Below are 69385 nucleotides of genomic sequence, written 5' to 3'. Positions count from 1 at the left end.
AGAATATGCAAGAATACAATTGACACTTGAACAACTCTAGAGTTGGGAGCACCATCCTTGGAGCAGTTGAAAATCCCCAAAAAGCTTTTGATTCCCCCAAAACTTAACTACTAATAGCCTGCTGTTGACCAGAAGCCTTACCAATAACATATAAAGTCAATTAGCACATATTTTGTATGATATACATATATATATAACTGTATTTTTAACAATAAAGTAAGCTAAAGAAAACATTAAAATCATAAGGAATAGAAAATGTATGTATTGTTCATAAACTGGAAATGGATTATCATAAAGTTCTCAACCACATTGTCTTCACATTGAGTAGGCTAAGAGGAGCAGTTGGCCCTGCTGTCTTAGGGATGACAGAGGCTGAAGAGAATCTACTATAGTGGAGTGGTGTAGTTGAAACCCATGTTATTTAAAGATCAACTGTAATTCAACTGTAATGTATTCAGATGAAAAGCTACTTATTTATCTTCCCCCTCTAACTTTAAGTATTTATCTAGATGGCTTTACAGGTAAAACTTAAAGTGATGGAGTTTAAGCAACAAATAGTTTAGTGTACTTTGTTAGACTAAGATTTTTTTAAAGATACTGCTTTTAAAATTATTTCCTTCTTTGGTCCAAACAAAATATTAGAGAATAGTGAAGTATTTTAGTCATTTATTTGTCTCTTAATAAGTAGATAATATTTCAGTTAATCCTGCTCATTGGAATAATTTGTCCTTGATATAACTTTATATACTTTTTGAGTAGCTAAACCATTAAACAGATACCTAAATATACATGGTTATTCAGTGAAAATCATCCTCAGTCCACTCAGTACAACTATTACTCAAAATAAAATCACGTTCTTAGTTTCTTGTCAATCTTTCCAATGGTTTTAGGCATACAGAAGCAAATGTTTTTACAAATATTTTGCTTAAGTTGCAAAACTAATATCATACTATATATATATATATCAGCACCATTCTTTATTCACATTAAATATATATTGATGATTCTTCTATAAAAAGGGCTAGCTCCTTTTTTTGCTAAATGTCATTCCATTGTACAGGTGTGCTCTAATTTATTTAGGCAGTCTTGATCTGACACTTAAGTTATGTACAACATTTCACTATGAACGGCTCTGTGACAATTCATAATAACTTTAATATACAGTTGACTCTTGAACAACACAAGTTTGAACTGAACAGGCCCACTTATATGTGATTTTTAAAAATTAAAGTTACAACAAGTGTGACTGCCTTTCCTACCTTCCCTCCACTTCATCTACCTCTTCTGCCTCTGCCACTCTTGAGACAGCAAGATCAACTCCTTTTCTTCTTCCTCCTCCTAAGCCTACTCAGCATGAAGATGAGAAAGATGAAGATCACTATGATGATCCACTTCCACTTTATGAATAGTAAATATATTTTGTATATTTTCTCCTCCCAGGTTCACGCCATTCTCCTGCCTTGGCCTCCCGAGTAGCTGGGACTACAGGCACCCGCCACCACACCCGGCTAATTTTTTTGTATTTTTATTAGAGATGGGGTTTCACCATGTTAGCCAGGATGGTCTCAATCTTCTGACCTAGAGATCCGCCTGCCTTGGCCTCCCAAAGTGCTGAGATTAAAGGTGTGAGTCACCGTGCCCGGCCTGATTTTCTTAATAACATTCTGTTATTTAGCTTAATTGTTTGTTAAGAATACAGTGTATAATACAAATTACGTACAAAATATATTTTAATTTACTGTTCATGTTGTTAGTAAGGCTTCTGGTCAGTAGTAGGCTATTAGTGATTGAGTGGTTGTGCTTAAGTAAACTTTATTTTACTTAACAGTAATCCCAAAGCTCAAGATTAATAATACTGGCATACTATCTTAATTTTTTATTGTATTATTAGTTATTGTTATCTCTGCTGTTCCTAATTTATAAATTAAGCTGTATGACAGATATTTATATATAGGAAAAAACTTAGTATACATAGGATATGTTACTACCTGCAATTCCATGCACCCCTGGGGGGTTCTTGGAACAGATCCACTGAGGATAAGGGGGAACTATTATATTAATTAATGGGGCCATTCTTCTTTGCATACCTTAGATTCCAAATGCATATATTCTTTCCACTAGAGCCACAGAGCCATCAAAGGTCTTCTGTTCAACCTATCTGCTGCATCCTAGATGATGAAACACAATTCTCAGAAAGTACTGGCTCCAAACTGACATTTTAGCTGTGCAGGCCTTTTCAACCCTCTCTCCAGCTGACAGCTTCTGGATGGGTAAGTACGTCATCTCATGGTCATGGGCCCACTTGCTCTTCTCCTTTGCTATAAACTAGGTCTTGGTCTAATGTAATAATAATGTGTTTTCATGCCAGTGAAACCACGACTCTGCAAGTCCACAGATAGTAATGTTTGCTGTTGCCCTACAGGTAAGAATGGTACCCCCATACTAAGAATGTATATATGGGAGGTAAACATTGAGCACACATGGATATAAACATAGAAATAATAGACACTGTAGACTACTAGGGAAAGGGGAAAGGGTGGAAGGAGGGGGACGTGGGTGAAAAAACTACCCCTTGGGTGCTATGCTCATTACGTGGGTCTAATATACCATGTAACATTTCTACACATATACCCCCGTATTTAAAATAAAAGCTGAATTTTTTAAAGAAAAATTGCTGTAAATAATGGAGAGAAAATGACAGGGCTAATATTTTGGGAATCTTATAAAAGAATCATATTAAAATTATATAAGAATAAAGATAGGAGTTATTATTTTAGTCTGTTTTGTGCTTCTACAAAAAAAATACCTGAAATTGCGTAATTGATAAATAACAGAATGTTTTTTTCTCACAGTTCTGGGGACTGAGAAGTTTAAGATCAAGGCATCAGCAAGTTTGGTGTCTGATAAGGACCCCACCTCTGCTTCTAAGATGCAACCTCCAGAGGGAGGGAACACTGTTCCCCACATGGCAGAACAGAGGAGCTGAAATTCATTTCTGAATGCCCTTTTCAACAGTTGTTTCACCCACCCATGTGGGCAGATCCCTCCTGGCCTAATCACCTCATAAAGGCCTCACTTCCCAATATCACTACACTGATGATTAAATATCAATGTTAAGTTTTGATATAAATATTCAAACCATGGCAGTTGTCTATTTGAATTTTACCTTCAAAAACTCTGTTCACTTACATTATCATGTGGAACACCATACTTCTTTGAGTTTGCTTCTTTCTTTCTCTCTCTCTCCCTCTCTGGATATGCCTTCTCAGTTCCTCTTCATTCAATTTATTCTGCCTGTTCTTTACAATATGTCTATTATTTAGAGATCAGTGACAGTTCAAATTGCTTCTTATTTGTAATGCCTTTTATCTCATTTTCATGCCTTTAATTATTACTGATGGACTGATAATTCCCAGGTCTCTTCTGCCAGCTCAGATATCACTAATCATAGCTGGATTTATATATACACTGCTTTTGAGACATCATTCAAATCATGCTTCTCAAAAGATGACCCAAGTTCTTTTATTCTTAGTTGTTGGGGTGTGTGTGTGTGTATGTGTATGTGTGTGTGTGTGTGCACATATTTCTATACATGGCACTACTACAATTCACCCACACCCCAAGTCAGACACAAGTTCATTGACATTGTCACAGGCCACAGACAATGATGTCACAGAAACTCTTAGTGAAACTGTATACTTTTGAGGGTGCGATCCCAGAATCTGAAGCCAGAATCATGCTTTTTTAAAGTAACTGCATGATCTTGGGCAATTAATGCAATAATTCTGTGCCTTAATTCCCACATCTGCCAAATTGAAATTAAAGTAGAACTCAATACAAAGGTTTTTGTGTGGGTTAAATGCATTGAGATATACACAGCACCTAACTATATAAACACTCTATGTGGCAGCTACTGCTGTGTTAAGAGTATTATGATTGATAACATCTACTAAATCTCTCCCTCTTGCCTCACTGTTATTTTGCTAATTCAGAATTCTATGATTTTGAAAGTATCACTGAAAAAGCTAACTTCTCTCTGAAAAAGCTAACTTCTCTCCTCAGTGTTGTTGGTTCATAATCCTTTCTATGTATTACAGTGATTTTACTAAAATGGGAATAGGATCAAGTTGCTTCTTTAAATAAAATTCTTTAATAAGGTTATATAATATTTTCCTATATGTTCATTCTTGTTCCTCCTGGCTATCCATCCGCCTTATTAGGAATTTTCTGGTTGTTTTATCTTTCTACATAAAATTTGGGCTTGACTTCACAGTGATTGCAGAAAACATTTCTATTTTACTGTTCTTTTAAATTTATATATTAATATTGACAGAATTGTCATCATTATGGTGTTGTGTTTTTATTGCAAGACATTACATGCTTACTATTTGTTAACAACTTACTTTAAATCTTCCAACAGTATATAATTTTTCCCTTTAAAAATCATACACATTGTGAGGTCTGTTTCAAGTTTTTTGCTTTGCAAAATAGGGTGTTTTCTAATTATATAATGTATACATTACAAACGATTTATTTTTGTTTTTTATTCACCTATCATAATAATTTATCATCATGTTTTCAGTCATTTTTTTCAGTCTTGGCTCCTGTATACTGAAAGTGTTGAATCATATCATCTGTAAATGATGACAATTTTGCATCTTTATTTCTCATGCCTCGTCAAATCTTAATAGCTAACACAAGGATATTTACTTCTAGCTATAGTACATGAACTTGAATATGACCATCCCTCTTGCTAGACTAATTAGTAAGGCTGGGTAAAATATGAAAGATAATGTGTTAGAGGGCACCTGAGAGCTACCAAGCAGCAGAGACTTGAGGATGCAAGACTCCAGAAAGAAGGGAAGCACACGAACATAAATTAGATGTTCTGTTCAGATTTTTGCTATGATGCATTTGCCAATTGAAAGGTGCAGAAGAAGGCATCTAAAAATCTTGAAAGTCAAACTATCTATTCAACATTTTGGACCTGCAGTGCTAAAAAATGAACTCACATTAGATTGAAGGAAAGCATAGGGAGATGTGAATGATATGAGCTGCTGAACAAGCTGTGTCTTCAACACAATCTCCTATTAGGGCAACATTCAAATAAAATAAATATATTGAGATTATACAGAATTATGATGCTGACTGGCCATGAATTCCAGAGGACACAAAAAAAGATTTGCGGAGTCAGAGGAATTGGAAGATAAGTCTATCTGGATAGCCATATCAGGACAGACATGGCTGAGAACAAAGCATTGTCTGTAATAGAACATACAAATTCTTCCTTAGAATGTAGTAAAGGGACTCCTTTATTCATATGCAGTTCCTGCCACAACTCTGAATGCATAGATTCTTTTGACTTGACATAAATGCCACAGATTTGTTTTTATTTTAATGAAGCCCAATGACAGGAGATCCACCAATAAACTGGAGGTAGCAAGTTGCTATTGAAAGTTAAGAAGTTTATGAAATTATTAGAAAATGCCTTATTGAAACTTTCTGTTACCCATCTCCTAGCATTCAATATCTACCCTCATCAAATTCTATTAGTAAATTTAATAATCACTTTTTGCACAATCAAATTTTTATTATGCTGGTTGTTAAGTGGGACATACACCATGGTTCCAAATTTTCTATACTTTAAAATTCATTTTCTTCATTTATACTTCATACCATTCTACTAATTTTCATAATTGGTTGAATTCATTGCTTCAATTTCTGATTAATTTCTCATATTATATAATCCTTGAGAGAAAATATGTCCTTCAAACTCAAATTGTTTGTTTCCAGTGCCATATAGTTAAACATTTCTTTTATTCAGCATGTATTTCAACCTTCCTTGTCTCTCCATAAATCACTATCCTTTCTTCCCTTCACAATCGGTAAATATTTTATTCTGCAAAGAGGATGGTCTAATTAATTTACCAAATAAAATAGTTTTGTATAGGAAAATACATTGAAATTCTAAATATCTATTCAAAATGACATATAACAAAACCAATTTTTTTCTTATCAATGGCATAACCAAACAATTTTGAAGAAAATGATGTTACTCAAAGACTTTCCGTATGTAATGTTGCTTAAAGTCACAGTTGCCAAGCATTTATCAACAACATCAAGCAAGGACTTCCTATACTTAATATACAAATAGTTTTTTAAAAACAACAAAATGTCTCTTTCCTCTGCTGAATGCTGATTGCAGGCATTAAATCTCCAGTTGCTTGATGAATGCATATTCTTTTAAAAAACAAGCTATCATAACCTATTTTGAGTATAGCAATATTAACAATATATTTTTATCTCCTTTGTGATAGATCAGTGAAGCAAGTTTTGAAATGAAGTTAATAATTTTGAATTTAAATCTACAATTTAAATTTTTTAAAACGCTGAAATTTTATGTAATACTTTTCAAAGGTCTTTAGCATAACAAGTTGGTGAGATGAAATGGTAAAATGTGCCAATTAGCTTCCTATCATAGTTCACTTATATATCACTTGCATTTTAATAAGTATCGTTATAGATTTCTGAAAAGACCATTATCCTTAACAAACTAACACAAGAACAGAAAAGCAAATACCACATGTTCTCATTCTCATTTATAAGTGGGTGCTAAATGATGAGAACGTATAGACACACAGAGACCTAGGAGGGTGGGAGGAGAGAGAGGATCAGGAAAAAATAACTAATGGGTATCAGGCTTAATACCTGGGTGATGAAATAATCTGTACAATGAACCTCCATGACACAAGCTTGCCTATGTAACAAATCTGCACTTGTATCCCTGAACTTAAAATAAAATAAAATATACAACTAGCAGAGACCAGGCATGGTGACCCAGGCCTATAATCCCAGCAATTTTGGAAGCCGAACCAGGAGGATCACTTGAGACCAGGAGTTGGAGAACTTGAGACCAGGAGTTGGAGACCAGGAGTTGGAGACCAGCCTGGGGAACATGGTGTGACCCTGTGTCTACTAACAAAAGAAAAAAAAAAAAACAGCCAGGAATGATGGTGGTGCAGAACTGTAGTTCCAGCTACTTGGGAGTCTGGGGTGGGAGGATCCCTTGAGCCTGGGAAGTCTAGGCTGCGGTGAGCCAAGATCATGCCACTGCACTCCAGCAGGGGTGACAGAGTGAGACCCTGTCTTAGAAAAAAAAAGAAAAAGGAAGTACTAATCTAATTTCCCTACTGGCATCTCCTCTTCACCTGCCCTCTCTGGAACCTCACTTGTCAGTTGTTCCTCCAACTTCCCTGTATCTTTAACCTGTCCCCCACCAATCCTTTTGGTCACTGTGGTGGCCAAAGTAATGCCCCCTACCGATTGCTCATGTCCTAGGTTACACAGCACAGTTTCAGAGGAAGGGGGATATTAAGAGTGCAGATGGAATTAATGTTACTAATCAGCTGTCCTTGAAACAAGATTATCCTGGAGTATCTGGGTGAGCCCATGTAATTACAAGGGTTCTTTAAATATGGAAGAGGGAGGCAGGAAGTTAAGAACCAGACAGAGTGAGCACAGTGGCTCATGCTTGTAATATCAATACTTTGGAAGCCCTAGGCAGGAAAATCCCTTGAGTGCAGGAGTTCAAGGCCAGCCCTGGCAACACAGCCGGGCCCCACCTCTACCGAAAAATTGAAAATTCACTGAGTGTCATGGTGCTCACCTGTAGTCACAGCTACTCGAAAGGCCATGGTAGGATTGCTAGCCTGGGGGGTTGAGGCTACAATGAGCTGTGATTGCACCACTGAACTCCACCCAGGGTGAGAGAGCAAGATCCTGTTTCTGAAGAAAAAAAAAAAAAGGACATTGGAATCAGGGTTTCCTCCATCCTAAGGTGCCTACAAGGCATCTCTCTCTGAAAATGAGTAAACATCCTCTAATTCTCTGCAGAGTGGAGCAGCAGGAAAATGCACTCACCTCATTTCTGTGCTGCTTGAGAGGCCTGGACAGCCCAATAACCAGCTCATTCCTGATGAAGAAATCAGGAAATGGCTCGAGTTGAGCTACGGAGAATTTGGTTCCTTCTTTTGGTTCTCAATAGGCAGGGTGGGGGCCAGGCATAGTGGCTCATACTTGTAATTCTTGCACTTTGGGAGGCCTAGGGGAGAGGATCACGTGAGGCCAAGAGTTCAAGACCAGCCTGGGAAACATAGCAAGACCCGGGTGGCATGCACCTGTGGTCCCCACTACTTGGTAGGATGAGGTGAGAGGATTGATCACTTGATCAACCCAGGAGTTTCAGGCTGCAGTGATCCATGATCACACCACTGAACTCTGGCCTGTGTGACATAGCCAGACCATGCCTCAAAAAGTTAGAGAGAGAGAGAGAGAGAGAGAAACTATAGGCAGGCACCAGCACATTCAGCTAATTTTTAAATATTCTGTAGAGATGAGGTTTTGCTAGGTTGCCTAGGCTGGTCTAAAACTCCTGGCATCAACAGATCCTCCTACCTCAGCTTCCAATGTCCTGGGATTATATTTTTTGTTTACTATCATTGAAGACACTTGTTCTTATACTGCTTTAAGGTATAAAAGGAAAAAAAACGCAGATAATAACAAATGTTGGTGAAGGCCAGGCATGGGGCCTCAGCCTTGGGAGGCTAAGGTGGCCAGATCATTGAGGCCAGGAGTATGAGACTAGACTGGGCAACATGGTCAAACCCCATCACTACAAAAAAATATATAAAAATTAGCCAGTCATGGTGCTGTGTACCTGTAATTCCCAGCTACTCGGGAGGCTGAGATGAGAGGATCACTTGTGCCTGGGAGTTCAAGGCTGCAGTGAACTGTAATGACATCACTGCCCTCCAGCCTGAGAAACACAGCAGGCTCTTGTCTAGAAAAAAAAATAATAACGTCAGTGAAGATGCAGAGGAATTGGACCCATACACATTACTGGTGGGAACATAAAGTGCCATAACTACTTTAGGAATTTCTTTTCTTATCATTTTAATTGGATTTTTTTTGAAATCAAGACAGGGTCTCGCTATCTTGCCTAGGCTAGTCTTGAACTTGTGGGCTCAAGTCATCCTCCCAACTGAGCCTCCTAAGTACCTGGGATTACAGGTGTGAACCATCACACCCAACTGATCTAACCACTTTAGAAAATGTCTGGCAGTTTCTCAAGAGCCTAAATGTGCAGTCATCACATAATGCAACAATTTAACTCCTTGGCATATATCCCAGAGGAAAAAAAATATATATGTCCATACAAAAACTTGTATAGGAACCTTCATAGCAGCATTATTCATAATGGCCAATACATGAAAACCCAAATGTGCACCAACTGATGAATGGATAAACAAAACGCAGTGTGTTTCTACCATGGAATATTATTCAGCCACAGAAGGAATGAAATACTGATACACGCTACAACATAAAGGAACTTTGAAAACATTTTACTAAGAAGGAAAGCAAGCCAGCCACAAAATAACACATATTGTACAATTCTATTTGTCCAGATTAGGCAAATCTACAGTGACAGAAAAATCAATCAATGGTTGTCTGAGGCTGGGGGCAAAGGCAGGTGGAGGGAGTAGGAGGCTGTAGCTAAGGGGTGTGGATTTCTCTACAGGGTAAGGAAAGGTTCTAAGAGTGACTGTGGTGATCAGTGCACAGCTCTGTGAATATTCTAAAACCCACTGAACTGCAGATTTCAGCAAATAAATTGAATGATATGTGAATTACATTTTAATAAAGCTGTTATTTAAAATAATAATAATAAGGAGCTGGGCACAGGTAGTCATACCTGCCTGTAATCTCAGCACCATGGGAGGGTGAGGCAGGAGGATCGCTTGAGGTCAGGAGTTTGAGACCAGCCTGAGCAACCGAGCAAAATCGTGCCTCTACAATAAAAAACAAAAAAAAATTTAGCTGGGCATGGTGGCACACGTCTGTATTCCCAGCTGTTTGGGAGACTGAGGTGGGAGGATTTCTTGAGACTAGGAGTTTGAGGCTGCAATAAGCCATGATCATGTCACCATACTGCAGCCTGGGCGACAGAGCAAGACTCTGTCTGTAAAAGGGAAAGAAAAGGGCTGGGCGTGGTGGCTCATGCTTGTAATCTCAGCATTTTGGGAAGCCGAGGCAGGCGAATCATCTGAGGTCAGGAGTTCGAGAACAGCCTGGCCAACATGGTGAAACCCTTTCTCTACTAAAAATTACAAAAATTAGCCGGGCATGGTGGCGGATTCTTGTAAATCTACTTGTAAATCCAGACTAGCCTGGCCAACATGGTAAAAACCCGTCTCTACCAAAAACACAAAGAAGTAGCCTGGAGTGGTGGCGTGTGCTTATAATCCCAGCTACTCAGGAGGCTGATGCAGGTGAATCGCATGAACCTGGCAGGTGGAGGTTGCAGTGAGCCGAGATTGTGCCATTGTACTCCAGCCTGGGTGACAAAGTGAGACTCTGTCTCAAAAAAAAAAAAAAATTGATCAGATAAAAAAATTATGAAATGATGGAACAAATAAGATGTTAAAACTTGTTCCAAGGAGAATTCCAAAACCCACACATACCTGAGACCATCAAGTATGATGAAATATATTTGATTACCATATTTAAAAATAAACCGATTGTATAGTCAACAACAATTGGGCAGGGGTCTCCTCATCCACAGCCACACAAACCCGATCATGTGGCTATGCAGTTGAAAGGCCTGCATAGCCTAGATGGGACTGGTCCAACTTGAGATTTCATTTTATTTGGATTTGTATTTTGAGACAGGGTTCCACTCTGTCACCCAGGCTGGAGTACACTGGTGTAATCATAGCTCACTGCAGCCTTGACCAACTGGCCTCAAGAGATCCTTCTGCCTCAGCCTCCCTAATACCTGGGAATGCAGGCAGGTTCCACCATGCCAGGCTATTTTTTTTTTAATTTTTGTTGAGAAAGAAGTCTTGCTATGTTGCCCAAGCTGGCCGCAAACTCCTAGCCTCAAGAGATCTGCCCACCTCAGCCTCCAGAGTAACTGGAACCACAGGAATACACAACCATGCCTGGCTATATTTATTTTCCTAAATTTCTTTCTTCTACTTTTGTAGAGAGGAGGTCTTGCTATTATTGCCCAGGCTGCTCTCTAACTCTTGGTCTTAAAAGATACTCCCATCTCTGCCTCTCAAACTGTTAGAACTACAGGTGTGAGCCACTGCACCTGGCCTGACCTGAGATTTCTTTAATCTAGCATCCTTTACTTAGTAGGATTGGGAAAGGCAGCAGTGGTTTTTTTTAATTACTTAATAATTCAATTTGAATCAAACTCAACCTTGACCCCTGCCTTCTCTCACACCCCATGTCCAGTCTGTCAGGATCCTGTTGACAGTCTTCAACATGTCTCCAGGCTCTGACCATCTCTCACCGCCACCATGACCCTGGTCAGGACCACTATCATCTCCCACCTGGATGTGGTGACAGCTCGGCCTCCCTGCTTCTACCAAAATCTTCCTATAGTCTTTCCCAACTCAGCAGCCAGGGGTGCTTTTAAATAGGGAGACAGATGATGTCACCTGTCTGCTCAGAACCTTCCCACAGTTCCCATCTCAGTCAGAGTAAAAGTCAAAGCCCCAGCAATAACCTCCCAGGGCTTACACAATCTGTACTGACCTCAGCTCAGCTACTCCCTGGCCTCCTCCCCTGCTTCTCTTCCTCCCTCTCTCTGCTGCACCAGACTCCATCCTGAGCCTTAGACACACCAAGGAGTTCCCTCCTAACGTCTTCACTCTGTTGCTTCTGCCTGCAATGCTCTTCCCTAAGCACCTTGGCCAGCTCCTTTCCCTCCTTGAAGCCTTTGCTCAATTTTCACTTATGAGGACAACCCTGACCACTCTATTTAATATTGCCATCTGTCCCCACTCCCACCATGCTCACTCATTTTTTCTTTTTTTTTTTTTTTTGAGACAAGACCTCCCTCTGTCACCCAGGCTAGAGTGCAGTGGCACAATCACAGCTCACTGCAACTTTGAACTCATATGCTCAAGCAATCCTCCTGCTTCAGTCTCCTTACTAGCTAAAACTACAGGTGTGTGCTACCAAGACTGGTTTTTTTGTAGACAGGGTCTCACTATGTTGTGCAGACTGCTTTTGAACTCCTGGGCTCAACTCATCCTCCCACCTCAGCCTCCTAAAATGCTGGGATCACAGGCATGAGCCACTGTGCCTGGTTTGTGTTCATTTCTTCTTGCTTCTTTTACACACTACCCTACATTGAGTGGCTTAAAACACCACAAGTTTACTATCTGACAGTTCTGAAGCTCAGAAATCCAAAATAGGCATATCAAGGCTAAAGTCAAGGGGTCAGTAGGGCTGCATTCTCCTGGAGGGCCTAGAGAGAATGTGTTCCCTTGCCTTTTCCAGCTTCATGAAGCCACCCACATTCCTTGGCTCATGGCTCCTAACTCCGTCTTCAAAGCAAGAAGTGGAGCATCTTCAAATATGCCTCTCTCACCTCTGCTTCCATCATCATATCTCGTCCAATTCTGACTCTTCTACCTCCCTCTTGCTATTATAAAGACCCATGTGATTGCTTGGCATGGTAGCTCACACCTATAATCCCAACACCCTGGGATGCCAAGGTGGGAGGAATGCTTGAGGCCTGGGGTTCAAGACCAGCCTGGGCAACATAGTGAGACTCCACCTCTACAGACATAGTAGTAATAATGAATATTAGCCAGTCGTTGTGATGCACACCAGTAGCCCAAGCTACATGAGAGGCTGAGATAAGAGAATTGCTTTAGCCCAGGAGTTTGAGACCGGTCTAGGCAACATAAAAAGATGGCATTTTTATAAAAAATGAAAAAAATTATCTGGGCATAGGTGGCATGCACCTGTAGTCCTGGCTACTCAGGAGGCTAAGGCGTGAGGATTGCTTGAGCCCAGGTTGAGGCTGCAGTGAGCTATGATCACATCACTGCACTCCAGCCTGGGTCACAGAGTGAGACACTGTCTCAAAAATAGAAAACAAAAGAAGAGAAAGACACATTTGGTCTCTGCCCCTGGTCCTGGCACAGAGCTTCTAAAGCTCTTATAAAGTCCTCAATGATAGAGGTGATAGGAGCATCTTTTGTTTCAATATTTTGTCTTAGTCCTAGGTTTCTAGCACAAGATCCTCTTGTGGATCACCCTACCCCCTACTTCCTACCCCATCCCCTACAAAACAACCCAATTCTTCTCCTTAATGGAGCTATATTACAAAAAGTTGTACTCATTTATATTTTGAATTTCATTCATTAAAATTTTGTGGAAATTTGTTTTCTCTCTTGTTATACCTACATGCTATTCTTGGTTTTGTCTCTTAGTCTTTGAAGCCTAAAATATTTAGCATCTGGCCCTTTAATTTGTTGACCTTTGGATTAAAGGAACTGGGAGGACTTTGGACTGGAAGAAACAACACAATATGACAACTGCTCTCAAATATTTGCTGGACTCAACAGGGAGCTGGATCCATCCATCACCAGGGAATCTTTACTACGGAACACTCTCCTACCTATGAAGAAAGAGGTAGCTCTGCCTCTACAAAAACAAACAAAATTAAGCCATGCAGGGTAGTGTGCGCCTGTAAGTCCAGTGACTCAGGAGGCTGAGATGGGAGGACTGTTTGAGCTCAGGAGCTTGAGATTACAGTAAGCTATGATTGTGCCACTGCACTTCCAACCTGAACAGCACAGCAAAAGTCTGTCTCTAAAAAGAAAGAGAACAGACACTCTGCAGAATGGGATAAAATATTTAGAAATCATATAGCTGACCAGAGTTTATTGTTTAAACTTTTAAATAGGCAAAAGACTTGAATAGTAGGCCAGGCATGGTGGCTCACACCTGTAATTCCAGCACTTTGGGAGGCCGAGGCAGGCGGATCACGAAGTCAAGAGATCGAGGCCATCCTGGCCAACATGGGGAAACTCTGTCTCTATGAAAAATACAAAAATTAGCTGGGCATGGTGGCACGCACCTGTAGTCCCAGCTCCTCAGGAGGCTGAGGCATGAGAATCACTTGAACCCAGGAGGCGGAGGCTGCAGTGAGCAGAGATCACACCACTGCACTCCAGCCAGGTGGCAGAGCAAGACTCTGTCAAAAAAAAAAAAAAGACTTGAATAGTAATTCCACCAAAGATATAGAAATGGCCAATAAGCACATAAGATATTCAAAATCACTAGTTATTAGGGAAAGAAAATCAGTCCTAAAATGAGATATCACATCACACCTACTAGAATGGCTATAATAATAATGAAAAGATAACAAGCACTGGTGAATAAGTGGAGAGATTAGAACCCTTGAATATTCTCTCTAGGAATGTAAAATGGTACAGTCACTGTGAAAAAGTCTGTAAGTTCCTCAAAAAGTTAAACACAGAATTGCCATATGACTAAGCAATTCCACTCCCAGGTGTATAACAAAAAGAATTGAAAAAATGAACTCAGAAACATGCCGAGTGCTGATGTGCAAGTGTTGATGTTGGCTCAGGACAAGAGAAGAAAGGAAAGTCCAAGGACAGTATTTACTGCAGCGTTAATCACAATAACCAAAAGGTGGACAAACCCCAGGTGTCCATCCATAGATGAAGGGATAAACAAAATGTGACATATACATGCAATGGAATATTATTCAACCACGAAAAAGAATGAAGTTCTGATCAATGCTATCAGATATATTGTTACAACCTGGCTGAACCTTGAAAACATTAGGCTAAGTGAAATAAGCCACACATAAAAGGGCAAGTATTGCATAATTCCTTTTATATGAGGTACCCAAATAAGGAAATTCATAGAAACAAAAATTAGATTAAGAAGTTACCAGGGTATCAGGGAGGAGAGAATGGAAAGTTATTGCTTATTTGGTACAGAATTTGTTTGGGATGATGGAAAATTCTGGAAATACATAGTCATGATGGTTGTAAACCTTGTGAATGTAACTAAATGCCACTGAATTTTACACATTTTAAATCAATCCTTTCTAAAAACCAAAGAGAAATGGAATGGTATATATTACCTATCAAATGCTGTGCTGGATACATTATAGCCATTATCTGACTAAGCTTCATGAAAGTCTGTGAGTCATTCAAGGCCAAGTATCTTTCTCAAAGTCTCACAGCTAGGAATGGGCAGTAAATTTTTTCACTAGACAATGGGTACTTTTCTACATAAGGGTCAAGGATCATCTGCCAGGGTTATTTAATACAAAGGAGATTTTCACATTAGAAAGCAGATTATTAATACAACCAATAATAATAGTAACATGCCTTTGGCATACATTATCTCCTTAATCCTCACAAATAGGAAAGAAAGAACCTAAGACATCAGAGAGCCACTTAGGATTAAGAACGCAAGCTGCCCCCAATATGCATCCTCTGTCTTTAAAGACCTGAGCTACGAACATGGAAAAGACTGAAAAACACTGCCTTCAGGTATGAATAAACATACATTAGATCTGAGTAAGAATGCATCACTTAGGGGGAAGGGAAGCAGATGCTTATCTATTTTGTCTTATCTACTGATAACTAAATTCAGAAATTGTAATAAAAGTAATACAAATGTTATATTTTCTCTTAATTTTTAAAGAGCAACGATTACAGTCTGAAAAACTGTCATTCAGCGACTAGTGCCATACTGAGGCCAAATCTTTTTGGTTTTCAATATCCAGCTTTATCATGTCACAATTACCTTCAGATTCTTTTCCACTTATATTGTAAAAATGCACATGAACTCAAAACCCTAGGTAAATCTATAAACCTATACCTGTGAATCAACCTTTAATTCAATAAAAAATACACTTTCTCTACACACACTTTCTTTCCCTTTTTTATGTGCATTATCTTATTTAATCCTCAAAGCAATCCTCTGAGTTAGGAGATTTTTTTTTTAAGGGATACATGTGCAGAACATGCAGGTTTCTTACACAGGTATACACGTGCCATGGTGGTTTGCTGCACCCATCAACCTGTCATCTACATTAGGTATTTCTCCTAATGTTATCCCTCCCGAAGCCTCCCACCTCACACAGGCCCCAGTGTGTGATGTTTCCCTCCCTGTGTCCATGTGTTCTCATTGTTCAACTCTCACCTATGTGTGAGAACATGCAGCGTTTGGTTTCCTGTTCTTGTGTTAATTTGCTGAGAATGATGGTTTCCAGCTTCATCCTGCAAAGGACATGAACTCATCCTTTTTATGGCTGCATAGTATTCCATGGTGTATATGTGCCACATTTTCTGGGAGTGTAGATTAGTTATTCCTCTTTTTTTAACCTTAAAATTTGAATTTATGGAGCATTAAGTTCTTGACTATAAAATCAAAAAGCAAAAAGATGTGAGGTCAAAGAAAGGAGAGACAGTGAAAAACGGGCCAGGAGTTAAAAAGTAAAATTTTTCAGTAAAGAAGAACAGTTAAGATGGTTGTTCATGTTGTTATCGAAACAAAAGAGGTTTGGTCTAGGTCCTGCTGCTCACTGCACAGAAACCCAATGACAAGTATTGCTAAGGAAGAAGGCTGTAACCCGGTGCTGCAGCCAAGGAGAGGGAAGCTCAGTCTCAAATCCATCTCCTTCACTGACTAAAACTAGGAGTCTATTTGGCAGGAAGAAATGCAACAATGTATAAGAAAACAGGAATTAGGGAGGAGCAAGGAAGCATCTGGGTACTGTGATATGGTGAATTTCAGATCTTTGATACTTTCTGAAGATCTTTTTTTGAGGAGGGAAGGCAGATAAGTATAGTTTCAAGCTTTAACAGCAGGGTTAAATTTCTACGTTTATCGTCTATGGGACTACCGGGCTAGTTTCAAATTAAGCAATGATTCTATAGGCCCTTTTTGTTGTTTTAAAATCTGAAACAATTGAATGTATGTTATATGCTAGACCTAAAGAAAATCCATTCCATGTGCTAAAAACCAGAGTAGATCAAAGTAAAACCTGTTACAAATAGCCTATGAGTATCAAGTTTGGGAACACTATGAAAAATTCCAAAAAAGGTAATCAATTCATAAAACTTACAGATGAACAAATGAATATTTCAGAATTCTTATCAGTACTAAGTATGAACATGACCTTATCAATATTTTCATTACTAATTATACAATAGGAACCTGACTTCTGACTATTCTAAGGTGTAAATGTGTACTTTACCTTAAATAGGAAAATGTGTTGTATATCCATTTTGAGATTCATTACAAGATTCACAGAAGAGAAAACTGATAGCCCTGTATCGATTAAAAGCATTTTCTTAAGACAGTTTTGCTCTTGTTGCCTGGGCTGGAGTGACATGACAAGATCTTGGCTCACTGTAACCTCCGCCTCCCAGGTTCAAGTGATTCTCCTGCCTCAGTCTCCCGAGTAGCTGGGATTACAGGTGTCTGCCACCATGCTAGGTTTTTTTGTTTTTTTGTTTTTTTTTGTTTTGTTTTGTTTTTGCATTTTTAGTAGAGACGGGGTTTCACCATGTTGGCCAGGCTGGTCTTAACTCCTGACCTCAGATGATCCACCCACCTCAGCCTCCCAAGAGATGGAATATCACTATGTTGCCCAGGTTGGCCTAGAACTCCCAGGCTCAAGTGATTCTCCCACCTCAGGTTTGAGAGTGGCTGGGACAACAGGGTGCAAACCCAGATGAGGGTAATTTTTGTAACAAAGGGAGTTAGGAAACTTTCTATCAGAGAAACCTCAAGGCCCAGATGGTTTCACTGGCATATTTTACCAACTTACTAAAAAAAAGAATGTAACTAATTCCTAATGTCACAAGCAGTCAATTACTGAAAACTGACTGCTAAAAACATGAAATTCACTTGGACATGGCCTAACATGTGTATACACATATTCACATAATTACGAGCCAGAAGGTTTGCTCAAAACACTTTCAGAGTTCTCTAGACCTGATAAAGCTATCCTCTGAGAGAAAATAAACCTGTTAGGCAATTGCAAATTAAAACCACAATGAGGAACCACTGCATATCAACTTAAGAGGGTAAAAATAAGATTGACCTACAAGTATTTACAAGAATGTCAACCAAAACTCTCATACCCTGCTGATGGAAATGTAAAATAATGCAGGTGCCTTGGAAAACAGTTTGGCATTTCCTTCAAAAGTTATAGATCCCAGCTATTCTATTCCCAGATATCTACTCAAGAGAAATGAAGGCCTATGTCCACACAAAAACTTGTACACAAACATTCATAGTAGCTCTACCTGCAGTAGCCCCAACCCCAAACTGGAAGAACCCAAATGGCTATCAACAAACAAAGGGATGAGCAAATTTTGACCCATGTATACAACAGCGTATTAATCAACAACAAAATAGAATCTCCTACTGATACATGCAACATTGTGGATGAATTTCAAAACAATCATGTGAAGTAAAGAAGTCACAATAGTCCCTACCCCATGAAAATAGTCCACATTTATTCATATCATATGATATCATATATATGACTTTCTAGAAAATGCAAATTAAGCTAAAATGGAAAATCAGCATGTTGCCTGAATACTGGGCAGGGTCATGAATTACAAGGGACATGAGAAAACTTTCGGGGGTATGGATATTTCATTATCTCGGTTGCAATGAAGATGGTTTATTAGGTATGTACATGTCAAAACTGGATTTTATACTTCAAATGTTTAATTTATTACAATTACACATAGATAAAAAATTAAGCTGACTATATCTGCATTTGCCTAATAGGTTTATTTTGCAACACTAGAAACTGGCATTGAATTCTAAATTGTGCCACAACTTGTGCTTATACTTTTACAAACATGAATGACTATTTTACATATCCCCTGAATTGTGTGAGTTGACCTTATATCCACATTTTTAAAATGTTTTATCCCAGTGACTTATTTACAAATATAGATGTCCATCAAGAACTAATCAATAAAATACTATTTAAGAAGTTAAAGCAACTGATAAACTTTAATTTTAACCACAAATTTTTTTTATTAAAAAATTGCATTCACCCTTATTACCTTGAATGTGATATAATCATAATCAGGATCTTCTGATTCTTCCTTTACTGTCACAGCTGCCACTTCCAGGGAAATGACTATAAAAGCAAATGAAATTATATGATTGCATGTCAGGGCTTTCAGCTAAACTGTGTAGGGAAATCCTCTCCATGCTCCCTATAAATACAGCAATGAATACCCATTTTAAATAAAGACTTTAAAAGTCTTTGAAAGGACAAAAGTTCACCAGGTAGCAGAGTGTAGGAATCACCTATAGTCCCAACCGAGACAAAGTTTTAACCATTTATTAATATTCTGCAATTATTTGCTGCCAATTTTTTTCTCCAGCAAATTCTTATCTTTAGAATTAAAGAAAATTTAGTCACAATCCATGTTCACTGAATATTAAAACTACTATTATAAACCACTGTTATATACATCAGTTTTAATAACTCAATATTCCAGAGTAGAGATGATATAATTTTTGGCAATATCAATAATGAGATACATTGATTTTTTTTTCCTCCTCATAAATCTCTTCTATTAACAAGAGGACAAAGCACACCTTTCTGCATAAAGGTTTGCCCACAATTAGGACAGGTAATTTGAAGCCACCTTTGTGGCCAGATACAGAAGAGTGCATATTGGGTAATTCCTCTCATTTGAAGGTCAAAATAGGCAAATGAAATCTTTGTTATTGAATATGTAGGCTGGGTGTGGTGGCTCATGCCTGCAATTCTAGTACTTTGGGAGGCCAAGGCAAGCAAATCACCTGAGGTCAGGAGTTCAAGACCAGCGTGGCCAACATGGTGAAACCCCGTCTCTACAAAAAATACAAAAATGTAGCTGTGTGTGGTGGTGGGCACCTGTAGTTCCAGCTACTCGGGAGGCTGAGGCAGGAGAATGGCGTGAACCCCTAAGGCAGAGCTTGCGGTGAGCCAAGATCGCACCACTGCACTCCAGCTGGGGCGACAGAGCAAGACTGTCTCAAAAAAAAAAAAAACAACAACAACAACAAAAAAAGCTAAAAACATTAATGTAAGCGTAGTAAACTAAGGAATAAATTTTTGTGACAATTGACAGCAGATGAGAATGACTATAGTTAACAACAATGCATTGTACATTCCAAATTAGTTAGAAGAGAGGACTTGAAATCATAAATACTCAAGGTGATGGACACCCCAACTACTCTGACTTCATCATGACACAGATGATACATATAACAAATATCACAGTTACCCTATAAAAACCTACAAATGTATGAACTAAAAAGGTTAAATCCAAAAAGTCTTGTAAGTTGCAGAAAAGTAGACTGTAGCAACTGTACGTATTTTCTTCCTTTCCTGCTATGAATGTGTTTGTATGCAGATTATGTATTTGCATATATTAACTATTCCCTTCTTCTATGCGCAGTATTTTACAGAAGTTTTATTGGAGGTTTCTTTTCCATTTGTCCATTAGACTAGAGATTACTCAAATAGGTTAGGATTGAATTTGAAGAGTAAGTGATATGCCTCATGACTAGATAGTCAGTCTCCCAGAGATGGGTGTGGCTGTTGGAACACCATGTCTCCTCATTTTGAGCAGATGGTAAAAATTGATTTCTTTGTAGGAAGTTGCACTCTGTTGGATGGAACAGTTGTGTTGTTGTACAGAAAGTCAAATGTGCAGGGAAGGGTGTGTATATTTCCTGAGTAGCCAAAGAGGGTAGCCAGGGCTAGCCATTAAAGCTGATGTCTCTTAGTTGCAAACCCATCCTCTGGGTTTTTGGTGAAGCTTGAGCTCTGCACAGCAACTGGCTTTGTGTGAGTCTCTACCACAAGAACACACTATGTGGAGACAATAGGCTAGAGAAGGGGAAGGGATCTGTGCCTTCTTTCTGTCTCCTTGTCTGCACCCTAATCCCATCAAGGTCACTCCTTGGTACCTTCATTCAGCCTGGTGAATGAAGGCCCTCCAATAACAAGATATGTGTCTGGTTGACAATGTCTCTGACACTACCGACAGCTTCACTATGCCCCAAAGCCGCCAGTGCCAACCACACAGTATCCCACCTCCAAAGTCAAAATGAGAGTGGGTGCAGTGGCAGCCATGACCTAGATTTGTTCCTTAGACACCTTAGTGTTCTAATTTTTGGAGGAAGGCCAAGGCAGGTGGATCATTTGAGGTCAGAAGTACAAGACCAGCCTGGCCAACATGGTGAAACCCAGTCGCTACTAAAAATACAAAACTTATCTGGGCATGGTGGCACTCACCTGTAATCCCAGCTACTCAGGAGGCTGAGGCAGGAGAATCACTTGAACCTGGGAGACGAAGGTTGCAGTGAGCTGAGATCAAACCACTGCACTCTAGCCTGGGCAACAAAGTGAGACTTCATTTCAAAACAAAACAAAAAAATAATAATACTTCTATGGTTTCTTGCAGCTCTCCCAAAATACATTTATATACATAAAAGCTCATTCACATACATGCACACACACACATTATCACAGCTCTTCCCCTCGCCCCAACAATTCATTCCAGATGCCATTAGATGGTGCTAAGTGTGGCAGGTGATTGCCCCGGGAAACACAGCAAGATGAGAAGGTTTAGGAGGAGCAGGAGAAGTTGCCAAGGGCCTGGGCAGACAGAGGCAGATGAGGGGCAGGCAAGGTGGTAACAGCCCACCAAGGAGTGTCCCATGTGAGTAAAGGACATGGGCTCAGCAGCGGGAGGCTCAATGGTGGCACTAGTACACAAGATAAATACTGGGTAAATGATGAAATAAATCAATAGGCTGAGAATATCTGGGTGGCATGGTTCTATGAAAGCATTGTAAATAGGAAAAGAAACAAACAAACCAACCCAAGCTCTGGATGTTAAGAACAGAACTGAAGATACAGGTATGAGCTTTTGGCCTTCAACATGTGTGAGTACACAGACAAATACAGATGTAAATGTGTGCATGCACACGATGATTTTGCTTATTGTGCTGACTGTACTGTGGTTACACAGGCCAATGTCCTTGTTTGTAAAAATTACACATGGAAGTAGCTGAGAGATACGGCATTGTGCTGGCAACTTACTGTCAAATAGTACATGAAAAAGTTTATTGCACCATCTACATGGATGCTTTCTGGGGTCTTTCTGTTAGCTTGAAATTGCTTCAAACTGTAACTGATTTTACAACAAAAATTTTAAAGAATTACAGTATTATTTATCTCTTCTACATCAAGCTTTTCTCTTGTAGTCTATCTTACAGGTACTTCCATATGAATATAAACAGATCTATCATTTTGTGTTTACTGGCAACATGGATGGAATTTCCAGAAAGGAACAGTAGGTTAATTACCTTTTTTATAAGGCAGCAATGGGTTAAAGAATACATGCATCTTAAAATAATAAATATTGTCAAAGTACCATGCACAAGATAGCTACAGTTTATATGCACATAAACAATGGCTTAACCTGCCTGTTTTTCCAAACCCTTTGCTAAGACTGAGCATAAGCAAAATTTACTGTCTGCCAACCTGCTAGGTGCCAAACATTTTCATTCTTAGATTGTTATCTGCACTTCTTTAATGAGATTGAGAATTTCTTGAGTCTCTGCTCATTTGTTTTGTGGCTTGCTTCTTTTAAAACAACATATAGATGGAGTCTTCCTTTGTTGCCTAGGCTGGATTCAAACTCCTGAGTGCAAGCAATCCTCCCATCTTGGCCCTTCAATGACTGGGATTACTGGTGTAAGCCACCATGCCCAGCCTGGATTCGTTCTTCGTAAATCAAACCCTTTGTCATTTTCTTGCAAATAGCCTACCCTTTCTCTTACACGTCCTTTGACACATTTTAGATGGTTTTGCCATACAAAACTTTTCAATTTTTAGTTAAAGGTAGGCTTAGGAAACATTTCAGGAAACTGAAGTGTTTCTTTTTTCACCTGCTTTTAATCTAAAGTCTTATTATATCTGGATTTTAACATTTATTAAAAGTAATGTCAGATTATAAATGTTTGGATTTTATTCATTTTCTAAATGATTCTGACTGGTTTCCTACATATACAATCATATGACCTGCAAAACAAGATGTGCCCTTTACTTTCTAATTATTTGCAACTAATCTGTACTGGTTTATACATCTAGGAAACTGATGAGCAACTGGTGGGAGTGTGTATCTTTTTCACATGAAGCATGCTTCTAGTGGTTTACTACTAGACAATAATGGGTTGGCATTTGCAATAATATTCCAACCAATTATATTAAGGATTTCTGCTGCTTTTTCATGAGACACCCAGATGATACATTATTTCTAGTTAGTTCAATAATATGAGAAAATGAATTAAGACTTTTTATAAAATTATCCTGTGTTTCTGGATAAATCCTAAATATGAAATTCACTGTAGAATACAAATTTTTATATTTTAGAGATAGAATCTTGCTCTGTTGCCCAGGCTGGAGTGCCATGGTATAATCCTAGCTCACTTCAGCCTCCAATTCCTGGACCCAAGCGACCCTCTTGCCTCAGCCTCCTAAGTAGCTGAGACTACAGACACGCACCACCACACCTGTCTAATTTTTGTATTTTGATAGAGGTGGGGTTTTGCCATGTTGCCCAGGCTGGTCTCTAACTCCTCGTCTCCAGCAATCCACATGCCACAGCCTGCCAAAGTGCTGAGACTATAGGCATGAGTCATCACACTGAGCCATAAGATATTTTTTGAACTCATGTGAAAGCATAGTTAAAAGCCCCACAATGGCAGGATCTGCAACAGTGAGAATTCAGATATAACGCAACTGACAACTGGCTCCCACTCTCTGCAAGAGGTTAAGCCCAGAGACATTGACTATTTTTCAACAATGTAAAATTGTGTTTCATATGATTAAAATTTTTGGACCCCACATATAACCTAAAGACAGGTTATATAGCTTAAAGGAACATATAAGCTATAAATCCCTTAATATACAAACTAGTACCAGGCACAGTGATGCATGCTTGTAATCCTAGCACTTTGGGAGGCCAAGTTGAGTGGACTACTTGAGTCCAAGAGTTGATTTTTGAAAAAGGTTTTATAGCAAGTAAGCAGAGAAGGAATGGTCTTTTCAACAGATGCTGCTGGTAAATCACATGCAAAATGGTGACTTTAAACTCTTACCTCACAATATGTGCAAAAAATAACTCACAATGGATCTTACCCCTAAACATAAGAGCTAAAACTATAAATTTCAGGAAGAAGATCTAAGTCTAAACCTTTGTGACCTTAGGTTGGACAAAGATTCTTTTGATACAACACCAAGAGCATAGTAATAAAAGGAAAACTTGAAAAACTGAATTTCACCAAAACAAAAGCTTTTGAGCAATAAGGGACACCACCAAGAAAATGAAACAACTAGCCAGACAGAAACAGTATGTGCAGAATCTTATTTCTGATAAAAGACTTGTGTCCAGAGCATATCGAGAATTCCTGTAACTCGTAAAAGAAGAAAAACACAATTTTTAAATGGGCAGACACTTACATAGACATGTCACCAAAAAAAAAAAAAGTAAAACAAAATAAAATCTTCATGCCTTTGGGTTAGGCAATGTTTTCTTAAATATGAAGTCAAGGCTGGATGCAGTGGCTCATGCCTGTAATTCCACCACTTTGGGAGGCTGAGGCGGGTGGATCACGATGTCAGGAGATAAGAGACCATCCTGGCTAATACAGTGAAACCCTGTCTCTACTAGAAATACAAAAACTTAGCTGGGTGTGGTGGCATGCACCTGTAGTCCCAGCTACTCAGGAGGCTGAGGCAAGAGAATCGCTTGAACCCAGGAGGTGGAGGTTGTGGTGAGCCGAGATCATGCCACTACACTCCAGCCTGGGTGACAGAGCGAAACTGTCTCAAAAAAAAAAAAAAAAAAAATGAAGTCAAAGGCACAAGTGCCAAGAGAATAATCTGGTTTCTATCAAAATTAAAAACTTTTCTGCCTCAAAACGATACTACCAAGCAAGGGAGAAGACAACATATATTAAGAATAATGTAGAATTATTAGAATTGGAGAAAATATTTCCAAATCCTACACTACAGCCTGCATGAAAGTGTGACATCCTGTCTCATATGCAAAATTTTTTAAAATCATCAATCAATTAGGGACTTATATTGAGGCTATGTAAAAAGCTCTTATGACTCAACAAAAGACAAACCCAATTTTAAAATGGGAAGAGGATCTAAATAGACATTACCCCAAAAAATATTTGTAAATGACCAATAAGCACATTGAAAGATAACATAAACCTGTAATCCAAGCACTTTGGGAAGCCTAGGCAGGTGGATTGCTTGAGCCCAGGAGTTTGACACCAGCCTGGGCAGTGTGAGGAAACCTCATCTCTACAAAAAAAAAAAAAAAAAAAATTCAAAAATTAGCCAGGTATGATGGTACACACCTGTAGTCCTAGCTACTCAAGACATGAGGCAGGAGGATCACCTGAGCCAGGAAGGTTGAGGCTGCACTCAGCCCAGATCATGCCACTGGACTCTAACCTGAGTGACAGAGTGAGACCCTGTCTCAAAAAAAAAAAAAAGTAAAAGGTAACACAACATCAATAGTCACTAGAGAAATACAAAACAAAACAAAATACCAACATGAGATACCACTTCACACCTATTATGATGGCTAACATCAAGAAGACAGTAAGTTGGCAGCAATGTGGAAAATTTGAACCCTCATAATGTGCTGCTGGAATATACGATGGTACAGCCACTTGGGAAAACAACTGGTCAGTTTCTTAAAAGTTCAGTGTAAATGTACCCTATTCCTAGTAATTATACCGCTAGGTATATATACAAGAGATGCTAAGGTATATGTCCAGACAAAAACTTGCTCAAGTATGGTCACTGTAGCATTATTCATAACAGCAAAAAATGAAAACAGCAGAATCATCAAGTGATGATTAAACAGGCGGTATGTTCATAGAATACTTAATGCTCAGCAATAAAAAGGAGCTACTGATCCACGCAACAAGCCCACTGAGCCTGAGGTGAATTATGCTCAGTGAAAAAAACTAATTTCAATAGGAAACACACTATATACTCAATTTCTATATCATAATTCAGAGATAGGGGTAATAAAAGCATCCTAAAATTAGATTGTGATGATTGTTGCAAAATCATTTAAAAAAAGTAAGACTGTAAATTTACTATCAGTGAATTAAATACTTCAGACAGGTGAATTTTATGGTGCATCAATTATACTTCAATAAAGCTGCTAAAAATTAACCTTTTCACCACAATGAGAATAAAACAAAGGTTAACAGAAAACAAAATGTGTGTGTTTATGTACATATTATTTTCCCTTTTATCCTTACATTGTGAAGAGTATTCCAATGATATTTGTTATTTCCTTTCAAAAGTCTAAAAAAAAATTGGCTCCAAAAGGTACCACTCTATCATTTTTTCTCTTCAAATGAAATGGCTAAACTTCCCTAAAGGAAGCTGAAATCCTTCTCATTCCCCAAGGGCTCATGTAAATGCCCTCTTCCTCATGAAATTCTTCCTGAACTATAAAGGAATCCAACCCCTAATGAATATTCGCAGCACTTTCTCTGAACCAGTCTTACAGCAGGGATGTGAGGCTCTTGCCATGGCCATTTTACAAACTTTTCTCCCTTTCACGAGACTCCGAGCCCTCCAAAGCCATAATGCTTATACACAGTTATGCATCCCCTCCCCACCCAAAGCTGTGCCCAAAAATGCCAGGCCTATTCAGTGACATTAGGTCATTAATCCTACTCATGATGCTTGGAAGTGGGCACAGATCTATGATCTTACGTAAAAAACAAGTAGCTGATCTGAAAACAAAAAACAAGTCTCTACTTTTTCAGCTCAATGAACTTTTCTTGGATTATACAAATATCTAAGCAGCCCATAGGAAAATGTCTTACATCATATTCTCAAAGAAAATAAAAGAGAAACCATTAAAGTGTATTTAAATCTAGCAAAACGGGATAGGAAGCCAGCCAGCTATCAAGGAAGCAAAGCAATCCCTAATCTAGATGCTTCTTTGGCTCTAAGAAAGATCTGCAATAAAACAAAACTAATAAAACTACACATGAATACATAAAATTAATGACAGCATGAATTTAAATGAATTGTCTTAACCAAGAATTTTTAAACTATATTAACATAAGCTGAATATTCAAATTTATATGAATAAACCATTGATGGGCACGAAGGGAGAAAGCACCTCACCTCTTAATAATAAATGAAATCCCAGCTGTGTTCTCCAAAATCCATTTCAGGGTTGCAAGATCATAATTCTCAGGGTGTTTAAAGGTAACACCTTCTGGAAGCCCCTGTACTATCAAAGCTGACTGGTCTTGTAGCATCTTCTCATATGGTACAGGTACCTCTGTGGGTTTTTGTAAAGCTTTCCCTGGGAGAGGCAAAAAGCAGATAAATGTCATTAAATTGTAAGACTAAAGAACAAAACCATCACCACCTTATTGTGGCTTAATAAAGGCATACGTGATCTTTTGTAATATGTGGTTTTAAAATTACTTAACACTACAGCACCCTATTCACATGTAAGAAGTTCTAAACGTGACACCGATCCAAAGGGCCAAAATGTAAATTATATTAAATATCTGACTTTAAAAACTACACAAAAGGAGAGAGAAATGTCTGATTTCTTGCATTATTGTCTTTAAGATGGTCCTACCCTGGCGTATTTCTTGGGTTCCTCCTAAAAGGAAGTGGAAAGTAAGGTTATTCCTCATCCATTCAGCTTGTGAAAATATTGTTATATGACTGTTAAGTCAATGACACAATATTGTCTACCCTTTAAAAACTCTATTATATCAGGTATCTTTTATAAAATTTAAGTGTGTTGCTTTTAAGACAGCAAAAGCAGAAATAGTCCTCAACTGTTTTTTTCCGAGTGTTGCCACTTCTACAGCATCTACACTCATCTGATTCACCTGGGTTGTAGACTTTATTTTACACATCTCTGCAACCTTTTCTTCTTCAACACCTGTAAAAAATATTAAGGTGCGTATCTATTTTCTTAATATTTATTTGGCTTTTAGTGAAAATAGTTTTTCCTGTATTCCAATATTTGTGATCTGTTATACAAACAAAAAATAGGTCAAGTGAAGTGGCTCACACTTATAATCCCACCACCTTGGGAGGCTGAGGCAGAATTGCTTGAGCCCAGGATTTCAAGACCAGCTTGAGCAACACAGAAACAACCTATCCCTATAAAAAAAGATGAATAAAATTAAGTGTGGTGGTGCGTATCTGTAGTCCTAGCTACTCTGGAGGCTGAAGCAAGAAGATTGCTTGAGTCCAGGAATTTAAGGTTACGATGAGCTATAATTTTACCATTACACTCCAGTCTGGGTCACAAAAAGAGACCCTGTGTTTAAAAAAAAAAAAGGCAGGGGGAAGATCTTAAAGGGAGCTTTTAAAATACAAACCTAAAATAAGAGTAATTTATTGGCTATAAATTTAAATATGGGAAGATTATCATCAGGAAACAAATTCTAGGCTTACAAAGTCCAGCACAATAACCACTAGACACATGTGACACTTGAAATGTGGCCAGTCCAAATTCAGATGTGCTGTAGATGAACAATACACATTGACTTTTGAAAACTCAGCACAAAAATTATTCCAAATATCCCATTAATAATTTCTATATTGATCACACATTGAAATATTTTAAAGTATTACCACTAAATGATTTTCACTTGTTTCCCTGTATTTTTTAATGTTATAACTAGAAAGTTTTAAATCATGTGAATGACTCACATTATATTTAGTTCTATTTAATAGCACTTCACTAAATCCCAGAAAAGGACTCAGAATTCTCCTGAAGAATTTCTACAACTTCCTCACGAAACTATTGATTATGTTTCAGAAGAACACTATTGCAAACAAATAAAAGGTACTTGAGAATTAGGTACAAAAACCATTCTCCATGGTATCAAATTAGTAGCAATGTAAACAAACTATAAATACCAATAGGTGGGGACTACAACTCGCAACGAGGACAACTCCCCTAAGGCTTAGTTCGAATCAGTGGAGAACCATGTAAACCATGGAGCACAGGGAGAGGAGAATAAACACAGCTGCCCGTGAGATTGTGGTGTTTGTGGGTCAGAGGGCAGGTGGTACACACACAATCAAAACAGCATTATTAGTATAAAGAAACACACAATCAAGGACTTAACATTTCTCAAAATTATAATATTGGCAAAATTTAAAAAATAGCTTACTACCATAAAGCTTGGAAGATTATAACACAGGTGGTGAGGGGAGGGATACGGTGGTGAGGGGAGGGATACAGTGGCAAGCATAGTTTTTTTAAGAAACTAAAGCTACTACTGGGAATAGGAATTAGTGAATTAGCAAAATTTTTAATTCACTAGTAATCTCAATTTATCATGAATTGAATCTAATCTGACAACGCAAATTTAAGTTTAAAGCTTAGTGGCATACAGACATCTGTGGGAGATACTGTAGGTTCAATTCCAGACCACCACAATCATGGAAGTATAAAGTGAAGTTACACAAATGTCTTCGTTTCCCAATGCATTTAAAAGTTATGTTGAATCTTTCTTTCACAAAAGATCTCTGGGAGGTTTGATGCTATTGGATAGCATTTTACACACAGTGGAACTTCTTTCCAAATTGGAATCAATCCTCCGAAAGCCTGCCATTGCTTTATGAAGTAAATTTATGGAATATTCTAAATCTTTTGTCATTTCAACAATAGTCACGACATCTACACCAGGAGTAGATTCCATTTCAGAGACGACTTTCTTTGCTCATTGTAAGAAGCAACTCCTTATCTGTTCATGTTTGATCATGAAATTGCAGCAGTTCAGTCCCATCTGCAGGCTCCACTTCTTTTTTTTTTTTTTTTTTTTTTGAGACAGTTTCACTCTTGTTGCCCAGGCTGGGGTGCAATGACAGGATCTCCACTCACTGCAACCTCAGCCCCCTGGGTTCAAGTAATTCTCCTGACCTAGCCTCACAAGTAGCTGGGATTACAGGTGTGCACCACCATGCCCGGCTAATTTTGTATTTTTAGTAGAGAAGGGCTTTCTCCATGTTGGTCAGGCTGGTCTCAAACTCCTGACCTCAGGTGATCCCACCTTGACCTCCCAAAGTGCTGGGATTTTAGGCATGAGCCACTGTGCCCAGCCAGCAGGCTCCACTTCTAATTCTAGTTCACATGCTATTTCCACCACATCTGCAGTTCCTTCGTCCTCTAAAATCCCGAACCCCTTAAAGTCACCTATGAGAGATGGAATCAACTTCTTCCACCAGTCTTGTTAATGTTAATTTTGTTCTCTTCCCATGAATCACAAATGTTCTTAATGGCACCTAGAACAGTAAATCTTTTCCAGAAGGTTTTTAATTTACTTTGCCCAGATCCATCAGAGGAATCACTATCTCTGGCAGCTATGGCCTTACAAAATGTAATTCTTTCTTTTTTTGAGATGGAGTCTTGCTCTGTTGCCAGGCTGGAGTGCAGTGGTGCGATCTCGGCTCACTGGAACCTCTGACTTCCTGGTTCAAGTGATTCTCCTGCCTCAGACACCTGAGTAGCTGGGATTACAGGCACACACCACCACGCCCAGCTAATTTTTGTGTTTTTAGTAGAGATGGGGTTTCACCATGTTGATCAGGCTGGTCTCGATCTCCTGACCTTGTGATCTGCCTGCCTTGGCCTCCCAAATCACTGGGATTACAGGCATGAGATACCACGCCTGGCCTACAAAATATATTTCTTAAAGAATCAAACTTGAAGGCTGAGTACAGTGGCTCACACCTGTAATCCCAAGCTCTAAAGAAGGCCAAGGTGGGCAGATTGCTTGAACCCACAAGTTTGAAACCAGCCTAGACAATATGGAAACAAAACATCTCTACAAAAAAACCCCACAAAAATTAGCCAAGCATGCTGGTGCACCACCTGTGGTCCCAGCTATTCAGCAGACTGAAGTGGGAGGATCACCTGAGCCTGAGAAGACTGAGGCTGCAGTGAGCTGTGATTGTGCCATTACACTCAAGCCTGAACAACAGTGAGATGACCTTCTCAAAAAAGAAAGTAATAATAATCATAAGACTTGAAATTACTCCTAAATCCATGGGCTGCAGAATGGATGTTGCATTAGCAGGCATGAAAATGACATTCATGTCTTTGTACAACCTCCATCAGGGCTCTCAGAGGGACTGGGTGCAGTGTTAATGAGCAGTAATATTTTGAAAGGAACTTTTTTTTCTGGGCAGTCAGTCTCAAAAGTAGGCTTAAAATAATCAGTGAATAATGCTATAAAGAGATATGCTGTCATCCAGGCTTTACTGTTCCACTGATAGAGCACATGCAGAGCAGATTTAGCATAGCTCTTAAGGGCCCTAGAATTTTTGGAATGGTAAATGAGCACTGGCTTCCTCTGAAGCTTTGAAGCCAGTAACGGAATTCTCTCTAGCTAGCAAAGTCCTAGATGGCATCTTCCAATATAAAGCTGTTTTGTCTACATTAAAAATCTGTTTTTTGAGTGTAGCCATCTTCATGATTTTTCTCAGCGAGATCTTCTGAAAAACTTGCAGTTCCTACATCAAGCACTTGCTGCTTCACTTTGCATTTTTGTATTATACAGACTGTGTCTTTCTTTAAACCTCATGAGCCAACCTCTGCTAGCTTTCAGCTTTTCTTTTGCAGCTTACTCACCTCCTCTCAGCCACGACAGAATTGAAGAGAGTTAGGGCTTTGTTCTGGATTAAGCTTTGACTTACAGGAATGTTGTGGCCAGTCTGACCTTCTATCCAGACCACTCAAAGTTTCTCCGTATCAGCAATAAGGCTGTTTTGCTTTCTTATCATTTGTGGGTTCACTGGAGCAGCACTTCTCATTTCCTTTGATAACTTTTCCTGTGCATTCACCACCTGGCAAACTGTTTGGCCTAGCTTTCAGCTGCCAACATGTCTTCCTCACTAAGCTTCATCATTTTTAACTTGATTTAAAGTGAGCAGACTGCAACTCTTTCTTTTACATGAACACTTAGAGGCCACTGGAGGGCTGTTAACTGGCCTCATTTCAATATTGTGTCTCAGGGACTAGGGAGGCGTTAGGAGAGGAAGTGATGGGAAACCACCTGATTGGTGGATCAGTCAGAGCACACAACATTTGCCAGTGAGGTTTGCCATCTTATACAGGTGTGTTCATGGAGTCCAAAACAATTACAACAGTAACATCAAAGCTCACTGATCGCAGGTCACCACAGCACATATAATAATCATGAAAAAGTTTGAAACATTCTAAGAGTAACCAAATGTGACACAGAGAACCAAAGAGAGCACATGCTGTTGGAAAAATGGCACAAAAGACTTGCTTGACAAAAGATTCCCACAAATCTTCAATTTATAAAAACTGCAGTATCTGCAGGGCTCAAAAAAATGAGTTATGCCTGTATGTATTCTGTGCCTATTGCCCTGCCTTTTTTAGTTCCCTTTCAGTGTTTCACTCAGTTAACATGAAGCCTATCAATAGTGTTAGGTTACACACAGATATGAAAACTATCATACTGTGAAAGGCCATAAGTATTAACACCCTATAGTAAATTTTAATACTGTGTTCCAATGTCAAATAAGCTCACTGCTCTAAACAAGGATTACAAAACCCACTGAAGATTCAGGTAAGGTGATTCCACTCGGCGAGTTGAGAACTGCTTAATTCTGCATCATACTTAAACAAACTCCTTTGCACAGTGAATTTCTTGTTTTCACTTCGCCACCTTTATCTAGAACTCCGTTATCTGAGTAAGAACTTTTAATCTATTCAAAATTTATCTCCCTTCATTACCTTCTCTCTAATGCATCTCATTAATCCAGAGTGAAGCCAAGCAAGGAGCCCCGTACAATCAACACTTGCCATTGTTCTTAACTCTTCAGTATCTACCCTGACATATCACCACTTCGGTGATTCCTTTTAAGCATTTTGAAATGTCTTCATAAACATTTCAGAAAATCATTCATAGTTTAGACCGTGCACAGTGGCCCACACCTGTAATCTGAGCACTTTGAGAGGCCGAGGTGAGTGGATCATTTGAAGTCAGGAGTTCAGTACCAGCTTGACCAACATGGTGAAACCCCATCTCCACTAAAAATAGAAAAAAAAAAATTAGCTGGGTGTGGTGCCACGTGCCTGTAATCCCAGCTACTCAGGAGGCTGAGGCAGGGGATTTGCTTGAACTCAGGAAGCAGAGGTTGCAGTGAGCCGAGACCTCACCACTGCACTCTGCCTAGACAACAGAATGAGACTCCATCTCAAAAAAAAATTTTTTTTATAGTTTAAACCTCATTCTGCTTTAGAAGAAAATATGACTAGTGTTATCTATAAATATTTAGGTTTAAAAACAATGAAATAAAAATGATAACAACACAATGCTTACAATATTTCACAAAATCGGCTTGAAAATCCTTTCTGGTATTGAAAAAATTGTGTCCTCTGTCCTTCAGTTCTGAAGGCAAAGAGATCTGCTTTATACTCTGTGATGCAGGCCACTTTGGCCTTAAACTTGGCCAGTTCTTTAAACTATAATAATAACAGCAAATATTATGTTAAAGGCAGACATTTAAAAGCACCATTTCTGCTAGATTAATTAAAAAATCTAACACAAGCCTGGGCACAGCACCTCATGCCTGTAGTTCCAGCACTTTGGGAGGCCAAGGCGGGTGGATGACGAGGTCAGGAGTTTGAGAAAAGGCTGGCCAACACAGTGAAACCCCGTCTGTACTAAAAATGCACATAATAATAATAATAATGATAACAAATAAATAAATAAAAGGCCGGGTGTGGTGGCTCATGCCTGTAATCCTGGCTACTTGGGAGGCTGAGGCAGGAGAATCACTTGAACCTGGGAGGCAGAGGTTGCAGTGAGTCGAGATTGTGCCAATGCACTCCAGACTGAGCAACAGTGCAAGACTCTGTTTAAAAAAAAAAAAAATCTAACACCATTTTTTAAAGTTACTGCTCTTTCTAAATAGATTTTTGCCTGATTTTAAGCAAAAGACACCACAAGATTTATAAGAAAAAAATGCAGAAATCCCTTGTAATCTATTACAGGTCAGATTCTCCAAGAAAGAGACTGAGATTTCACACAGGCTTGCTGGGGAGCACTGTCAATAACAGCACCCAGGAGGTGGGAGGCAGGCATCGCTGAACAGGCAAAGTGCTGAACAGGGATGCAGCTGCACCAAGAGCTCAGAAGCCAGTGTGGCCCTCCCCAGGGAAAAGGTGGACAAGGTGACTCGAACACTCGCAGCAGCTGGGGAAATCAGTGCCATCAGAATTGGAAGAAGGGACTGAAACCCACACTACAGCATTCAGTACATAATCCCCTCCTCCAGAAGTATTACCCCATCTACACATAGCCAGAATCACATTTAGGTGATTACTTACTGACTTTCACTAAGAATATTTCTATGAGAGTCAAATTATTTTAAAACTTTATAGAGTACACAGTATTCCATTTTATGGATACACCATAATTCATTTAGTGCTAACATCATTTCAAAGGTCAGTGATTCCAATTTTCCCTCCTAAAAATAACACTACTGTAATAACCTGGGAAGAAAATATTTATGTACATCTTCAATGACTTTCTCAAAAAAGACATGAGAGTCAAGAAAAACAACCATTAAGAGTCAATACTCCAAATACTCAAAGTCTACTAAAATTTGCTTTCTAATAAGGTTCATAATATCCTAGCAAATGTTACCATGTGACTTTTCCAGAAACCTTGAAAAAGGGTATCTTAGTGTCATAAACATACTCCACTGATTGGTGTTAAAATTAAAGAGTATCGTAGCATAATTTTCTGCAAATTACCATTCCTTTTGTCTATTTATCAAATGTGTTAGTGTATCTCTGACTGACCCATAGAGGTACATCACTTATTTTAGGCATAGAAAAGCCATTTATGGAATTAAATAATTATATAATAATTACATATATTTTGTTTTGGTTTTAAAATTTGTCTCAGTATAACTATTTTTGTTCATCTAGAATTTAACTCATCACATGATGAAGACTATCCGTTGAAGCTTGTTTTTACCACAATTTTTACTTTTTGCCAAATAGCCTATTTTCTCAGTATCATTTGTTGAAAACTGTAAGCTTTCCAGTATTTGTTTTTGATTTGTACAATAAATGCCCTCTAATTTCTTAACTGGAGATTATTTCTGCATAATATTGCTTTAAAATGTTACCTTCAGTAACTAATTTAGCAGCTAGTGAGGTGATCAGAAATCTTTTGAGCTATAATAAAGCCATGGTAGAGAACTTCTGACTTGGAGGTGGGCCAACAACTGCCCCAGCAGTTGATGTGAAGAATGATGAGCCTCGGTAATTTCCTTCCGTTGCACTTACATGACATGTGCTGTGGCTACTCTCCTGTAAGGAACTATTATTTACTTACCTTGTGGTAAATGAGGGTACATTCTTGCTTCAGTATCCACACTCTAAAACAATCCTGTCAACAAAGGCAATGTTTATGAAAGAGTAAGCAAGATTCATGTACTATCCATAGATTAGATAAAACAAGTCTACCAGCCAAGGAAGAGATAAAGTCAGCCTGGATATGCTTAGCACTCTGACAAGCCAGTGAAAAACTCAGCAGTTTCTACAACTTTAATTATACTGTGTCATATACAACTAGGAATAGGAGGAGAAATGGTCTTACTAATAATGCTGGTGAGGAAGACATAAAGGCTGAGAATAGTGAAATGACTATGCCAAAGATGAGGGAACTGTTAAGAAACTCTAAGGAAGTGAATGGGTCTTACGTGGCCTTATGGTATCCTTTGCAGAGATCAATATTTAAAAAAAAATTATTATCAACAGAACAGCATTTCATCTCTAAATTTTTATTTAACATTAAAGTCACAAATTTTGCCTGGTTTTATGATCACAAGGCAGAAACAAGTCATTCATAAAATAACTATATGTAACCACCAACCATTCTAAAATTTCTTTAAGGAGATAATTTTATAAAGTTCTTAAAACATTTTTTAACTCCTTAATAAGAAAACAAAACACATGGCCAAGCACAGTTGCTCAAGCCTATAATCTGAGCACTATGGGAGGCTGAGGCAGGAAAGTCACTTGAACCCAAGAGGTCAAGGCTGCACTGAGCTATGATCATGCCACTGCCCTCCATCCTAAAAGAGTCAGATCCTGTCTCAAAAAAATGAAAAAAAAGCATCCACAAACTTTGTCACACAGAGTTCTGTGAGGTTAAGCACCACCTAAATACTTTTCAACCACTTAAGAGGAGGAAAATGCATACTCCTGCTTAAAACATTTACATTTAATATGTCAGAAAACACCTAAGGCCATGCATGGTGGCTCATACCTGTAATCCCAACACTTTGGGAAGCCAAGACAGGACAATTGCTTGAACCCAGGAGTTTAAGACAAACCTGGGCAACATAAAGAAACCCTGTGTCTACAAAAAAGCTTAAAAATTAGCTAGGCCAGGAACAGTGGCTCATGCCTGTAATCTCAGGACTTTGAAAGGCAGAGGTGGAACTGATTGAGCTCCAGAGTTACAGACCAGCCTGGGCAATATATTAAGACCTCATCTCCACTAAAAAGCAAAACAAAGTAGCCAGATGTGGTAGCACATGCCTACAATCCCAGCTACTCTGAGGCTGAGGTAGGAAGACCACTTGAACCCAGGATGTCCAGGCTGCAGTGAGCCATGATTACACCACTGCATTCCAGTCTGGACAACAGAGTAAGAGCCTTTCTCAAAAAAAAAAAAAAAAAAAAGGTTAAAAAAAAAAAAAAGAAAATACCTAAGTCTGATACTTTTTCTTCTTTTTTTGAGACAGAGTCTCACTCTGTCGCCCAGACTGGAGTGCAGTGGCAAGATCTTGGCTCACTGCAAGCTCCACCTCCCAGGTTCATGCCGTTCTCCTGCCTCAGCCTCCCGAGTAGCTGGGACTACAGGCATCCGCCACCACACCCAGCTAATTTTTTTTGTATTTTTAGTAGCGATGGGGTTTCACCGTGTTAGCCAGGATGGTCTCAATCTCCTGACCTCGTGATCCACCCGCCTTGGCCTCCCAAAGTGTTGTGATTACTGGCGTGAGCCACCGTGCCCAGCCACCTGATACTTTTTATAATAAATACTATTTCCAACTACATACCCATAAAAATATAAATTAATTGTATAACTACCATGATAGTAATATAAAAATACAAAACTACATAATCAGTACTCAATATTTCACTGTAATTATGCATATGATAGGTTTTTTTTTTTTTTTAAGTAAAGAGCTGGCCAGGTGCAGTGGCTCTCACCTGTAATCCCAGCAATTTGGGAGGCCAAGGCAGATAGATCACTTGAGCTCGGGAGTTTAAGACAAGCCTTACCAACATTCTGAAACCCCATCTTTAGCAAAAATACAAAAATTAGCTGAGTGTGATGGTGCACATCTGCAGTCCCAGCTACTGGAAAGGCTGTCAGGACAATCACTTGAGCCTGGGAGGCGGAGGTTGCAGTGAGCTAAGATCGCACCACTGCACTCCACCTTGGGTGACAGAGTGAGATTCCGAAAAAAAACAAAAAAACAAAAAAAAACATAAACAGCTAACACTAAACAATTTAGAAAGAGGTGGTTAATGCAATGGTGAATGTGTAAGTGGAAGAAATATAGATACACAATAGTAAAGATGCCCTCATGACCCCAAATTCTGAGAATCTTCTACATATTGATACAATAAAACTCCAGCCCTATACTCTAGTATACAAACTCATTCTAAGTAACCACAAATATTATACATAATTTCAAAATTCACACTTGCAAAACAAAAGATTGCCTAAAATAATGGTAGAAAATTATTTGAGATTCAAAGTAAAAATGAAACATTCTGACGTATGGTAATAAAATGTCATTTGAAAGGCATAACTGCTACGCAAGAAAAAAAACTACTCCTTAAAACTAAAAAAACATAAAATTATATCTTCTACAAAAACAAATCAACCTTATCTACAGCCCAGTCCTACCCAACTATGGAATGTCAGAATAGAAATTCTCACCATGGACTCAAGAGCTGACATGAGGAATGTCACCACCATCCCTCTCTCTGAGGACTCCTCATCTTCAACAGCCAGGGTGGACACTGTTACTTGGGCCATGATCTTTGTGCAAGACAAGTAATAACAAAATAAGTGGTAGAAATCTGGTGTTCCAAACCCACATTCAGAGCTCTGAGGATCTCCCACTGGCTGCCTAATTTACTGTTTTCTTGCCTAAGAGAAAAAACAAGACTGAAAAATTAAGTATGTGATTTGCCCAAAACTCATCAGATAGAGAATCTATCCCCTAACTTCCTATCTAGTGTTATTTCAATAAAATTGGGTTAATATCACACCCAAAATAAATGCAGATGGCACTCAGAATCAGTGAAATTTCTCCCAAGAAGGAGGAGGAGGAGAGGTGCTTTACAACCCAGTGATGGACTACCACAGACCAATGCAGGACAGAGCTGTCAAGCTCCCTCTCTCCCCTGCACATCCTGACACAGCAAAGGGTGGGTGCAGTGGACTGAGGATGGGCAGAGAGAAGTTTCTCTTCTTACTGTGAAAATAGATCACGGGCACCAAGAAACAAGTAGGATGATTTATATTACAGCATATTGCTCTATTTGAAAAACTTTTTATAATATTTTGGTAATAACAAAGACCCTCAAATGAATTTCAAACACTTTAAATATTCAACACATAAACAGAAAATATTAAATGTCAGCAAGGATATTGAAAAACTGGACCCTTTATGCACTGCTTTTTGTAATGTAACTGGTGCAGCCCCTGTGGAAAATGGTTTGGCAGCCCCTTAAAATATTAAGCACAGAATTATCACATAATCCAACAACTCCCTTTCAGGGTATATACCCAAAAGAACCAAGAGCAAGGACTCAAACAGGTATTTGTACACTCATGTTCATAGCAACATTATTCACAACGGCCAAAAGGTATAACCAACCCTAATGCCCATCAATAGGTAAATAGATAAGCAAAATGTGATATACACACATACATGAAATATTATTCAGCTGTATAAAGAAAAAACGATTCTGGCCAGGTTCAGTGACTTACCCCTGTAATCTCAGCACTTTCGGAGGCCAAGGCAGGCAGATCACTTGAGCCCAGGAATTCCAGATCAGCCTGGGCAAAATAGCAAGACCTCATCTCTGTAAGTTTTTTTAAAAAAAATTCTGATACTGCTATAGATGAACCTTGATAGCACTATGCAATCTATGCATGTAACGAAATTGCACTTACACTCCACAAATGTATGTAAAGTTGTTTTAAAATGGAGAATTCATCAAGGAAGAAATGTGAACAACAGAGAACAGAGAGGAATGAGACAGAAAAGCCACCCACCCAGAATTGGTGTGGATCCCAGGGGGGCTCCCCATGGCAGGAAAATAGTGAGCAAGAGCCACTGGTGACTCACTCTTCTGCCATCGACTTTTGAAATCCTGGGCACAGAAAATCCCCCGACACCCTCCCCTCAGGGCTCCCCAACTGACAGAGCTGCATGGAGTCTGGGCAGAGCCTCCAGTCAGGCCCACATGGAACCCTAAGGGCCTTGGACCCCTGAGCACCACAGTGCCAGCTGTTATAGCTCTGCCACCAGAAGAGGCCAGACCCTCTCACATGCCCCCAGGATAGGGGCCATATCTACAGTGCTGAGGAGCAGATAGACTCACCTCCTGTCTCTACTCTACCTCCTGTAGCGGCCTCACCTCCACTACACCTCGCCTGGTAGTGCCCACTGGCCTGGGTCCCAGTGCAGCCACTTACCCTCTGCCTGAGCACTCAGGCTAATTGCAGCTCTGCAGACTGACCTCCCAGAGGTAACTATCAGGCCTACTGTTTCTGCAACTGCCATGGTCCCTGCCTCTACCTCTCCTAGGCTAGGGAGGGACTGAAGAGCCCAAGAACTATCATAGGCTTCTTAGCACACCACAGCTGCCTTACAGAAAGTGGGCAAACTGTATCCACGTGGGTCCCCCTCCCTGCTATGCCTCACTGGGTAGGGTCTCCTGATCTGGGCCGCCAGCACAGCCATCCTGCACCCCCACCCTGAAGGATTGCTTCATTCAGTGGCATCTCTGCATCTCTCTGAGATGGAGCTTTCAGGGGTAACTCACGGGCTCTCTGCCATTGCCACTGTAGCAGTACCACCACTGCTGACCTTGGCCTGGGGAAAGAATAAAGACCCTGATTGCTTTGCCAGCACCTCCAGCGTGCCACAGCCACCAGATGGAGAGAAGCCCAGTTTCTCTTCTCTGTGAGCTTCCGGCAACCTGCTCTTCACCAGAAGGAGGCCCAGGTTTAAGCCCACAGTTCAGCCACCTCATCCTTGGCTGAACATTCTCATTGGCAGTGGCTCTGCGTCTCTCTGGGGTGGAGTTCCCAGAGGCAACTGAGATCCCTTTTGCCATTACTGCTGCAGTGATACTGCCCTTGCTGCCCTCAGGCTGGGGAAGAAACAAAGTGCCTGAGTGCTTTGCTCACACCTCCATCAGGCCACAGGCACCATATGGAGGGAAGCCCAGTCTCTCTTCCCTGTTGGCCCCAAATCCCCTGCTCTTCACTAGGCAGGGGTCCCAGCTTGGGCCCACAATGCAGCCGCTCCATTTCTGACTGATCATTCTGATTGGCAGAGCTCTGCACGTCTCTGAGGTGGTACCCCAAGAGAAAAGTGAAAGGCTTTCTGCCATTGCCATTGCCAAGGTCCGCAATCCTGCTGCTCCCAAGCTGGGGAGAAAATGAAAAGCCTGAGTTCACCCCAGAGCTATGGTGCACAGGGCTATGGGATGGGAGTGCCAAGCCAAGACCTATGGCTAGTACTCAAGTGGAGGACCAGCATAAAATTGCTGAAATGACAGAGAATTCAGAACCTGGATGCCAATGAAGAGCTTCAAGATTGAGGAGAAAGTTGAAACCCATTTCAAGAAATCTAAAACATTCAGCAAAACTATTCAAGAGATGAGAGATGAAATAGCCTTCTTCAGAAGGAACAAAACTGATCTGATAAAGCTGAAAAACTCACAAAAAGAATTTTGTAATACAATCAGAAATATTAACACCAGATGAGACCAAGCTGAGGGAAGAATCTCAGAGCTCAAAGACCAGTTCTTTGAATTAATTCAGTCAGACAAAAATAACTGAAAAAGATTGTTTTTCATGAACAAAACCTTTGAGAAATATGGGATTATATGAAGACACCAAATCTACAACTCATTGCCATCTCTAAGAGAAAGGAAGACAGAACAAGTAACTTGGAAAACATTTTTTAGGATACTGTCCATAAGAATTTTCTTAACTTTCCTAGAAAGGTTGAAATTCAAATTCAGAAAATTCAGGGGACCCCTGGGAGATAGTACACAAGATAACCATCCCCAAGACATGTAGTCATCAGATTCTCCAAGGTCTGTGTGAAAGAAAAAATATTAAAGGCAGCTGGAGACAAGGTGCAGGTCACTTATAAAGGGAACTCCATTAGGCTATCTGCAGACCTTCCAGCAGAAACCATACAAGACAAAAGCAATTGGGGGGCCTATATTCAGCATTCTCAAAGAAAACAAACTCCAACCAAGAATCTAATCACACCAAACTAAAACTTCATAAACAAAAGATAAAAGATATCCTTTCAGACAAGCAAATGCTAAGGGAATTCATTACCACCAAACCTGCCTTAAAAGAGATTCTTAAGGGTATGTTAAACATGGAAAAGAAAGACTATTACTGGCCACCACAGAAAACACACTGAAGTACATGGGCTATTTATAGTATAATGTAAATACACAATCAAGTTTACATAACAAACAGCTAACAACACAATGTCAGGGTCAAGTCTGCACATATTAATATTAACCTCGAAAAAGAATGTGCTGAATACCCCACTGAAAAGGCGCAGAGTGACAAGTTAAATAAAGAAGCAAGACCCAACTGTATGCTGTCTTCAAGAGACTGATCTCACATGCAAGGACATCCACAGGCTCAAAGAAAACAGATGGAGAAAGACCTACTAAGCAAACAGAAAACAAAAAAGAGCAGAAGTTACTATTCTTTTTTCAGACAAAACAGACTTTAAATTAACAATGATCAAAAAAGACAAAGAAAGGCATTTCATGATAATGGGTTCAATTCAGTAAGAAGACTTAACTATCCTAAATGTTAATTATATGCACCCAACATTGGAGCACCCAGATTCATAAATCAAGTTCCTAGAGACTTATGAAGAGACTTAGATAACCACACAATAATACTGGGAGACTTTAAAACCCCACTGAAAGCACTGGACAGATCACCAAGGCAGAATATATTTAGGACCTAAACTTGACACTTAACCAAATGGACCTAACAGTCATCTACAGAACACTCAAGCCAGCAAAACCAGAATGTACATTCTTCTCACCTGCACATGACACATACTCTACAACTGACCACCACACACTTGGCCATAAGGCAACTCACAACATATTCTAAAGAATCAAAATCATACCAACCACACTATCTATTGGACCACAGTGCAATAAAAATAGGTATCAATACCAAGAAGATCTCTCAAAACCATACAATTTAATAAAAAATTAAATAAGCAGCTGCTGGTGACTTTTGGGTAACGAATAAAATTAAGGCTGGAATCAATAAATTATGTGAAACTAACAGAAACAAAGATGCAACATACCTATATCACTGAGAAACTGTTTAAAAAAGTGTTAAAGGGAAAGTTTGTAGCACTAAACACCCACATTAAAAAGTTAGAAAGACATCAAATTGAGAACCTAACATTGTATCTTTTTATTTTATTTATTTATTTTTGAGACAGAGTCTTGCCCTGTCACACAGGCTGGAGTGCAGTGGAGCAATCTCAGCTCACTGCAACCTCCATCTCCCGGGTTCAAGCAACTCTCCTGTCTCAGCCTAGCTGAGACTACAGGTGTGTGCCACCATGCGCAGCTAATTATTTTCTTTTTAGTAGAGATGGGGTTTCACCATATTGGTCAGGCTGGTCTCAAACTCCTGACCTCAGGTGATCCACCCACCTCGGCCTCTCAAAGTGCTGGGATTACAGGCATAAGCCACTGTGCCAGGTGATATCTGGAGGAAACAGAAATGTAACAGCAAATCAACCCCAAAGCTAGAAGACAAGAAATATCAAAGCTGAACTGAATGAAACAGAGATCAAAAAAAAAAAAACACTGTACAAAAATCCAGTGAAACTTATTTCTGAAAGAATAAATAAGATTGATAGACTGCTAGCTAAAGAAAAAAAGATGATCTACCTAAGCATGATAAAAAGTGACAAAGGAAATATTATCACTGATGCCACAGAAATACATGAAACCATTAGAGACTATCATGAACACCTTTATGCACACAAACTAGAAAACACAGAAGAAATGGATAAATACCTGGAAACATATAAACTCCCAAGACTGAATCAGGAAGAAATTAAAATCCTGAACAGACCAACACTGACTTCTGAAACTGAATCAATAATAAAAAGCTTACCAGAAAACTCTGGACCAGATGGATTCACAGCCAAATTCTACCACACATATAAAGAAGAGCTGGTACCAGTTTTACTGAAACTATTCCAAAAAAAGCAGGAAGAAAGACTTCTTCCTAACTCATTCTACGAGGCCAGCATCATTCTGAAACCAAAACCTAGCAGATATGGGGGAAAAAAAAAAAAGCAAATTGGGCTGGGCATGGTGGCTCACGCTTATAATCCCAGCACTTTGGGAGGCAGAGGCAAGCAGATCACCTGAGGTGAGGAGTTTGAGACCAGTCCAGCTAACATGGTGAAACTCCGTTTCTACTAAAAATAGAAAAAATTAGCTGGGCATGGTGGTACAGGGCTGTAGTCCCAGCTACTTGGGAGGCTGAGACAGGAGAATCCCTTGAACATGGGAGGTGAAGGTTACAGTGAGCCGAGATCATGCCACTGCACTCCAGCCTGGGCAACAAGAGTGAAACTCCATCTCAAAATATATATATATATATATAATTTATATATTATATATAACATATATTATATATATAATTTATATATTATATATAATTTATATAAATATATATTATTTTTATTTATATAAATATACATTTATGTAAACATATTTATATAAATATACTTATGTATTTATGTAAATATAAATATTTACATATAAATATAAATATAAATATTTACATATAAATATAAATATAAATATTTATATATAAATATAAATATTTACATACAAATATAAATATATTTACCAAACTGATTCCAGCATCACATCAGAAAAGCTAACCCAACATGATCAGGTAGGCTTTATTCCTGGGATGCATGGTTAAACACCCTCAAAAACTAGGCATCAAAGGAACGTACCTCAAGATAATAACAGCCATCTATAACAAACCCACAGTCAAGATCATACTGAAATGGCAAAAGCTTGAAACATTCCTTTTGAGAACCAGAACAAAACAAGGATACCCATGCTCACTATTCCTATTAAATAAAATACTGGAAGTCCCAGCCAAAGCAATCAAGCAGTGGAAATAAATAAAAGGCATCCAAATAGGAAGAGTGGAAGTCAAATGAATTCATTTCACAAATGATATAATTCTATACTTAGAAAAGCCCACAGTCTCTGCCCAAAGGCTCCTAGATCTAAAAAAACACTTCAGTAAAGTTTCAGCATACAAAATAAATGTATGGAAATCAGTAACATTTCTATACACCAATAACATCCAATTGAAAATACAATTATATTCACAATAGCCACCGAAAGAATAAAATACCTGGAAACACAGCTAACCAGGAAAGCAAATGTTCTCTACAATGAGAATTACGATCCATTGTTAAAAAAAAATTAGAGATGACAAAAACAAACAGAAAAACATTCCTTGCTTATGGAGAGGAAGAATCAATATTGCTAAAATGGCCCTGCTACTGAAAGAAATTTACTTTTGAATTCAATGTTATTCCTATTAAACTACCAACAACATTTTTTGCAGAATTTTTTAAAAATGAAAAAACTTATTTGAAACAAAAAAAGAGCCTGAATACTCAAAGCTATTCTATGCAAAGGAACAAAGCTAGACTCATCATACTACCCAACTTCAAACTACACTACAAGACTACAATACCTAAAAGAGCATGGATACAGGTACAAAAATAGACACAGAGACCAAAGGAACAGGCTAGAGAACCCAGAAATAATTACCATTCAGGACACAGGCATGGGCAAGGACTTCATGTCTAAAACACCAAAAGCAATGGCAACAAAAGACAAAATTGACAAATGGGATCTAATTAAACTAAAGAGCTTCTGCACAGCAAAGGAAACTACCATCAGAGTGAACAGGCAACCTACAAAATGGGAGAAAATGTTCGCAACCTACTCATCTGACAAAGGGCTAGTATCCAGAATCTACAATGAACTGAAACAAATTTACAAGAAAAAAACAAACAACCCCATCAGAAAGTGGGCAAAGGACATGAACAGACACTTCTCAAAAGAAGACATTTATGCAGCCAAAAAACACATGAAAAAATGCTCACCATCACTGGCTATCAGAGAAATGCAAATCAAAACAACAATGAGATACCATCTCACACCAGTTAGAATGGCAATCATTAAAAAGTCAGGAAACAACAGGTGCTGGAGAGGATATGGAGAAGTAGGAACACTTTTATACTGTTGGTGGGACTGTAAACTAGTTCAACCACTGCGGAAAAGTCAGTGTGGTGATTCCTCAGGGATCTAGAACTAGAAATACCATTTGACCCAGCCATCCCATTACTGGGTATATACCCAAAGGACTATAAATCATGCTGCTATAAAGACACATGCACACATATATTTATTGTGGCACTATTCACAATAGCAAAGACTTGAAACCAACCCAAATGTCCAACAATGGTAGACTGGATTAAGAAAATGTGGCACATATACACCATGGGATACTATGCAACCATAAAAAATGATGAGTTCATGTCCTTTGTAGGGACAGGGATGAAATTGAAAATCATCATTCTCAGTAAACTATCGCAAGGACAAAAAGCCAAACACTGCATATTCTCACTCATAGGTGGGAATTGAACAATGGGAACACATGGACACAGGAAGGGGAACATCACACTCTGGGGTCTGTTGTGGGGTGGGGGGAGGGGGGAGGGACAGCATTGGGAGATATACCTAATGCTAGATGACGAGTTGGTGGGTGCAGCGCACCAGCATGGCACATGTATACATATGTAACTAACCTGCATATTGTGCACATGTACCCTAAAACTTAAAGTATAATAATAAATAAATAAGTAAATAAATAAATAAATAAAAATAAAGCCACACATCTAAAACCATCTGATTTCTTCACAAAGCCAAGAATAACATACAATAAGGAAAGGACTCCCCCTCAGGCACGGTGGCTCATGCCTGTAATCCCACCACTTTCGGAGGCCAAGACGGGTGGATCACCTGAGGTCAGGAGTTTGAGACCAGCCTGGCCAATATGGTAAAACCCCATCTATACTAAAATTACAGAAATTAGCTGGGCGTGGTGGAGGGTGCCTGTAATGTCAGCTACTCTGGAGGCTGAGGCAGGAGAATCACTTGAACTTGGGAGATGGAGGTTGCAGTGAGCTGAGATCGTGGCACTGCACTCCAGCCTGGGCAATAACTCGAATCCATCTCAAAAAAAAAAAAAAAAAAAAAAACGGAAGGAAGGAAAAGACTCCCTATTCAATAAATAGTGCTGGGATAACTGGCTAGTCATATGCAGAAGATTGAAGCTGGACTACTTTACTTATACCATATACAAAAGTTAACTCAAGATGGATTAAAGACTTAATATAAAACCTAAAAGTGTAAGAACCCTAGAAGAAAACCTAGGAAATACCATGCTGTACATTGGCCCTGGCAAAGACTTCAAGACTCTAAAAGCAACTGAAACACAAGAAGTTGACAAATGATACCGGATTAAGCTAAAGAGCTTCAGCACAGCAAGAGAAACTATCAACAGAGTAAACACACAACCAACAGAATGACAAAAAAAAAAAAAACTTGCAAACTATGTTTTTCATCAAAGGTTTAATAGGTAGAATCTATTTAAAAAATTGTAATTCACCAAGCAAAAAACAAACCTTATTAAAAATGAAAAAAGAACATGAACATACACTTCTCAAAAGAAGACAGACATGCATCCAACAAGCATATTAAAATGCTCAATGTCACTAATCATTAGAAAAATGCAAATCAAAACCACCGGATACCATCTCACATCAGTCACAGTAGCCATATTAAAGAGGCAAAGAATAATAGATGCTGGTGGGTAGTGAAGAGAAAGCTTATACACTGCTAGATGGAATGGAAATTTTTCCAGCCACTTAGAAAGTACTCTGGAGACTTCTCGAAGAATTTAAAACCAAACTACCATTTGACCCACCAATTCCATTATTTGGTATATACCCCAAAACAGAAATCATTCAACTGTAAAGACACATGCATGCTTATGTTCATCACAGTACTATTACAATATTATTTACAATCATACTAAGTACTAGTACTATTGTACTAGTACACAGTACTATTTACAATAGCAAAGACATGGAATCATCTGATGTCCTTTAATAAATAAATGGATTTTACAAATGTGTGTGTTTGTGTGTGTGTACACAATGTAATATATTACACAATGTAATATAGATATATATTACACAATAATGTAAATACACAATCATATTTCATTGTATATATATATCATTATATATATATATACACACACACACACAATGAAATAGTATTCAGCCATAAAAAGATAAAATTCCGTTATTTGCAGCAACAGGGATGAACCTGGAGGACACCGTGTTAGGTAAAATAAGCAAGGCATAAAAAAAAAATACTGCACATTCTCGCTAATATATAGAATCTAATAAAGTTGATCTCATAGGAGTAGAGAGTAGAATGGTGGTTACTAGAAGCTAGGGTGTGCAACAGAGTGCAAAATGAGAAAATGGTCAATAGGCAATAAGTTACAGTTAACAGGAGGAATATATTCTAGTGCACAGTAGGGTGACTATGGTGAACAATTTTGTATTGAATATTTCAAGTGGCTAGAAAAGAGAGTTTTGAATGTTCTCACCACAAAGAAATAATAAATCACATGTTGGATATGCTAAATCCCCTAATTTGATTATTACATATATAAACACATATCTAAAGCTGACATTGTACCCCATCTATATGTAAAATGATTGTGTCAATTAAAAACAAAATTAAAGGCGAGGTGTGGTGGCTCATGCCTGTACAAATCTCAGCACTTTGGGAGGCTGCGGTGGGCTGATCACCTGAGGTCAGGAGTTCGAGAACAGCCTTGCCAACATGGTGAAACCCCGTCTCTACTAAAAATACAAAAATTAGCTGAGCATGGTGGCGGGTGCCTGCAATCCCAGTTACCAAGGAGGCTGAGGCATCAGAATTGCTTGAATCCTTCTCAATGAAATAAAAGAGGATACAAACAAATGGAAAAACATTCCATGCTCATGGGTAGGAAGAATCAATATCGTGAAAATGGCCATACTGCTCAAGGTAATTTATAGATTCAATGCCATCCCCATCAAGCTACCAATGACTTTCTTCACAGAATTGGAAAAAACTACTTTAAAGTTCATATGGCACTAAACAAGAGCCCGCATCACCAAGTCAATCCTAAGCCAAAAGAACAAAGCTGGAGGCATCACGCTACCTGACTTCAAACTATACTACAAGGCTACAGTAACCAAAACAGCATGGTACTGGTACCAAAACAGAGACATGGATCAATGGAACAGAACAGAGCCCTCAGAAATAATGCCACATATCTACAACTATCTGATCTTTGATAAACCTGAGAAAAACAAGCAATGGGGAAAGGATTCCCTATTTAATAAATGGTGCTGGGAAAACTGGCTAGCCCTATGTAGAAAGCTGAAACTGGATCCCTTCCTTACACCTTACACAAAAGTTAATTCAAGATGGATTAAAGACTTAAACGTTAGACCTAAAACCATAAAAACCCTAGAAGAAAACCTAGGCAATACCATTCAAGTATTACCATGCCCAAACCTAGGCATGGGCAAGGACTTCATGTCTAAAACACCAAAAGCAATAGCAACCAAAGCCAAAATTGACAAATGGGATCTAATTAAACTAAAGAGCTTCTGCAAAGCAAAAGAAACTACCATCAGAGTGAACAGGCAACCTACAGAATGGGAGAAAATTTTTGCAACCTACTCATCTGACAAAGGGATAATATATCCAGAATCTACAATGAACTCAAACAAATTTACAAGAAAAAAACAACCCCATCAAAAAGTGGGCGAAGGCCATGAACAGCCACTTCTCAAAAGAAGACATTTACGCAGCCAAAAAACACATGAAAAAATGCTCACCATCACTGGCTATCAGAGAAATGCAAATCAAAACCACAATGAGATACCATCTCACACCAGTCAGAATGGCAATCATTAAAAAGTCAGGAAACAACAGGTGCTGGAGAGGATGTGCAGAAATAGGAACACTTTTACACTGTTGGTGGGACTGGAAACTAGTTCAACCCTTGTGGAAGTCAGTGTGGCAATTCCTCAGGGATCTAGAACTAGAAATACCATTTGACCCAGCCATCCCATTACTGGGTATATACCCAAAGGACTATAAATCATGCTGCTATAAAGACACATGCACACATATGTTTATTGCGGCACTATTCACAATAGCAAAGACTTGGAAGCAGCACAAATGTCCAACAATGATAGACTGGATTAAGAAAATGTGGCACATATACACCATGGAATTCTATGCAGCCATAAAAAATGATGAGTTCATGTCCTTTGTAGGGACATGGATGAAATTGGAAATCATCGTTCTCAGTAAACTATCGCAACAACAAAAAACCAAACACCACATGTTCTCACTCATAGGTGGGAACTGAACAATGAGAACACATGGACACAGGAAGGGGAAGATCACACTCTGGGGACTGTTGTGGGGTGGGGGGAGGGGGGAGGGATAGCTTTAGGAGATATACCTAATGCTAAATAACGAGTTAATGGGTGCAGCACACCAGCATGGCACATGTATACATATGTAACTAACCTGTACATTGTGCACATGTACCCTAAAACTTAAAGTATAATTTAAAAAAAATTGCTTGAATCCAGGAGGCGGAGGTTGCAGTGAGCTGTGATCATGCCACTGCACCCCAATCTGGGCAACAGAGTGAGACTCTGTCTCAAAAAAAAGAATTAAAAAAGGAAAAATGAGGTCATGAGCTAAACATCTGCCCCCAAACTGTATGGAAAGGTATATGAATAACGATCATCACCACTTACCAGAAGAGAAACGTGTAAGAAAAAACTTCAGTAGCAATTAGTACTATGGTAGGAAACCTACACTGTAATTGAGGAATTGCTGAAGCCTGAGAGTGGACAAGCGTGAGAGTTAAAATCTCCAGGGAGGCCAGTCTTACTCCCTCCTTCTCACTTTTGAGAGTTTTATCGTCAGAAGCCCTACCAGATTCTTACACTAGAGGTAGAAAAATCTCATGTTTCTGGCATAGGGAAAGGAAATGTACCCATTCTAAAAGCCACCTAGAACATTCTATTCTTCTTACCAACCTCTGCCATCAGAAAACTATTTGAGCAAAGCCGAACCTACTGGGGTTTTGTCAGAGTTTATATGACCTAAGTTAAGGGACATACCCATCACCAGACTGCTGTAGTCTTCAGTGGGGAAGAAGAGAAATCTTCAATTTCAGACCACTTGAGCCCTTCATGTGAGAGAAGAAACATATGCAACTCCCATTCCCTCTAGCCTTCCTGTTAAACCTAAGGGGGTGGGAAAAGAAATGTGAAGCATTTTTTAAGATGACAAGACAGAGGCACAGACTCACTACAAGACACAAAACTCAGGGCCTGGAATGGAGATATCCTTCTGTTCTCAATAAATGCATCAGGACAAACTGATGGGAGCAGAAATAATAAGCAGCCTAGGTTTTCCTCTCTGTATCTCATGCTCTGTGTCACAGACGTGTCCTCTGGAGGACAGAGCACTTCTCCTATGTAACTCTGAAAGAAGTAACATTTTTCTGACTTCCAAAATACTTTTGCTTTAGTTCAATTCAGAAAAATATAATCCACTAAGGAATATATTTGAAGAACACTACAAATCACCTGTAGGGAACCCATAGAAACACATTAGGAAATGTGATATTGCGTTGTGCACATTTTGAAGGCTGGATTATTGGGAGGTATATTTTGTTGACAAGTTCTGAGAACATACAATCTATTAGGCAGAAGCTACATAGAAAAATGAGCTTTCACATTAAAAAGTTTGGAACCCAGATGGTACAATAAAAGTTTAGAAATTGTACACTCTGTGGCTGTGTTGATGTTTTATATTATTTGATGTGGAAATGAGTGAAGAGGCTAGATTATCCAGAATGCACCTGAGATAATCAGAGATAACCAAGGAGAAGGTAAAATTAAAATGATCGTGGTAATTATTTGGAGCACTAAAGAACAAACATTGATAATGCGAGATCTGTTTTTTCCCAGATACATGAAATACATTTCTTTGTTATTAAGATGAACATACTTTAAGCATAATGCTTCTGTTATGCTTAAAAATACCTTTTTTCAGCCAGGTGCAGTGGCTCACGCCTGTAATCCCAGCACTTTGGGAGGCCGAGGTGGGCGGATTACAAGGTCAGGAGATCGAGACCATCCTGGCTAACACGGTGAAACCTCGTCTCTACTAAAAATACAAAAACTTAGCCGGGCATGGTGGCAGGTGCCTGTAATCCCAGCTACTCGGGAGGCTGAGGCAGGAGAATGGCATGACCCCAGGAGGCAGAGCTTGCAGTGAGGTGAGATCACGCCACTGAGCTCCAGCCTGGGCAACGGAGCGAGACTCTGTCTCAAAAACAAAAAACAAAAAACCTTTTTTCCCAAGCTACCATTGGACTTTTAGCCAACACCTTTTTCCTTTTCTTCAACATCTTCATATTCCTTCAGGATCAGAAATCGAAGCCCCATGACCTCATCAGCTGTAATTCGGCCTTCTTTCATGTAGTGATGTTCCTCACTGTGGTGGATGCTTGGCCTCCAGATATGCTTGAATCACTGCACTTAGGGAATGAGTTCAAATTTAAGTCCTTGTCCTACATAAACAGAGTGAGGATGGGCCTATGTATCTGTAACACCTGTCTCCTGAGTATACACCAGGCCAGCACCATCAGCCCCAACAACTTCTGTTTGGCAAGGCCTAAACAGAAATTCACAAATAACATTATCATGTCATCTTTTTTTTCTTTTTTGGTCCATCAATTTGTCTTTCAGTTATAACATAGTATTCTTTACTGTGGCTTCTTCTAATGTGACACAGACCAGTCTACCTAAAGGCAGCAAATACTGTTCACTTTCTCCCATGAAGTCCTTCATGAGAAAAGTATTTTTTACTCTGACATTATCCAGGGATGTCTTCATTATAGGAATTACACTGCATTCAATTGCACACATGGTGATCCTTGTGTCCAGGCATGAGAGGCAATCTCAGCACCTTCACAGCATCAGCATCTCTCCTCAAGCCTTCCCAGAGAAAAGGGCTGCTCAGACCATCCTGCTGTTAGTGAGCTACTGTCTGGTCATGTGCTGGGTGGACCTCATCATCTCATCTTCTTCAACCCTGCTGTGGACGTGTAAACCAGTTTTCCTGAGTGTGCAGAACCTTGTGGGCAATGTCTATGCCACTGTTGTTCCACTGGAACAAATCAGCTCTGATGAAAATATAGTTGACATTCTCCAAAATATGCAAAGTGCTATAAAGCTTTAACAAGTTGGCGATGGAAAACATTTCTAAAAAATAGTCTTCTCCTATAGTTAAATTGTTCAAGTAGCCCTGGAGTTCTTTTTATCTTATTTAATAAAATGCATGGAATCATACTTTTATTATATTTATATGCTTTCAAAACTGATGCATCTAAGGACCATGTAATTTCTTTAATTCCAGTGTCTACCATGGGTTGACATTTCTGTATCAAGTTTCTTACATTTTTATTTTCATTTTATCTTGGTAGCAGAAAATGTTTCTCTCAAAGTATACTCTTCCTTTTTTTTTTTTTTTCACTCTGTAGCTGAGGCTGGAGGGCAGTGGTGAAATCTCAGCTACTGCAACCTCCACCTCCTGGGTTCAAGCAATTCTCATCCTCAGCTTCCTGAGCAGCTGGGATTACAGGCACGCACCCCCACGCCCAGCAAAGTTTTGTATTTTTAGTAGAGACGGGATTTCACCATGTTGGTCAGGCTGGTCTCGAACTCCTGACCTCTTGATCCGCCCACCTCAGCCTCCCAAAGTGCTGGGATTACAGACGTAAGCCACCGCACCCTGCCTTGAAGTATACTCTTAACAATCTTCTCTTGGTAATCAAATTTCTCAATGTTTTTACTTGTGAAAATATTTTAATTTACTCTTATTTATGAAAGGTACTTTAGCTAAATATCCAATTTTAGCTTTTATACTATGCTTGTGCATTAGAACCTCCCTGACTGGAAATATGTCAATTTGGATTTTACATTTAATTTAGAATTTATTTTAAAGGGTTTTAAATGAAATTTACATGTAATTAGATACTATATGGTTACACAACATTTTCCCACATGTGCTATAATTGACAAAAATTGCATATATTTAAGGTATACAATGTGGTTTATGTATATGTAAATATATATAATAAAATTACTACAATCAAGCTAAATAATATACTCATCACTTCCCATAGTTACTGTTGGTGTAACAAGAATATTTGAGGTCTTCTTTATTAATAAAATTTACCTATACATTAACTGTACCCTCCATGCTGTACATTAGGTCTCCAGTACTTATTCATCTTATAAAACAGGTTTGTACCATTTGACCAATATCTCATTCCCCCAAGCCACAGACCTTGGTCACTACCATTCTACTCTCTGTAACTATAATTCAAGCCCTTTTTTAGATTCCACATATAATTGAGATAATGCAGTGTTCATCTTTCTGTGTCTGGCTTATTTCACTTAGCATAACGCCCTCAAGATGATCCATGTGGTTGCAAATGTCAAGATTTTTTTCAAGGCCTGAATTGTGCCTCTCACACACACATGCACATACATACAATACGTATACGTAACATTTCATTTTTCTTGTTGTTGTTAGATATAACAACAGGCTGGAGTGCAGTGGCATGATTATAGCTCGCTGTAACCTCTAAATTTTGGGTATAAATTATTCTCTCACCTCAGCCTCCAAAGTAGCAAGGACCACAGCAATACACCACCATGCCTAGCTAATTTGTAGGGACATGGTCTTGCTATGTTACCCAGCCTATGGAGTTTCACTCTGTTGCCCAGGCTGGAGTGCAGTGGCAAGTTGGAGGCTCACTGCAACCTCCACCTCCCAGGTTCAGGGAATTCTCCTGCCTCAGCCTCCCGAGTAGCTGGGACTACAGGTGCCTGCTGTCACCCAGCTAATTTTTGTATTTTGAGTAGAGACGGGGTTTCACCATATTGGCCAGGCTGGTCTCAAACTCCTGACCTCGTGATCCACACACCTTGGCCTCCCAAAGTGCTGAGATTTACAGGCGTGAGCCACTGCACCCGGCCCCTTATCTATAGTTAATAATGCTTCAATCAACCTAGGAGTGAAAATGTCTCTTCAAGATAGTGAATTTATATTCTTTGGATATTTACTTAGATGTGAGATTGCTGAATCACATGATAGTTTTATTTTTAATTATTTGATGAACCTCCATGCCATCTTCCATAACGGCTTACCAACTTACCTTCCCGGTGATAGTGTACAAAGGTCCCTTTTCTCTATATTCTTGATAACACTTGCTTTCTTTTGAATTTTTGATAAATATCACCTTAACATGTGTTTGAATGCTAACTCATTGTGGTTTTGATTTGCATTTTTCTCAGAATTTCTAATGGCTTCTTTATAAAAAAAACTAGTTTTTTGGCTACTTTTTAAAAGAATGTGTTACGTTTTGTCGTTATTTTTATTTTGGGGGCTTAAGTTTTATGAGTTTCTTGCAGATTTTGAACATTAATCCTTTATCTGATATTTGGCATACAGGTATTTTTCTCCAATTCTGTAGACAGCGTTTTAATGTCTCTGACGGTCTTTTGCTATGCAGTAGCAACTTTTTAGTTTGATGTAGTCCTACTTTTTTTTCCTGTGCTTTTGGTGTCAAATACAAAAAAAACTATCGCTAGGATCAATGCCAAATAATTTTGCTCAGTGTTGTCTTCTAGAAGATTTATGGTTTCAAGTCCAATGTTTAAGTCTTTAATATATTTTAAATTAATTTTATGTACGTTGTAAAGGTTGGGTGCAATTTGTTTTTGCATATGGATATCCCATTTTCCCATCACCATTTATTGAAGAGTTTATTCTTTCACCATTATGTGTTTATATGCCTTTGTTGAAAATTTGTTGACCATACACAGATGGATATATTTTATACATATCTGAGCTCTCTATTCTGTTCCATTGGCTTATGTGTTTGTGTTTATGCCAATATTTTGCAGTTTTGATGACCACAGCTTTGCTATATAGCTTGAAATTAGGCAGCATACTGCTTCTAGCTTTGTCCCTCTTGCTCAAAATTGCTTTATTTGAGATCTTTTGTAATTCCATACAAAATGTGGTTTTTAATTTTTGTTGAAAATGCTATTGAAATTCTGATAGAAATTGCTTTAAATATATACACCGATTTCAGTAGTATGAATTTTTTTTTCTGGTTTTGTTTTTTTGAGATGGAGTCTCACTTTACCACCAGGCTGGAGTGCAGTGGCGCAATCTCGGCTCACTGCAAACTCTGCCTCCTGGGCTCAAGCGATTCTCATGCCTCAGCCTCCCGAGTAGCTGGTATTACAGGCATGTGCCACCACACCCAGCTAATTCTTGTACTTTTAGCAGAGACAGGGTTTCACCATTTTGGCCAGGATGGTCTCGATCTCCTGACCTCATGATCCACCTGCCTCGGCCTCCCAAAGTGCTGGGATTACAGGCATGAGCCACCATGCCTGGCCAGCATGAATGTTTTAATACTAATTTTTCTAATCCATGAATACTAAGTATTTTTAAATTTGTCTTTTCTATAATTGCCTCCACTAATATTTTACAGTTTTTGTTGTACAAATCTTTCTCCTTCTTTATTATATTTATTTCTAAGTATCAGATTGGTGCAAATGTAATTGTGATTTTTGCCATTACCAACCTAATATTTTATTATTTTAGATGTTACAGTATATGTAACTGTCTTCTTGATTTTTCCCAGATATTTGTTGTTGGGGTATAAAAATGCAATTGATTTTTTGTACATTGATATAGTATCCTGCAAACCTACTAACTTTGTTTACTAGTTCTAACATTTTTTCATGTAATGATGAGCACACTGGCCTGTGTTTACACATTAATTGATCATTTTTATTAACATATCACAGTGCCTAAAAGTGTGCTCTGTTGTATTTTTGCTGTGACAAATTCTATGGCATCTTTTAGTCCTAATCTTTTTTTAAATGCTTTTGTTTGGTACTTGATAATAATGTATCTATGGTTACTTTTCAACTGTGCAACACATTTATCTCCATGCCGAGTCAAACTTTCTAATGAAGTTAATAGTTTTATGTACATTTAGTTATTGTAAATCAAAACAGTAAATTTTTATGATAGTTTTAAAGTTACTAAGATTGAGAATATGTCAATTTTTCACTGCTCATGAATCTGTGGGTTCCTTAAACAATTGTACATAAGGTCTATATATATGTGTCTGTGTGTGTGTGTGTGTGTGTGTAATGGCTTAGAATCTTGCCTAACATATTGTATGCACTAAGCAAGTATTAGTAAAATTATTCATCAAATTATCATCTCATACCATTCTTCAAATGGCATATTGTTTGTCCTAATTAAAAACTATGTTTCTGTCTTATGTTAAGTAGCAACAAAAATTAGAAGGTCTACTTGTTCTGCCCTCTTGAGAAAATCCAAAGTTAAATGGTAGTTTTACTAATTTCCTTTAGATTCAGCACCTTATTTTCCTCACACAAAAATGTAAACATTAAGGATAACATCATATTTAAATGATTCATCCTACAACAGACAGACTTTGGGTCATTCATTGATTGGGCTGAAGTCTCACTCACTCTCTATTATTTCTGATTTTTTCATGTTAACAGCCTAGAAAATCTACTACACATGGAATGTTATAAATTAGAAATTAACACCTTGGATATACAAATTATAAAAGTAAACTGAAAAGTATAATATAAAATAAGTATTTATATATTATGGATTGTTATTCAAGTAAAGCAAAAGCTTTCATTTAAAATATTTTCACAAAGAAAAGTCCAGGGCAAAATAACCTATATAAAACATTCTACCAATATTCAATAAATAATTAATACTAATTCTTCAGCAGAAAATACTTCCAAAAAATGAAGAAGAGGGAACATTTTCCAATTCATTCTAGAGGCCAGTATTACTGTAATACTAAGGCCAGACACAAGTATAAACAGAAGGTGTGTGGGCAAATATGCCATATTCATGTAGACACATACAGCCTCAGAAAACTTTAGCACGCTAAATCCAGGCACATAAAATATGAATGTACACCAAGAACAAATGTGATTGTTTTGTAAATGTCGTTGTGACTTAGTATCTAAAATTCAATCAAGATAATGCCCAATATTAGTAAAGAACAAAAAGTGATCCTTTAAATAGGTACAGAGAAAGTTACAAATATCAAGCATCATTCCTGACAAAACCCCCAGCAAACTACTAATAGAAAAAGATTTTGAGACCCACTAAGAGGTATCTATAAAAAACCTACAGCTAACATCCATCATACTTAATGGTGACAGACTTGTGCTTCTTTACCTGAAAGTTTGAGAGAAGAATTCTCACTTTAACCACTCTATTCAGCATTGTAGTATTAGCCAGGAAAATTCTACAACAGAAAAAAATTGTCCAGATTGTAAAATAAAAGTAGAACTGTCATTATTGCAAATGAAATAATTTTCTGTAAAAAAAAAAAGGATTCACTAAAATATCACTAGAATTAATACTCAATTTTATCAGGAGTTTTTAAGAACTGTACAGGGTGGGACTCTAGGTGCATAGGTTCAGTGCATAAACATACATCTTTAGGAGGCCGAGGTGGGTGGATTACCTAAGGTGAGGAGTTCAAGACCAGCCTAGCCAACATGGTGAAACCTAGTCTCTACTAATAGAAAATACAAAAAAAAAAAAATTAGCCGGGAGAGGTGGTACACACCTGTAGTCCCAGCTACTTGGGAGGCTGAGGAGGAGAATCACTTGAACCTGGGAGCTGGAGGTTGCAGTGAGCTGAGATGGTGCCCCTGCACCTAAGCCTGGGCAACAGAAACAGAGTACGACTCTGTCTTAAAAAAAAAAAAAAAAAAAAGAGCTAAAAGCAACTAGGGGTCACCTGTTCAAGTTTGTGCTGGTTGGAGATCTTACCTCCTTCTGATATCTGGTCAGGGGTGGAGAAGCTCTGGTGCTGTTGGGCCATCTGGTTTCTTTATGCAGCTGTGCCTACAAATAAAGAAACTAAAGAAACACAGTAAGAAAAAGAACTTTCCCAGTTATTTCATCAGGGTGGCCCTGGTAATATTTTTATTAATTTTTCATTTATTTATTTATTTTTTGAAATTGTGTCTTGCTCTGTCACCCAGGCTGGAGTGCAGTGGCTCCATCTCAACTCACTGCAACCTCCACGTCCCCCCACGTTCAGGCGATTCTCCTGCCTCAGCCTCACACCCAGCTAATCTTTTGTATTTTTAGTAGAGACAGGGTTTTGTCGTGTTGGCCAGGCTACTCTCAATCTACTGACCTCAAGTGATCCTTCTACCTCGGCCTCCCAAAGTGCTGGGATTACAGCCATGAGCCACTGAGCCCGACCTAATTTTTCTTAAATGTATGTAGAGCTCACAGTTATTTCAGTGTTTAATATTGTAAGTGTTTTGGGGCTTTCTAAGTTTGGTGATGTTTTTGTGACCAGAAATATGCCATAGAAACTTAACTATTTCTATCAATTAGGCTATGGTAAAATTGGTTTAATTACAAGTCACAGTTTTCAAGAACATATTAAATCCTCACACTAAGTAAGAACTTACTGTATTCAGCAGGCAATGGAGAGTCAGAAAAGCTTAAGCAAAAATGAGCAATTCTTTTACCAGAACATAGGTGATAAGACATAATTTTATGAAACATCAGGTTTATAACAAATTTATTACATTATGTAGATATTATTAGGGCTGTGAAGATAAAGGCCACATAGGCCCATTTATTTGCAAGTCAGCACATAAACATAGATGGATGATTAAGAATATAAGCTTCTAGCTTATGCTATATGTTGGTGGGAACAGACAATCAATTATGGAGAACTTCGAAGGACACTAAGCTTGGATGGGATCTTGGAAGTTTTACAGGTGAATGTCATTCCATCTATTGGCTGGTTTTCATTAGATTAATAAATGAACAACAGAGATAACATACATCAGAAGTTAAAATCATTTCATTGAGTATCTGCCACATCTGTGCCATTGTAGTGTACTAGGTGACTTATAGCACTTATGAGTCCTCTATTTACAAAATGCTTTTCACAAAATATGAAACTCCAGGCAAAGATTCAGACATATAATGTTTGTTTTAAAATCTCTCTTTTTTTTTTGAGACAGAGTCTCACTCTGTCGCCCAGGCTGGAGTGCAGTGGCACGATCTTGGCTCACTGCAAGCTCTGCCTCTCAGGTTCAAGCGATTTTCCTGCCTCAGCCTCCTGAGTAGCTGGAGCTACAGGTGCGTGCCACCACGCCCAGCTAATTTTTGTACTTTTAGTAGAGACAGGGTTTCACCATGTTAGCCAGGATGAGTCTCGATCTCCTGACCTCGTGATCCGCCCACCTCAGCCTCCCAAGATGTTGAAATTACAGGCATGAGCCACTGCACCTGGCCTGTTTTTAAAATCTTTATATAGCTTGGTATCCTTTCTCCTTTCCTTCCTTTTACCCTTTTATGAATTTTATCTTAGACTAACCTCTGTAATGTTGCTATATGCCAGTATTCAGTTGCTGCGTTTGATGAATCATAAAATGGTGTAAAACTTCAACTAATGTTCTTTTTAAATAAAATATTTATGAATGCATCCAGCAAAATGCTTATGATTTGGTTATTCACAAAGTATTCAAGAATAGAATGTATTCTGACTTGGAATGTGCATAAAATCAGCTGAGTGCAGTGGCCTATGCCTGTAATTCCAGCACTTTGGGAGGCCAAGGTAGATGGATTGCTTGAGGTCAGGAGTTTGAGACCAGCCTGGCCAACATGGTGAAACCCTGTCTCTAATAAAAATACAAAAGTTAGCCAGGCATGGTGGAGTATGCCTGTAATCCCAACTACTCTGGAGGCTGAGACAGGATAATCACTTGAACCCGAGAGGCAGAGGTTGCAGTTAGCTGAGATTGTGCCACTGCACTCCAGCCTGGGTGACAGAGATTCCATATCAAAATAATAATAATAATACTAAGAAGAAGAAGAAGAAGAAGAAGAAGAACCATTTCCTGTGACTCCCAAGATAAAACAGCATTACAGAATACTGAATAATCCTGAATTTGGTTTTCTTGGTTTTCTTTTGCTTTTTATTTAGTTTTGTTCACCTTGACCAGTGGGCTGGTGGTTCTTAGGTGCACCTGCGTTTTCATTGCTAGGTTCAAGATTTTCAAACTTTAATATGGTGATTTCTCTAATTTTTTGACAGTTATTTCTCAGGTTGCAAGTTAAAATAAAATTTCCATTTTACTAAAGTCTTTGGTTTATTAATTATTTTATAATGAATTAATATATAATTTAATGAGTAATGAGGGGTACTACAAAATTTCAGAACTCAAAACTAAAGAACTTATTCATGCACCCAAACACCACCTTTTTCCGAAACACCTATTAAATAAAAAATATTAAAAAAAAAGTTTTTAAATAAAAACTAAAAATAAAGTGAAAATGAAAAAATATATATCCAGGTTAAAAAAAAGCTATTTCAGTTAAACAACAAATACTTTTTTGGGGGACTTAACTCTACTACAAAATTGTTTGTTATTATAATTAATAAGGAAGACAAAAAATCTGTTTTTTAAAATAGAAAACAGTAAGTAAAAAAAAAAGATAATAACAAATATTGGTATATTGGTGAAGGCCAGGCTCAGTGGCTGTTTTCCAAAGTGGTTACACCAGTCGGGTTTGATGGCACACATCTGTAATCCCAGCACTTCGGGAGGCTGAAGCAGGCAGATCACTTGAGCTCAGGAGTTTGACACAGACCTGGGCTACATGTCAAAACCCAATCTCTACCAAAAAAATGTAAAAATCAGCCACACATGATGGCATTCACCTGTAAGTCCCAGCTACTTGGGAGGCTGAGGTGAGAGAGTCACTTGTGCCTGGGAGATCACGGCTGCACTGGCCATGTTCATGCCACTGCACTCTAGCCTGGGCGACAGAGCAAGGTTTTGTCTCAAAAAAAAAAAAAAAAAGTTGGTGACAACGTGGAAGAATTGGAACCCACATACATTACTGGTGGGAACATAAAATGGTGTAATCAATTTGGGTGTTTCTTTTCTTGTCATTTGATTTTTTTAAAAATCAAGATATTGTCTCCCTGCGTTGCCCAGGCTGGTCCTGAACTCCTGGGCTAACGCAATCCTCCAAACTCAGCCTCTCAAATACTTGAGACTAAAGGTGTGAGCCACTGTGCCTGACTGGTGTAACCCCTTTGAAAAACAACATGGCCGTTTTTCAAAGGCTGAATGTATGGTTATCACATAATGCAACAATTTCACTCCTGGGTGTAAATCCAAGAGAAATAAAAATATACGTTCACACTAAAACTTGCATATGATTGTTCATAGCAGCATTACTCATGATGGCCAATATGCAGAAACAACACAAATGTCCATCAACTGATGAATGGATAAACATAAGCTATTATTCAGCTACAAAAAGAAAAAAATACTGATACACACTACAACATGAAAGAAATTTGAAAACATTGTGCTAAGAGAAAAAAAAGCAAACTACAAAAGATCACATATTGTACAATTCTATTTCTATAAAAGGTCCAGATTAGGCAAAACTACAATGACAGAAAATAAATCAGTGGTTGTCTATGAAGACACAGGAATGTGGAGGAAGTAGGAGGTAGCAGTTAATAAGTGAGGGTTTATCACTCATAAGTACGTAACTCATAAGTGAGTAATCATTTCTAAAAGTGACTGTGGTGATGGTGAATATTCTAAAAACCACTGAATTGTATACTTTCTTTTTTTCTTTAGTTATTTACAGACAAGGTCTCCTTCTGTCACCCACGCTGTAGTGCAGTGGTGCCATCTGGTCTCACTGCAACCTATGCCTTCTGGGCTCAAGTGATCTTCCAGCCTCATGTCCCCGAGTAGTTGAGACTACAGGCATGAGCCACCACACCCAGCTAATTTTTGTATTTTTAACAGAGATGCTGTTTTGCCTTGCTGCCCAGGCTAGTCTCAAACTCTTGAACTCAAGTGATCCACCTCCCTCAGCCTCCCAAAGTCTCAGCATGACAGGAATTAGCCACTGCGCCCAGACTGAATTGCATACTTTCACAAAAGAATTGTATGATACGTTAATCATATTTCAATAAAATCATTAAAGGGGCCAGGTGCTGTGGCTCATGCCTGTAATTCCAGCACTTTGGGAGGCTGAGGTGGGCAGATCACCTGAGGTCAGGAGTTCGAGACCAGCCTGGCCAACATGGCAAAACCCTGTCTCTATTAAAATACAAAAAATTAGCCAGGCATGGTGGCATGCACTTGTAATGCCAGCTATTCATGACACTAAGACAGGGGAATTGCTTGAACCACAGAGGTGGAGTTTGCAGTGAGCCAAGATCAATGACACTGCACTCCAGCCTGGGTGACAGAGCAAGACTCTGTCTCCAAAAGAAAAAAAAAAAAAAAGAAAGAAAACGGGTTGAACACAGGTGGTTCCCACCTGCGTATAATCCCAGCACTTTGGGAAGCTGAGGCAGAAAAAAACACTTGAGGCCAGGAGTTTGACACCATCCTGGGCAACATAGTAAGATCCCATCTATACAATAAAAAATAAAGAAGTCAGCTGGGCATAGGGGCAAATGTCTGTAGTCCCAGCTACTTGGGAGGCTGAGGTGGGAGGATTGTTTGAGCCCAGGGGTTTCCAGCTGCAGTGAGCCATGATCGCACCACTGCACTGCAGGCTGGGTGACACAGCAAGACCCTGTCTCTAGGAAGAAAAAAGAAAAAGAAATCCAAGTTTTTATCACCTTCTGAGAGTAATGGACTTTCAGGAGGAATAGAGTAGAACAAAAAACCACTGAATGGTTGAGGGTGGGTTGCTGATTAGGCTCAGTTCCCACTGAGTAGTATCTGAAAAATTCATTAGTAAAATTATGGTTCTGGCATGAGTCATGCAGTCAAATGATGAATGCTAAATCCATTGCAAATGCCCATGGTCTTTCTTTACATCAATTCCAGTGAAAAATTCCTAAGTTCCTAAATAGCAAGTGAGTAGCTAGAACTATAGGCACATGTCACCATACCTGGCTAATTTTCAGAAAAACTTTCTGTAGAGATGGATTTTCACCATGTTGCCCAGGCTGGTCTTAAATTCCTGAACTTAAGCGATTCTCCCGCCTCAGTCTCCCAAAGTGCTGAGATTACAGGCATAAGCCACTGTGCCCAGCATGTACATCTCTTTCACTGGCTGTTTCTGAGATATATCCTTTACAATGAACCAGTAATAATAAATTGGTGAGACACAGTGGCTCACATCCATAATCCCAGCACTTTGTGGAGGTTGAGGTGGGAGGATCATGTGAGGCCAGAAATTTGAGACCAGCCTGGGCAACATAACAAGACCCCATCTCTACAAAAAATAAAAGAACATAGCCAGCTATGGTGGTGCAGTCCTATATTAGTCTCAGCTATTTGGGAGGCTGAGGTGGGAGGATCACTTACGGCCAGGAGTTTGAGGCTACAGTGAGCTTTGATCACACCACTGCGTTCCAGCCTGGCAACAGAGTGAGACCCTGAATCTCAGGAAAAAAAGGAAAATAACCTGTTTTTCTGAGTTCTACAAGGTGTTTTAGCAAATGATTCAACCCAAGAAGGGGGCCATGAGACCCTGGTTTCTAACTGATTGGTCAAAAGTACATGTAACAACCCAGGGCTTGCAATTGGCATTTGAAGTGAGGGTAGTCTTGTGGGACTGAGCCCTGACCTGTGCGGTCAGCACTAACTCTAGGGAGTGTCAGAATGGAATCGTGGGATACCGAGTTGGTATCCAGATTGTCTGAAAATTGGTGTAGAAACTCTTCACGCACATTTGGTTGGAAGTGTTTGACCATAACTACTATTCAAGAAAAAAAAAAAACTACTCATTAGAACTTAAAAACATAAAATTGTATGTTCTACAAAAACAAATCAACCATATCTACAGCCAAGTCCTACCGAACTATTGAATGTTAGAACAGAAGCTCTCACCGTGGACTCAAGAGCTGACATGAGGAACGTCACCACCATCCTGCTCTCGTAGGAGTCCTCATCTTCAATGGACAGGGTAGACACTAAAACTTGGGCCATGATCCCTGCGCAAGAGAAGTAGTAAGAAAGTGAGTGGTGGGCCGGGTGTGGTAGCTCACACCTGTAATCCTATCATTTTGGGAGGCTGAGGTGGGTGGATCACAAGGTCAGGAGTTTGAGACCAGCCTGGCCAATATGGTGAAACCCCATCTTTACTGAAAATACAAAAACAATTAGCCGGGCGTAGCAGTGCACCCCTGTAGTCCCAGCTACTCAGAAGGCTGAGGCAGAAGAATCACTTGAACCCAGGAGGCAGAGGTTGCAGTGAGTGGAGATCGCACCACTGCACTCCAGCCTGGGCAACAGAATGAGACTCCATCTCAAAAACAAAGAAACAAAAAACACACACACACACAAAAAGAAAAGAAAGTAAGTGGTAAAAATCCAGTGCCCTAAACCCATATCCAGAGCTGTGAGAGTTTTTCACTGGCTAATTTACAGTTTTCTTGTATCAGAGAAAAAATAAGGCTCAGAAACTAGGTATTCGAATTGCCCAAAACTCTCATCAGATAGAAAATCCATCCCCTAACTTTCTAGCTAGTATTATTTCCATAAAGTTAGATCAGTATCACTCCGAAAATAAATACACATGTCACCCAGTATATTTCTCCCAAATAAAAGAGGAGGCAAGGCGCTTTACAACCCAGTGATGGGTTACCACATCAACACAGGAAAGAAGTGCCAAGCTCCTTTCCTCCCCTCCATAACCCAACACAGAAAAGAGTGGGTGCAGTGGAATCAGGCTGGGTGGAGAGAAGTTCCTCTTCTTACTGACAAAATAGATAACGTAATATGTAAAAGTCTTTATAATACAGCATATTATTTTCTTTGGAAAACCTTTTCTAATATTTTGGTATCAGTAAAAACCCTCAGATGAATTTCAAACACTATAAAAATACAATACATAAACAGAAAATATTAACTGTCAGTAAGGATATAGAGAAATTGGAACCTTTATGCATTGCTGTTTGGAATGTCAGCCCCCTGTGGGAAATGGTTTGGCATTTCCTCAAAATACTAAGCATAGACTTATCATATGATCCAACAACACCCTTTAAGGGTATATGCCCAAAAAACCGACAGCAGAGACTCAAACAGGTATTTGTACACCTGTTTAATAGCAGCATTATTCACAGTGGCCAAAAGGTAAAACCAACCCAAATGCCCATCAGTAGGTGAATGGATAAAGAAAATGTAATATATACATACACAGAATATTATTCAGCCATAAAAAGAAAAAAAATCTGGCCAGGTTCGGTGGCTTACACCAGTAATCCCAGCGCTTTGGGAGGCTAATGTGGGCAGGTCACTTGAGCCCAGAATTTTGAGACCAGGCTGGACAACATGGCAAGACCTCATCTCTACAAATATATATATATATTTTTTAAAGGAAATTCTTTTAGTGTTATAAATGAGCCTTGATAACATTATGCTAAGTGAAATAAACCAGACACAAAAGGAAAAATATTGTACAAGTCCACTTATATAAGGTATCTAAAATTGGCCGGGCGTGATGGTTCACGCCTGTAATCCCAGCACTTTGGGAGGCCAAGGCAGGGAGATCATGAGGTAAGGAGATCAAGACCATCCTGGCTAACACAGTGAAACCCCGTCTCCACTAAAAAATACAAAAAATTAGCCAGGCATGGTGGCGGGCACCTGTAGTCCCAGCTCTCGGGAGGCTGAGACAGAAGAATGGTGAGAATCCGGGAAGTGGAGCTTGCAGTGAGCCGAGATCGTGCCATTGCACTACAGCCTGGGTGACAGAGAAAGACTCTATCTCAAAAAAAAAAAAAAAGAATTATATAATCTATAAAATAGAATAAGCATACAACAGGCCGGGTGCAGTGGCTCACACCTGTAATCCCAGCACTTTGGGAGGCCGAGGTAGGCAGATCATGAGGTCAGGAGATCGAGACCATCCTGGCCAACATGGTGAAACCCCGTCTCTACTAAAAATACAAAAATTATCTGAGTGTGGTGGCGGGCGCCTGTAATCCAAGCTACTCAGGAGGCTGAGGCAGGAGAATCGCTTGAACCAAGTAGTCAGAAATTGCAGTGAGCTGAGATCATGCCATTGTTCTCCAGCCTGGTGACAGAGTGAGACTCCATCTCAAATAAATACAAAAAATACAGTAAAATATAAAATCTCTTTTTCTCCTATCCTTCTGCTGGTACTTCAATTTCTACTGGTACTGTTCCATCATTGCCATCTAAATAATAATGGCTTCATAAAATGAAAATAAACAACATATAATAAACCAGTAAAAATTCACATTGAAAGAGAAAAGAGAAGCTAGGTAACAATGCAAACACTTTTAAGACCTAATAAACTTATAAAAAATGATCCTTTTAACTCAATCCAAACAATGTTTCTAATTCAGAAAAAAATATAACACATATTCGGAAGCTGAAAAACATTATTTTAAAATATGAATACACAGTAGACCCAAGTAGGTTTAGGGATTTAATATTAGTGTATCTATGTGATAAAATTACTGGATATTGGAATCTGAAGAAGTACAATTATGGTTCAAGTACCATGCTCATCTGTCACTGACACACGCACACAAACAAATTAGCATGAATGCTTGCTTTGCTCAGACGCTTAATTAACTCTCTATAAGTTCAGGGTTTGCTGTGGAATGCTCCCTCTTTTCCATTTTCACTATGGTGAAAGCTATGGAAACTCAATCCATGTAATTTAATCCAAGCTGTACATAAAGTAACTTATAAGTAAAAACTGAAGATACTACCTTTAGTGTCAAAAATATTTTAATCCCAGTAATATAATCTGCCTGCTTCTAAAAACTGGGATATAAAGCATAGATTAATCAGGCAGTCACAAGGGAAACAGGCTCATCCTACTGGAGCAGAAGGTTTATTCACAAATAGGAAAGAAAGAATCTAAGATATCAGAGGGCCAGTTAGGATTAAGACCACAAGCTGCCCCCAGTATACATCCGCAGTCCTTAAAGACCTGAGCTATTAACATGGAAAAAATTGAAAAACACTGCCTTCAAGTATAAATAAAAATCTATTACATTTCAGTAAGAATACATTGTTTAGGGGGAAGGGAAGCAGGTGGCCATCTATTTTGTCCCATCTATTGATAACTAAATTCAGAAGCTGTACTAAAATAAAATGAAAGTTATAAATACTTTTCTCTTCATTTTTAAAGAGTAATGATTATAGTCTGAAAAACTCATTTGGTGCCTAGTATTCTCGAATTAAAAGTGTCACACTGAGGTGAAATCTTTTTGGTTTTCAATACCTAGCTTTGTCATGTCACAATTATCTTGGGATTCTTTTCCACTTCCTGCATATTGTGAAAACCCACCTGAACTCAGAACTCTAGGTCAATCTACAAACCCATATCTATGAATCCATTTTTAATTCATCTGTAAAATATACTTTCTCTGCACACATTTCCTTTCTTTTTTTAACCTTAATATTTGGATTTAGGGAGCATCAAGTTCTTTGACTGCAAAGTCAAAGAAAAAAGAGATGTGAAGTCAAAGGAATGAGAGATAATAAAGGAAAGGCCAGTAGTTGAACAGTAAAATTTCAGTAAAGAATAACAGTTAAGATGGTTGTTCATGTTATTACCCAAACACCAAGAGTTTGGTTCAGGTCATGCTGCTCACTGGACAGAAAGCCAGTCACTGAGGTGACAAGTATTGCCAAGGAAGAAAGCTTTAACCTGGTGCTGCAGCCCAGGAGATGGGAGTTCAGTCTCAAATGCATCTCCTTGACTGAAGACTAAAACTAGGGGCAGGAAGGAAATATAGCAACATATAAGAGAACAGGAATTAGGGAGGGGCATGAGGCATCTGGTGCTCTGATCTGGTATATTTCAGTTATTTGATACTTCCTGAAGGTCTTTTTTTGAGGCCAGAACTCAGATAAAACAAATACAAGTTTCAAGCTTTAATATAGAGGGTCAATTTTTACATAGACCCCCCAAAAAAAAGTCCATGGGACAATTGGGATGGTGTCAATGTAAGCAATGACTCTATAGGTCCTTTATTTTAAAACCTAAAATAAACAATTAATTTCATATTATATGCTAAACGTAAAGAAAATACATCTATGTACTCAAGGCCAGAAGAGAGAGAAGTAAAACACCTATTACTAATAGCCTATGAGTGTCAAGTTTGGGAACACTATAAAAAATTTTTTTATAACAAATACATAAAACTTAAAGATTAACAAGTGCTATTTCAGAATTCTTCTAAATACTAAGTATCGACATGACCTCATCGACATTTGCATTACTAACCATACAAGAAGAACCTGGCTTCCGACTATTCCGATATAAGGGATAAATGTGTGCATTGAATCTGCAGTTAAAATGTCAGAATTTAGCTAGGCACGTGGTAACAAGGGGGAAGAGGGCTAAGGGGAAATTCCTAAAAGATACGTGGTGCAATTAGTATCCAACACTGGCTCGCACATGTGCACCAACTAGCAGTAAGGGAGGGTCCCACAAGCCTGGGGTGGGAACTAGGCAGGGAAAAGGAAGGGACTGAAGGCAGGAATGGAAAAACTAGAAAAAGAAAAAAGGCAGAGACTTAAGACAGAGGTGGGAACTTCAAGGAAAAATACAACATCATAAAAATCCAACGCAGATCTCTGGGAGGGCTACTGGCTCACTCCCTTCAGCATCCTGCTCTGCCACATCTT

At 38.9% G+C, this 69385-nt stretch overlaps 1 long non-coding RNA gene and 1 pseudogene across 1 annotated transcript; both read right to left on the bottom strand.

Moving 5' to 3' along the window:
- Positions 1–8715: 8715 nt before the first annotated feature.
- On the bottom strand, positions 8716–21276 carry LOC134757228 (uncharacterized). The gene is made up of 3 exons (XR_010130918.1): positions 21179–21276; positions 18945–19021; positions 8716–8839 (listed from the first exon to the last, which is right to left on the bottom strand). It is a non-coding gene; the product is annotated as an uncharacterized lncRNA (long non-coding RNA).
- A 5646-nt stretch (positions 21277–26922) lies between these two features.
- LOC115930129 (general transcription factor II-I-like) lies at positions 26923–38224 on the bottom strand (annotated as a pseudogene).
- Positions 38225–69385: the final 31161 nt, after the last annotated feature.

The sequence above is a fragment of the Gorilla gorilla genome, chromosome 16 (assembly GCF_029281585.2).
Source record: "Gorilla gorilla gorilla isolate KB3781 chromosome 16, NHGRI_mGorGor1-v2.1_pri, whole genome shotgun sequence".
In the NCBI taxonomy this organism is placed as follows: Eukaryota; Metazoa; Chordata; class Mammalia; order Primates; family Hominidae; genus Gorilla; species Gorilla gorilla.
Note: the sequence above shows the minus strand (reverse complement) of the source record. Positions and strands in the feature narration are given on the sequence as shown.